Source organism: Spea bombifrons, chromosome 3 (genome assembly GCF_027358695.1).
Source record: "Spea bombifrons isolate aSpeBom1 chromosome 3, aSpeBom1.2.pri, whole genome shotgun sequence".
NCBI lineage: Eukaryota > Metazoa > Chordata > Amphibia > Anura > Pelobatidae > Spea > Spea bombifrons.
Genome location: NC_071089.1, coordinates 9,424,097 through 9,496,185, shown reverse-complemented (window position 1 = coordinate 9,496,185; position 72,089 = coordinate 9,424,097). Strand labels below are relative to the sequence as shown.

The following is a 72,089-nucleotide window of genomic DNA, read 5'->3' as shown; positions in this document are numbered from 1 at the left end:
CACTCTGCTACCCTGAAATTCATTATACCCCCATACACCACTATAACTCACCCATACACCACTCTGCCTCCTCCCCCTTCCCGTACTCAACTCTGCCTCCTCCCCCTCCCATACACCACGCTGGCCCCTCCCCCTCCCATACACCACTCTGGCCCCTCCCCCATCCCATACACCACTCTGGCTCCTCCCCCTCCCATACAGCACTCTGGCTCCTCCCCTCCTATACACCACTCTGAGTCCTCCCCTCCCATACTCCACTCTGACGATTTTCATTATCGATTATTATCGATTTTATCGATTAGTTGTTTCAGCCCTACTGTTAACATAGCACAACACAAAGAGTGCAAATGGAAAACGCAGAACAGGAAAAAATGGAGCAGTGGTTCATATAGTAAGAAGCACAAAGCACTTCTGAAAATGAACATGAATGTCGCTGTCTTTGAAAGACCATTGGTTACATATCTGTCATCTCTTCTCCAAAACGAGAGTAGCAGATGGTCCACGTGTGCAGAGGATGCATGCCCAGGAACATTTTCTCCCTCTGATTGCATGGTTTTATGCTGCCTCTGTTGCCAATGGTATCATGCAGCATGCCTTTTACAAAGCACCTTAAAACTGCCAACATAATACAAGTGTCACCAGTGTTCAAAATGACAAAGATCTATATGATATGTCAGATGGTTTTATTGCAGAAAAAACTGTTTGATTTTTCTCCCATTCTATCCTATGGGCATTCAGTCAATTCTGTCATTCACCTGTCATTCCATAGAAAACCGCTATAATCCCACATAACCTGAGTTTTAGAACCTATAACTGTACTAGGGGAGTATACATGACAAAAATCTATCTATTTCTCTGAAAAACAGGTTTGTTTTTTCTCCCATTATATCCTATGGGCATTCCCTCAACACTGTCATTCAACTGTCATAATTCACAGCCATAATTCCACCTAATCTGACACTTAGATCATGTGTCTGTAACAGGGGAGTATGTGTTCCAAAGCTCTACATCATATGTCTGATGGTTTTCTCTGCAAAACAAGTTACATTTTTCTCCCATTCTATCCTACGGGCATTCACTCAATACTGTCATTCACCTGTCATTCCATAGAAAACAGCTATAATCCCTCAACATCTGAGTTTGGGATCCTGTGTGTGTACTAGGGGAGCATGTGTGCCAAAGATCTATAGGATATGTCAGATGGTTTGCTCTAAAAAAACAAGTTTAATTTGTCTCCCATTATATCCTATGGGCATTCACTCAAAACTGTCATTCACCTGTCATTCCATAGACAACAGCTATAATCCCACATAGTATGAGTTCTAGATCCCGTGTGTGTACTAGGGGAGTATATGTGCCAACGTTCTATATGATATTTCAGAGGGTTTTCTCTAAAAAACAAGTTTAATTTTTCTCCCATTCTATCCTATGGGCATTCACTCAAAACTGTCATTCACCTGTCATTCCATAGAAAACAGCTATAATCCCACAAAGTATGAGTATTAGATCCTGTGTGTGTACTAGGGGAGTATATGTGCCAAAGTTCTATATGATATTTCAGAGGGTTTTGTCTGAAAAACAGGTTTGATTTTCTCCCATTCTATCCTATGGGCATTCACTCAAAACTGTCATTCATCTGTCATTCCATAGAAAACAGCTATAATCCCACATAATCTGAGTTTTAGATCCTGTGTCTGTGCTAGGGGAGAATGTGTGCCAAAGATCTAGATATGTCTTAAACTTTTATTTAAAAATCAATTATAGTCAATTATTATAGTCTATGGGCATTCCTCCCCATTATAGTCTATGGGCATTCCATTTTGTCATTCGTTTTAGTATGTCCCGTCTACCGTGCTTGATTATGTTCCGCTGAAGATACGGTTGATCACGGTCAATTATGCACGTAACAGAAGTGTGTTAGATGAAGCGATGTGTGTTTCGGTATTTCGAAAACCCCAATATCAGATCGCCGTTTTTTCTTAAAAAATTACCCAAATGTCCAGGCCGTGCAGATTAATGCAGGGTATTGCAACTTTTTATTTACTTGTATTTATCAGACAACAAACTTAAATGCGAGTGCTGCGAGTTTTCTCATGTATTGTTACTTGGTTTATGCATTTATTGGTTTATAGAGCGCCAACGTATTCTGCAGCGCTGTTACATAGGCTGGTAAAAAAACACGTTGCAGACAGCAGTCCCGTCACTTTAGTTAATAAGAGCCGTGTATAAAATATATGCCGTTATATTTCGGGTCCTTGGCCGTTATCTCGCCAACTGCTAGTTATAATTCAAAAACCACTAGGCTGACCTGGAGATATCGGACGTTATTAAAGTAAAATGCCAGATTTTATCGCACATCTAGTATAAAGTATATTCGTATGGGCATATCGCGGATATTTTCTGCTATATTGATGCTCGGTAGAGTAATTTTTACTGATTAGTAAGCGCTTTAGCTGTATTTCCACTCCAGACTAATCGATTGCTGAAAAGACCAGAACTAGTACGTACTAGTCGATGGAACGACTTGTCAGCCAATCACCTACTGCCTTACACTCCCGCTCCCGGCATGCTTTGCGCTGGGATGGAGCTTGTTTGCTGTCATGGCTTCCCAGCTGTAGTAAAAGCAGCCGGCGGTTGGTGAGAGGCAGGTAGGGCCTGTCCGGGCGCTGGGTAAGCTAGGAGGCGTTGCGGTATTCGCTGTTGCTACAAATACGTATGTTTTCCGAAGTCGGGATAAACCGTGTCCGGGTGTGACCCCGGTGCCGTTATATTTGGCTTCTCTAGAGCTTGGGGGTGGATACGGTTTGTAAGCAACACGTTCTACAAATGAGTCGCGTATCGGGGGGAATCCATGTTTGGGGGAGAGCAGTAAAACTGAAGCCGCTGTGCTTCCTGCCTCCTAGAGCCACAGCAGAATTGTCGACCCCCTGGGACAGGGGCCACAGTTTGGATTCGGGAACTTTTCTTTTCCTTTCTCAATCATGTTTTCATTTTCACTTATGACCCGACCCCCCCCCCCGGCACTACAATACAGTAGGCATATTGACTCTAGCACTGTACATATACACACTGACTGACCCTGTAGAGACCTGCCACATCCCTGCCTACCTTTTACCATTGTGAATCTGCCCCCTGCACGGTGAGGCACCCAGATAGATTGCAGGGTGGCTGGTTCACAATGGTAGCACTGCCCAGTTTTTACCTCCTTATCCTGCAAAGCCCTGGGTGCCAGGAAGTTGTTTCTAGTCGCCATGGCGGCCTGACTCCTGAGGTTTGTCGAGCCCTGGTCCAGTCTCATATAAACTGTTGCTGCGATTATTAAAGTCTTCATTTGTACTTCTCTTTATTTCCTTAAGAAAATAAATCTACCGAGTAACCGGTGTAAACGCCAATGTGCAGCACACAAAATATACACGCCGTGTACGGAAAGTATTTCAGCTAAATTCCACTGGGCTGGCTTCCATAATCACGCTAGCGCAGCGATAGAAGCTGTGATGTGCTCTAAGCACATAATAAAAAAAAAATCACATGTACAAAACGCCCAGAGATTTTGGAATGCTGTAAAAAAAAAAAAAAAAAAAAAGTTACAAACATACACAAGGAGGTGCATTACATGTGTGAAAGTCACGTGTCCTGAAAAACGTCAAATGTGGCCACGTCAACTCCAGCATGGAAAATAACCCAAAATGCGCTGCTTGGGGAGACAGATCTGGACGTCCTTCTGTTAGTGAACGCCATCTGTGCGTATGAGGTTTTAGTAATTAAGTTATAGTTTAAAATAATGGGAATCTTCTCCAATGTTTTGAAAGCAATATTCTGAAAAAAGGAGCTATTGTGTATTTTTTTTTTTTTATTACTGTTACTTTTAAATGGAGATATTAAATGCAGCAGAATGCTTTAATGTGTAATAACCTGCAGTGCTTCCTTATCCATGAACCAGAATGTTCCCCTGACTATCAGTCCTTTAGATTATATTGTTTGCTTCCATCGTTATTTTGCCCCACCGTGTAGCACTGGACTTGATGCAACAAGCTTAACCTGATTGTATTATTTCTGTATAGGGTACCCCATGTTACCTCGTCATCTTCACCGATTGGGCAGAGACTGGGTTGCCCGTGCTGAACATCCCAAATCTCTGCGCATGAATAGGCACTTTTTTAGGTCCCCATGGTGGACAGGACACCACCCCAGGACTCCTTACACTCCTGGCAATGCTTGGCACCCTCCAGTAGAGTGGCGACCACATCATTTTTTTGTCCCTAGTAGAGCTCAATATCAGAATCCCTCCTGTGTTCCTTGGAATCCCCGTCCGTCAGCCTGGCTTCATACGTCTCACCTTAACATGGCATCGAAAGCAGATGAACCGTTACCGAAACGAGTTAAAAGTACAGAGGAAAGCCGTCATGGGAGAAAGGTGTCTTCAAAGAGATCATACAGTCCGACAAAAGATTTCAGAGTACCACCGATACCTGACCCATCTGCTCCTGTCACCGACTCCGAAGAAGATGCAGACGGAAAAGGTGAGTGTTAGTGGCTTTTGGTTTTCTGGCTGTATATATATATATATATATATATATATATATATATATATATATATATATATATATATATATATATATATATATATATATATATATATAGATTATAGATATAGATCTATATCTCAGGAAAACTTTGAAGGCTTTGTACTTTCCTATGACTATCGAGGGGATTCTAGACATTCAGCATGAACACAGAACGCAGGCACCCCCTTAAATCCCACATGATTGTAGCTTTGTTAAAGAACTAGATGTCATCAAACAACGTATTTATGCAGCTTAAAATGCTTTATTTCACCCTCATCAGCTTTTTATGTAAATATGCTCAATTGCTAATTTTCTTCCGACAGGAAACATAAGGAGAGGATGGGAGGACTTCAGCCAGTATTACACAGCAAGGGCGAGAGATGAGAATGACAGTCGGAGATGTACAGAAAGCTTTGATTTCACTGTCCTCTCCTATAACATACTTTCCCAAGACTTGTTGGAAGACAACGCTCACCTGTACAGCCACTGCCGACGGCCGCTTCTCTTCTGGAGCTACAGACTCCCCAATATCCTTAATGAGATCGAGGAGATGGATGCTGATGTAAGTTTAACTGTAGCCCTGGGAGATTACCCGGATTCGTGTGACTGTTTTCTCTGTTGGGGAGGATATTAAGTTGGCGGAGTCATACCGTTTTTTTTTTTTCCTCGGTAAAAGGTTCAGGTTTTTTATGCAGGAACTTTGAGCTCTAGTCTGGCCTGGACTCTTCATTTGCAAAATTTAAGTAAATAATTGTAATGATATCAATGGTCTTGTGCACGCAGATTAACACAAACCTACACTGACGCCATGTTTCCCTCCCGCTGTTTGGAGCAGAAGTATAGTATCTGTGTAGCGGGGCTTAAATCCTATCCAATCATTTGAAAACTTCCCTTCCTCCGAGTGAATTGTATAACAGAATTTATAGGGAAAACACTTCTATGTTTGGAATAATCTGCAAGATTTCATAATTTTCGAGTGTTTTGCATTTGATGTCCCAGAACATCGCTGTTCACGAACAGGATAATATGACGTTACTGCAGCAAATGAAAAACTCAAGAGCCAGCCACAGATAAAACATTAGCTGATCCTTTTTATCGTTAGTTGTCTCGAACGAAATTGTCTTTGTAATTCTTTCCTTTCTTAAAGCGGCAGTTAGGAAGAATACATATTATTCTTTAATATGTATTTAAATATTTAAAAAATAAAACACAATAGCGCCCGTCTCCTCCGTGGTCAGTTGGTATCTGTGCTGCTGATTTCAACCAGCTAATAGCAGATCAGCTTCAGAAAGCGCCCCTCACTGAAATGAAATAAGGAATGGCAGTAAGTATACGGCATGTCGGGAGATGTTCACATCTTCTGCACTCCAAATAGCTGGATAGTGAGGAATGAGTCAAAGTGCATGCATGCGGTAGAATCCCTCCATGCGTTTGCAAAAGGGAGGTAAACTTAAAGGCATCTCTCAGGGATATTCCTTTACTGTGCGGCCTACAAAGTACATAAAGTTGATAACGATCCTTTGTAAGTATGTAAAATATTTCAGAAGCCAATTAAAATTCATGTTAATAATGACTTTAAAAGTTTGGAAATGCTTTACAGTATAATATCTCGTGGAGTGAGCATGAGTGATTGTTTATTAGGTGTGGTAGAAAGCTGGTTTGGAGTCCTGTTTCTTTCTTTTTGTAGATTCTTTGTTTACAAGAGGTCCAAGAAGATCACTACAGAACACAGATCAAGCCCAGTTTGGAAGCCCTTGGTATGCAGTATTTTGACAGTTCAGCAAATTCCAACATCCTAATGGTCCATAGTCTGTCGTACGGCAGTCCCAACGTGCACCCTTTGTTTGCTGGACCCCGACGTGATACCTTGATGAAAGTTCATGTAGTAGAAAGTGTGTGTTTGTCTTGTCTGTGGATGGCACAGGCAACACACTAGGCTTTTAGGGAAAGGGGCAAATGTACTTTGGGACATTCTGCAGAATCCAGCATGGATTAGAAAACCTGACTATCAAAAATAATTGGAGTGCCAATCTATCATGCATTAAAGTGCATATGGTGGCTGGAGTGGGGACTTTTTTATTTTTGAGAGATATATATGGTTCTGTGGATGCAGTAGTTGATTTCTTTCAATGCAATGAAATTTGCGTCAGAGTGGCCACCCTACCTGTCTCAAAGCAGGTTTATAATAAGGTTCGGAAGCCCTGGCCTTGTGTTACTGTGGAGCTTAGGTGTTGTACCTAAAATACAATAATACATCCTTATTAGCTGTTCATAAGTTCTTCAGTGAATCTTAATGTCTTGCGCCAAACTTTTGCCACCTTACATACTTAAAGTCCTGAGAGGACCTTAAACACGGCTTTTAAGAGACTGAGCATAAGAGAAAATAAAGTTTCTTTTACTTGAGGGAATATTTTAAGTTTAACATCTTTAAATTCTGTCAAAACAAAAACCTTTACTTAGATATGTTTGTCAACCTTTTTATCTATAACTTCAGTTTCTTGAGCTTTTTTATGCTTACACGTTATAACTTTGTAGTTTTTAATTGTATATATCTTTTTTTTTTCCGTGTTGTCTTCTTAGGATACCATTGTGAATATAAGACGCGCACGGGGAGTAAACCGGATGGCTGTGCCATATGTTTCAAGTCCTCCAAGTTTATCTTGGCGTTGACGAAACCTGTGGAATATTATAGAAGGAACATAGCGCTGTTAGACAGGGATAACATTGGCCTCGTGCTGCTGCTTCAGCCCAGAACGGAAATAGAAGCTCCTACGATATGCGTTGCGAACACACACTTGTTGTATAATCCAAAGCGAGGGGACATTAAGTTGACTCAGTTGGCCATTCTGCTGGCGGAGATATCTGGAGCTGCTCGTCTGAAGGACATGAGTTACTGTCCCATCGTCCTCTGCGGGGATTTTAATTCTGTGCCTGGATCGCCTCTGCACCGTTTTATAAGAGATGGAATGCTGAACTATGCGGGATTGTCTGTTGGAAGGGTAATAAAAAAAAATAAAAAAAAAAATACCTTTTTAATAAGTGGGTCTATGAGACTGAGGGTCAGCCCCAAAGTATGATAATCTGGTGTTTAATATTTTTACCAAGTGTGCAATTGGAACTGGAAGCATTATTACTGCCTTTAATTCATGCTGATGAAAGCAGAGCTATTTAATCTTCTCCAGTTAATGGGAATCTTTCTTGTGATGTACCCCAACACCGGTTTTCAAATAGAACTAGAATGAAAATTGGGGTCCGGGTTCTTTATACTTCTGTTGCAGAATGTTTTCCCACAAAAAAATGAACATTTCAGAGCAGCAGAAATAGCACGTCTGTATTTCTTCTGGTCCCATACGTTATACTCGGCTGTCACTACCTCTCTGTAATTATCCCCGTGTATGATTGCTTGATTTCACTAATGACTTGTTCTTTCAGGTTTCAGGGCAGGAAAAGTACCCCACAGGGAAAAGGATTTTGTCTATTCCTATCTGGCCAAAAAGTTTGGGCATTTCTCAGAACTGTGTGTATGAGACAAAGGAGATAACAGAAGAGTCGGGTAAAACATAACCTTTATGAATGTATTTTAGTATCATGTGCATCCCATTAAAGAACTGCTCTAGGTGTAACTTATAATGTTCTTATAATGGGTTGCTGCAGGGGCCGGATTAATGGTGGCGCACACAGAGCAATTTCTCCCGGGCGCTGGTGTTTTGGGTGGTTCAGATAAGCGGTACTCGCCTGTCCCATAAAGCGGCGATCGGATCCTGCGATGTGCAGCACTCATCCTCTCTTACCGACGCTGCGCGCATGGAAATGACGCCATCGCTTCTGGGCTCGAAGTGTCTGTGAAGGAGGATGATTGCTGCACGTTGCAGGACCCGATCGGAACGCCACACGGTGAGGGAGCTGCAGGCCACAAAGAACGTGCAGGAGGGAAGTAGGTACCGTGTGGTCATTTTTATGTAATGGTGTATATGTGGGGGCAGAATGAAAGCTAGGATGAGGATGAAAAACTTAAAAGGCAGACAAGTGAGATAAAAGAAAAAGGTGACGGAAAGATATCAGCAAGTGAGGCGCAAAAGAAATTGCCGAAGAGGAGAGAGAAAATAAGAGTAGGAACAAAGAATGCAAGAGGCAGAGAATAAAATCGGGGGGAATACAGAGTCCGGGCCCTTTCTGTATAATTGCTCCAGGTCTCAAAGCTTCCTAATCTGGCCTTGGTTTTTGCGTTCCTAATCAAAACTTCCAGCGGCCTTACTGTGTTCCCGGAGCTGTCCGCCAGTGACAATACGCTTTGTGCTGTGAAAGCTTGTTTTAACGTGCTAAAACTCGGATTATCATTAGTAATGTTTGTTTTTCCATGTTTTTGGAGGTGGAACCATCGAGGAGGCTGCTGAAGACGGGATTGATAAAAGGTATTCTGAACGTTCAGCTGTCTATCCATGGTCTCTCTTTTTATAAAGTAAAAAAGATTAAAGATTTAGTCAATTTATGCCTTACTTCCCAATTAAAAATCTGACTTCTTTATCCTAAATGTCTGGCTTTGACAGCGTGGATTCCAGCTTGCAGCATCGGTTCAGCTTGTCCTCTGTGTATTCGCATTACATTCCTGGGAGCGGCGTCCCCGAGGTCACCACCTGCCACTCCAGATCTGCCATTACTGTGGATTACATTTTCTACTCCTCTGCTAAAGATGACATTTTCGCCGATCCAGGTAAGCCGCTGTTGATCATTTTAGCATTGAAGAGGCCTATAATCTTATATACACACACACACACACACGTATATATTAGGTTTCCATGATTTTAAAAAAAAAGTAATTTGCTTGTACTGAGTCTGTGAGTCTCCTTTGTATTTTTTATCTATAGTGTTTTATTCAGTAAAGAGGAAATTTGCTGCCTCAGCTCCCTGACTTTGCTCTACATTGTGGAAGGCCAAGCCAGTGAGGTTCTGTTGAAACAATAACTTGGATGGCCCTGTATAAAGCCTAGATTAGATATTGTGAGCGACCCCACTGATCAGACCATGTATTATGTGGGGCCAGCTTAGCATTTGCCAGGGGAGGCTCTTTAATATGTAATAAACTCAGGGAGTTGAAACAAACTATCCTGCCAGCTGCTGTTTTTAGTAGGTTTAGTGACCACATAGTGTGTTTCTGACTTTTTAAGCTAGTTTGATGTTCCAGCTGAATCACCGTCTGTCTCTTTGGTTTGCAGGGTCGGATGTCTCTTGCAATGGATTGAAACTGCTTGGGCGGCTGTCACTGCTCACTGAAAAAGATCTATGGAGTGTTAATGGTCTTCCCAACAAGAACAATTCCTCAGATCACCTCTCATTATTAGCCAAGTTTAGGCTGGAAATATGACAAATCTTTTAGTTTTTAATTTCTCCTTGTATGAATTTTATTGAGGAGACGTGGATCTCGCTGAAGGGAGATCATATTAGTTTTGTATTTTATTGCTGTTTTTATGTGTTTATTGTTTATAATTTGGTTGTATGATGGCTTCTGAACATTCTTTAGTGCCGTGTTTCGAGTTTTCAAGTCTTGTAAATATATTCTTAATTATTATAAAATAAAAACAAGTTAAGGGTTAAACCTTTTCCCATCCCACATCAAGAGCAAAAAGGAATCACATTTTAATGAAAATTTGTCACGTCTTACGAAGTGTTAGAACGCTTGGGGGCAGAGTTTTAACACCAAAATCCATCTCCTGCTGGCATGAAGCGGTATTTATTCATATTCCCATAGAAAGGAATGCAGTTACTTAATATACAAACTGCAGCAAAAAAAAAAGGATCAAATAAAAAGTTATTTTGTTGGAAGAAGTAAAATGTATCACTCGAAGAGTAATGGACATAGTTTATTATACGTTACGAAGAAAGAGAATTTTTTTTTTGATGGTTTTATTAATAAAAATAACTAATTTTGAATGGTTCAGCTCCCAAGTGAACCATTCGTATGACGTAACAAGTCTGGAATAACGCTATGAGCCGCGAACGCGCATGTATGTACAGAATGTATGCTAAATGCCAAGAAGCTCTCCCCGGAACCGTGAAAATGTATACTCGCTTCAGTCTGTGGTGACATGGGGGCTAATGTGTAAAGGTGTCTAAAATCCCATCACGGTACATATAAATGCGGCTACACGCCTCGATACACGTACCACGCAGGATGTGGCAGTTATTTAGTCTGTTTTTCTTTGCACCTTTTCGTTCACAAAAATAACTTGGAGAAAGTGTTGCAAAAATTGTAACAATTGTAAGATGCATAGTTTTTTGTTTTATACTTTTGCTGTTGTGACACTTTTATATTTAAACCACGTTATCTTACTAACTAGGCTCCAGGCTCAAGGGCGCTTATGTGAGATGGAAACGCCACGCTAACACGTAAACTTTTTATACGCCAACAGAATGACCGGCTGATGACATGGCTCTTACATTTTACTGTATCCCATTTGGGTCACATTGGTTTACTGTAATCCACTCTCCGCAGTGTGTGGGGACAGAACCCAGGAGCGCAGGGACCTCCAAAGCTCAGGGGTTGAATCTCTCTACAGACGCTATTGCGTATGTGATAGATGGCTGTTTTATTTGTCACCTAACCAGCATAGGGCAACAGAGCCCACGCTGTTATGTGTCGGGCACATTTGGTTTGCCAGACCATGGGAGGATGTATAGTCATCATATGTGCCTATGAGCCACCCCCCCCAGGGCCTTAAACCAGCAGATAATCCTGTGCAGATAATCCTCCCAACTTCCAGTAAAGGGTTAAGGACATTGTAGACGTTAATATACAGCAATGACAGCGAATAGAGATCACATATAAAAGTATTTGTGTCCTATTTACGACAACCACACATGGAAAACAGTGTTACTGATCGGTATCAAAATACCTATTATATTGAACAAAAATTAATAATTGGACTATATTAGTATTTTCAGAGTTAATAGAACGCAAATAACGCAATTTCCCTAACTGGAAAAAAAATTAGCCAAGAATATCAATAGCATTTGATGGAACTGTTTGCGCATGCCGTTAAAGGGACACTCCATACTCCTTAATGTATACGATAGCTGAGTGGTCCCTTTAAACCCCCCCAAGCCATATGCCTTTGCCACTTCCAACCCCCCTCCAGCTATTCGGCAAGGGTTCCTGTCAGGGGGGTCTAATGAGACCCCTGAGAGCATGAGCAGCCAGCAGTTCCACTGATTTCAATGGGGACACTTTCCTTCCACCGATTGGTTGCTTCAAGCAGTCAATCAGTGTTGCAATAAACAGGATCACCAAGGGGGGGGCATTGCGCTGCAGCTTCTCCTAAAGGTAAGAGAAGAATGCGTTTGAAGGTGGATACAATGTATTTTAATATGTATTCTGTGGGTACAGCTGACTGGGACACTAGACTCTCCCTGTAATGACACAGCTCGGCATACTGGCAGTAGGAAATAGAAAATAAATGACACCGGTTTACTCAATCAGCCCCATTATTTATTTTGTTTGCTTATCGCACTTCCAGCTGTTAGAACTCAATCAAGGACAACAAATCAACATCACATGTACTTTCTTTACACAGAATCGCAAGACACGGATCTAGAACTTCCACCAGATATTAACACGGGGAGGAAAGGATTGCATATCGGCCGGTGGAACGCGGAGGTAACACGGTGACGTTCAAATCGGTACGAATACTTAACAGTTTGGGGGTTTTAACCCTTTGATATGCCTTTGCATAGTTTACTTGCATTCTGTCAGCACTTTAGTCATTTGAGTTACCTGTAAATAACAGCGAGGATGGAAGGTAGATAAATAAAATGTATCACCATCTAGATTGTAAGCTCCCAAGAACAGTGCCCTCTTCCCCCTCTATACCAGTACGTCTTAACGTAAATTCGTGAAATTGACAATAATTAGAATTTTGACAAATTTATTGGTAACGTCTATATAGCGTAACAGTCACTGTTTCCCCTATTGCTGCTGGAGCAACATGAATAAAATGTGATGTGACGCCGAACACGGCGCGACCTAATAACCGCTTACAGGTAAATATCTGCCGCGCATGGACAAAACTCTCAGGAATACACAGACACAATGCCTAAAAGTCCCTACAATACACATCATCCTTCAATAAAGCTGCCCATTATGATTGTTAGGAGACCACAGAGCAAATGATATTTTATATATATTGTTTACGGTACATATATTATATACAGTATGGCATGCCTGTATTGCCATCACATGCCATAATGCACTTTATTTTGCTTGTGCAGCTCACCTGCAGACACAGGTGCGTTATTAACGGCGTCCGAAGAAGGCTTTAAATTGATTGAGAGTCTCATTTGGGTTAAAATGCGCTGCAGTCCCACTGATTCATCTCCTTGGTAGGAAATATAGCCGTGAAAAATTACACAGGACTCGCCAAACTTGGGGTACTTTGACGTAGCGGCGGGCAAAGCAATACATGGCCATCTAGTGTGACGGGATCCTTGATATTTATGTCAGGATTTATTTAAGTCAGGGCTCAAACCTATGTATAAAGTAGTCGGCGGGTGCCAATGATGATGTAACTGCGGGTAAAGAATCAAACATTGGCATATCAGGTGCCCTTACCTACATCTCTCTGCCCGGTTTGAATTCAGATCAGGATTGTTTATAGACATGGCCTGATACAAAACAAAATACAAAAGTGTATTTTATTTCGCTGGTTATATATGAGTATATATATATATATATATGATTTAAATGGTGTAATAATGGTATAATGTGTCTATATAGCATAACAGTCATAGAAAGGAAAAAGGGAATCCGCGAGCAGGGGCGAAGAATATTTGAGTATTAAAGTATCGTTCTACAAATACTAAATTTGAAAAGGATTCTCGAAAGGTGCAAAGAACAAAGCTTGCCAAGCTTTATTTGCTTAGTATGTTTTAAGGGTATCATTAATGTTTCCGAAGTGGAACAGCACCTTTACACGGCTGTTTATTGGAAGTACAATAACAGGTAAAAATTATATTTATACATAAAAAAAAAAAAATCTGCTATGGGTATTTTAACACTTAATGTCGGTGTAGATGTAAGCAGACCTCAGGGAGACCCCCTTTCCTTCACCTCCTGTCACAGATTTAGATAGCAGACATGGCACCATATATTTCATTCACTATTATAAGAAAAGCAACTCAAGGTCTCCCTGCTTCCTTACGCACAAGGGACGGGCCCCAAATCTCTTCCTCCAGGACACAAGATTATGCAATACACGTTGGGGAGAAGTGATGATAACCAGGTGTGATGGTGACCAGGTGTGATGATAACCAGGTGTGATGGGCACTCAAAAACATTTCCGTACAGAGCCTCACGTCTTTATCTCTTTGGCTCCTCACTGTCCCGGTAACTTGGCATAAGAAATGACATAACACTTCTCTGTCCCTCTTTTGGAAGATCTTATCTTGAACCAGAAGTTTTCTCGCCCTGGCTACCAAAAGGAAGCCACGGCAGGTCGCATTCTCAGCTCCGTGGCACAGCATTAAAGTGACCTTTTTTGCATTTGATTGTCCACATTACACAAAGATCTCCGTTTATTCCCGTCCCTGGTCAACGTAAGGACGCGTTTCCTGGGAATCTATCGACAGAATCTGTTATTACCATAGAAACGACGTTCGCGCATCACTTAATAAACCCGGTAGCCGTGAAACGCGTGAGGCCAGGAGGACACCCTATAAATATTAGCCAGAAATAAGCGCGCTGGTGCCGGGGAGAAGATCATCCTTCAGGAAAGCTGGTAAGCTTAATAGTAAAAAAGTGTAAAATGCAAAAATCTTAAATGAAAGCATAAATAAAACGTCGTAATAAATAGTCACAAATCTTTAGAAAAAGAACAGGCGGCGGGGTAAAGTGCAACGGGAAGCACCAGGGAATTCTGCTTCTTCCGCAGGGTCTTTAAATCCGAATTTGGTAGCCAACGTCATTCAGGGTGCTGAGGTCCGCTGGTTTCTTGTCTATTCTTGCTGGCCTGGAAGGAGAAGGAACATTATAGAAAACGCATTATGTACTATATGGGAATACTAGAAAATATTTCTCAATGAATGCTGCATGACGGCGTCAGTACCAGTCCGGGGGGGCACCTTTAAAGGATTGGAAAGTGGAATATATCATAGTCCTTAGATCACTACAGCTCTCATTGGGCCACTGGGTAGATCTCCCATGATAACCCAGTAGTATCATTTATGTACGAACTTATGACATCATATCCCGATGCTCTACAGGCATCCGAGAAGGAGTTAAATGAGACAAATATCAATGAATTAGACAATAAGTAACGGTGCGGAGTGCTTTTCACCCAATACGGCTACGCCAAAGTAAAATATGAGCTTTATTTATTTTTTAAAGAAAAAAAATAAACTACTCCTTAAACATTATTCATTCATTTAAAGTACTTTCATTTCAGAAGTTACACAAATCTCTGTTTTTAAAGCTTCTTCTCTACGGTAGGCAACCTCACCCCGGAGAGCCCCCCCCCCTTTTCTTTTATGGGTTATAATTCAGCCAGAAAAATTCGACCCTTTTAATAAGATGTGTAGTATCCCTTTAAATAACTCCACATTACGCCGTCTCATAAAAAAAAAAAAAAACAAACACGGCTTACACGTGTCAGTAAAAGAAGGCAGACAGCTGATGCTGGTGGCCCCGGCGTGGGGTGAATAGCCCGGCGCAGGGCAGATCACTGATGCAATGTTTCAGAATAGAAGCCGCTGCTGTTACAAATGACCGCGGCGTACGCTTTAGATATTTCTGGACAGGAGGTGAATGGGGAAGACTTTCCCGCTGCAGTAACCGCTATAATCGTCCCCGGCCCCCGGGCTACGCAGCGGCTGTGATTAGTGTCCGAGGTATGAATTCCGGCTTAAAATACCAGCCGGCTTCTCATTCCCGGCAGCTGCTCCAAGGAAGATGAGGCTGCTTTCTTTCTTTGGTTCTTGGCTCATGCTTAACGACCAGTATTTACAGGAGAAAATAATTCCAGCGGATTCCACTTACAGCGTCGCAGGAATGGACTGGGGGGGGGACATCGTCCTGTGACGCGGCACATACCTCCGCAAGTCTAAATTTAACATCATACTGGCCTTACGTCAGCTAATAACCTTTTGGTCAGCAGAATGGTTGAGATGTAATAAAACGATATAAAATAACGGAACATAAAATAAAAGGGATAAACCCTTTGGTTGTTTAAAAAAATACACATATATATATATATATATATATATATATATATATATATATATATATATTTATATATATAATAAAATAAAACCGTGATAAACCCCTCACCTGTTCTAATAAAATAATAATGTAATAATAATATAATGTTATAATAAAATAAAACCGTGATAAACCCCTCGCCTGTTGTAATAATGTAATAATAATATAATGTTATAATAAAATAAAACTGTGATAAACCCCTTGCCTGTTGTAATAAAATAATAATGTAATAATAATATGATGTTAAAATAAAACAGGCATAAACCTCTATCCTGCCTTCGCGATTTCCCATCATGCCTTGTCTGATTCTTTTCTACTCTGTTCTTAAGAGAGATGGGGGAATACATTCTCTGCTGCGCGCGCTCGTCTGAGCACTTATCAAGTGTGTGAAGCACGGAAGACGCTTCCCCCTGCTCAGTTCTGCTAAGGTGCGGATCCTGCAGATGCTACAGAAGGTCCTTTCTCGTAGGAAACAATAAGGGATAGAACACTCACGATTTATCTCTCCTGCAGACACGTCTCTGAGGGCTCCCCCTCGGAGGAGATACAGACTTCCCTCTTCTTTCTTTTACAGGAGACTGGACACTCGAGGATTTCAGTATCTTTAATAGGAAAGAAGAATTGTAGGATTAACATCCGCTGAAAGAAAAGGCATCTAATGGCAGAAAACAGTGACTGTCACTGTATTAACCCCTCACATGCCAAAATGTACTCACCATCGCAATGTCTAAGGCATAGATATTTTTCAAGTAATTCTAGGACATTTTTAAAGTATTTCTTTATTTTTTTGCACTCTTGTGTGTACAACATAATAGGTCAAGATTTCAAAAAGATATCAAAACTGGTAGAAACAGAAACATATAATGCGACGGTAGATCAGAGCCATTCGGCCATCTAGTCTGCCCTTTTTCCCTGCTGTAAAAACTCAAATCAGTCATTGGTCTCGTCTTCAAGAGCCAAACCATGCATGTTAAAACCCCTCACTGTATTAACCTCTACCACCTCTGCTTGGAGGCTGTTCCACTTATCTACCACCCTCTCAGTAAAGCAAGTAAGCCATATCAAAATGTTATCATGCTATAAATATTTGTCGTTTACATCGCTGTTTTATACGGTATAATAAGCCATTGTGAGGTTGTAAATGGGAGGCACATACCTTCATCCTCATGTCCCTGGCGTGTTTCTCCAATTCTTTCTTTATGTCGGCTCGCGTCATCTTCACCATGTTGATAACTAAATACTTCCACTCGATGGGCTGGAAGGTGTGAAGGTCGTGCGGGACGTATAAGCCAATCTTCACCTTTTTCACCGTGTGAGAATACTTTTTGTAAGACTCCTCAAAGTCAAAGATGAGTTCGCTTAACGTCCGAAACGTCATGGGCTTGTCCATGAGGTCGGATCTTCTGCTCATGCCCAGCGACCCGTAGCGTCCGTTGCAGTGGATGCCGAGCACGACGTGGTGAAAGTAGCTTCCTGAGAACTGGGTTTTAAAGCTAATGGGGAAGCGCTCCACAGACTGCTGTCCGTTTGTCAGATAGCTTTAGACACTGCGTTAAGGAGACTAAACAACAGCAAACGGAGAGACAGCAGAATGTATGGAGCAAATGCATGCCTCAAGACGGTTAACCCTTTGGATAGCGGAGGTCGCTAAACTAAAGACTGGGAAAGAAATTTTGTAGCAAAGCAATAAAAAGTGCACGATGTGATTATTTATTATCCCCTTTTAGCTTTTATTTATATAGCATCAGCAATTCCCGCAGAGCTTCTTACAGTCCATACATTCAAAGCGTCCGACAATGCTAGAACCGGCAAACCCATACATTACGTAGAGAACCCCACACACACGCTTACACTCTAGAGGATTATTCAAAAGAATACCGTATTTATCGGCGTATAACACGCACTTTTTTAAACTAAAATATGAAGCTGAAACCCTACCTGCGTGTTATATGCCGATAAATCCTAGAGCTGCACAATCTTCCCCTGCACAGCTCTCTCGCGCGCCCTCTCTGATGCCGGGAGCCGGGTGATGACATCACTCCGGCCCCGGCATCAGCACAAAAAGTAAAATGCTGGAAGATAAAGAGGACCCATACCAGATCTCCCAAACGGTAGGGAGTAATATATAAATTTAATGTGTGTGTGTGTCTGAGTGTGTGTCTCTGAGTGTGTTTGTGTGTGTGTGTCTGTGTGTGTGTCTGGCTGCATGTGTGTCTGAGTGTGTGTGTCTTAGTGTGTGTGTGTGGCTTAGTGTGTGTGTGTGTCTGAGTGTGTGTGTGTGTCTGAGTGTGTGTGTGTCTGAGTGTGTCTTACTGTGTGTGTGTCTGAGTGTGTGTGGTTTCCCAGATAGCAGTGATTCTGATGAAGTTTTTTTGTGCTTTTTCTTTATTCTTTATTTCTTTTAATACATTATAATAAATGTTATAATGTTATAAACATTATTCCAACATTAAGTTCATAGCTTCCAAGTTTAAACTTATTTTTTCTTACTCAAATTTCCTTGTTAAAATGGGGGTGCGTGTTATACACCAGTGCGTGTTATACGCCGATAAATACGGTACTTTTTGAAGCAATTTTGGCACACAACATACAATTAAAAAAACCCGGTATGAAGGCTGAAAGTTAAAAAAGATTCTAATGGTAAAAAAAATTAAGGCAGTAACTTGGGGTACTTTTGACGTAGTGGCGGGCTCAGCATATAGTGTGACGGAATCTCCAATACTTATGCCTCAAATAGGTGTTTTTTGAATGGTATTCGCTGGGTGTGTATATGTATTATGAATTAATAGCAGTAGTAATAAATGATATATATATATATCATAAATGGTATATATTCAAATGACAATTGCGCTCAAATGTATTTAGACTCCTCTGTGCTGAGTGTTTAATGATCGCATTCATTGAAGTTAGAAATTTCTAGACCTGCTTTTTGATCGGTCTAAAGAGGTATTATTTTAACACGCGGTATCTTTCTACAGACACCGTCGAGTTGGTAAAGTGCACGCAGCCCCAACTGGCAAGACTGATAACTAAAAACACATGAATTTACCCTTTATTTTATGGTGCTTGCTTGGTTTCCTTTACCATTAAAAACAGAAGTGATATCCGGCACCTAGCAGTAACTTTGGGATCCATTCTAATGTATTAACAAAGGTTAAATAATATTTCCACGGGTAATAAATAAATGTAATGTAATACTGTATTATTACACAAACTGCATTTACACAATCTCAACACTAGGTGGTGCTCATGATTTAAGACATTTGATTGGAAGCACAGAACTCCACGGTGGGTGATATTTATTCCATGTCATAGAGACAATTTCCTGCGATAAACGGGTTAAAAATGACCATATATATATTTCCATATGCAAACACACAAACAAAGGTGAGTTTTTCGTAGTAATCTAAATGTTGCAGTTCACTTATACTCACAACCCAGCAGCCTCTTTAGAAAATGCGGAATGTTTCCATAAAATATACCAAAAATAGAGTAGCGTAACCTAAAAAGCATTAAATGTATAAAAAATCAGATTCCCGGGTTGCTGCTAGAATAATAATGACCAATAAGTACACAAAACAAAGCAAGAATTTAGTGAATACCCTTCATAAAACACCTATCTAAGGCATAAATACTGGGGAGGCCGTTATATTATACGGCCGTATATTGCATAACCCGCCAAACTTGGGGTACTTTGACGTACTTTGGGGGGCTATGCAATATATGGCATATAATGTTACGGAAACCCCAATATTTGTAGAAACGGGTCAGATGCAACCAGTAAGATAAACAAGTTCATCCACTTTGCTGCCGAAGAGTTTAACCTTTTATGTATATCCCCGCGGCGCTACGTTTACGTTACATCTTCTGGGCCTTTGTTTACCGCGCTAATAACGACACCCATTGAATGGACGGCTAGAAAATTCCACAAGGATGTGCAGAAAACCAAAAGCCGGACCTGCGCCCATAACGTGCAAACCTGCACAAGGAAAGGCACTTAACTCTTTAAATGCCGGAGAGCCAAGTAAAGCAATGTAATTATGGGCTAGAACAATATAACAAGCAACTGTACATATAAAAGTACACATATATACATATTTTATAATATATAATACCGTATGTAATATGTACACATATATACATATTATATACTCTCCTGATATACAGAGTATTATAAAGATGCCTTGGAAATGCAGTAATTATATATATATATATATATATATAATGTACAAACCCCGACACTTTGTATTCTCAGTATTTCAAACATTACACCATTAAAAGCCTTTGTATTTAGGGCTCTTTCATACGGCTGTAAGTTGGGTTTTGACTTAATGTGTTTATTTGAAACAATCGTTCCGTGAAGATTTTTTCACTTTTCCATGTAATTTGTTAGCGTCTCGAATGCCCATCTGTTAGCAGAACACAAAGACTTCAGTCACCTCTTCCCACGCATGTAACTCCCACCCGTCCACCACCAGCACCCTCTCGCACCAATACAATGCACCGCACGGGTACAACGAGGAAAACAGATGCTTCACAGGAAGGAGACCTCCGATGTTCTAATGAAACCGCGTAACGCGTCCTCAAGAGGACAGCTGGGAATAGTGGATATTTACGGAAACGTTACTTAACCCAAGAAGGGGGGGTTCAAGGGGTGGAAACGAGGTCTGGGTAGCCTTGTTGGATAGACCTGCCTCAGTCTAATAGATCTATCGGACCCGTTCTTCACCAAATTCAGCAGTCAGCGGGGAAGCTGTCCAAATGGGTCCAGCATAAGTCAAGAGTGAGATGTGGGTCCCCCATTCCCATCAGGAAAGGACCCAGTGGAGGGGGGTGCAGAGCCGCATTCTAGCCAAGGGTAGGAAGTTGGGGGGGGCAGTCGGCCTGACGCAAGACTGGGGGGGCAGATGACCCTCTGGAGCGATCAGACCCTCACCAATATGCCGCTGCTCAACAAGCTGGTTGCAGAGGAGATCACTGCTCTACCCAACTGGCCCATTTACACTATGGAGGAGCCAGAGCAGCCTCCATTAAATGCATTAAAAGGCAGCGTGTGCCATTAAGACACGGAGCACCAGGATATGATGTCATAACCAAGAGCTACGCAGTGAGGATGGCGGGCACTGCAACGGATCAGGCCACTGGATACAGCAAGGGCTCAATAGTCCAAGTGGGCTTTTGCCACTTAATTAATCCTTTGGTCTATAAACAAACATAGCGACGAACCGACATCCCGGCACAACTGGGTAACAGCGATCCCTGCCGAGATGCCTTCTACAACCAGGGAGACCACCCGGTACAGCCTACAGGCGACCTGTGACCTCGCTGAACTAGGCAATAAAAGCTAAAGGAGACAACAGCAGTGGATTTCTAAGAGATGAATGAAGCGCAGCAATTAAAGAGTCTTTTCCCAGGTAGCCCAAAACCCTCCAGCCACCTCAACAAACAGGGCTGCAGAAACGTCGGCGACAGTATCCGGCCGGTGACCTTATTAAAGTGACATCTCACTAATCTACTCATCCCCCATATACCGTGAAGAGCCAACGTTCGTATCCTAGCAACCGTGAAGCTGTATACACATGATTAAAGCCACGTCGCTCGATGGGATTCCACGGGAGAGCCTCGGGGTGTTAGAGAACATAGCAGAAATACAGCGTCCGTGGCGCTTGAAATGATTTTTTGGCAACGTGTACATATATCGCTAGCAAATGCATAAACCAAAAGATTTTCTGATATTTTAAACGCCATAGATGTTGTCCGTCCTGTGAGACGACTGACACGACTACACCTTGGGACAACCGAACAGCGGCCGGTTGTAAATAAATTGCGAATTACAAGCAAAAAAAGTGACTTGCCCTCCAGCTGGTGGAGAGAGAGATCAGAAACATACATGCGCGAGGAAGAATTTTCTCTTGGAAAGAGACATAACTGCCTTTTGACAACAATAACTATTTAGCTCTTTTATTTCAAGAAGCAGAATCTGACAGCGGAAAACTGACATTTCCACAAGATTTTGGGGAGTTTCTGAGGGAATTTTTGACCATTTATCCACTTGTGAGGTCAGACACTTATGTGAGATGAGAAGGCCTTTCATGAAGTGATTTGTGGCAAAGGTGTCCTATGACAGCTCCACGGTTAACGTCACCGAGCTCTTCCGCACGCCCCGTTCTACTGCCAGTGTTTGTCTATGGAGATGGCTGCCGGTGTGCTGATTTCATACGCCTGTTAGTAATGGGTGTGGATGAAACACCTAAATTCAATAGTCGGGAGGGATGTGATATAGCAGGGGTGTACAACCTGCGGACCTCCAGCTGCTGCAGGACTACATCTCCCATACTCCTCAGCCATCCCCTTAGCTGAAAGAGCATTATGGGAGATGTAGTCCTGCAGCAGCTGGAGGGCCGCACGTTGGACGCCCCTGTCATATAGAGATGTCAATATGGGTTTTGTCTAAAAAGAATGCTAAGAATTTAAAATATTCAAGAATTCTAGAAGGAGATACGCTCAAAATGAACCAAAATGCCACTTTTAACCCATAAGCTCGTGTGACAATGGCTTCGGAATCCTCTGTGACCTGCCTCGCCTCTTTATTGTTAATTCTATCATTCCAGAAGAATCCTGTCGCAGCTGGAAGAAGTAGCAGATTACGGACTGTATTTCTCATTGTGTCTTTCCCCTTAGAGAGGCATTAAGAATTTGGAGAGGTTAAATCACAGGGTTGCCATGTGAACAAGATCTTGGCAAAAACAAAAGTGCGCTCACGAGTCCAGATACCGTCTTTAAGGTCCCCTGGTGTTTCCGAGGGCTTCCTAAAGACCTGAATACCTACATGATCAGCACAGGGATTTCTAGATTTATTTTTTTGGAAAACTGGAAGATTCAATAAATCATTTTGATAAAAATGGCAGCTTACAAAAAGTGACGCACGCCTTCTAACGGTTGCCCTATTTACCCCGTAAATGCCAAGCGTAGATGAAGTTGTTTCCAAATTCAAGAGAAGTACATGAATATAGTATTAGTTATTTTTAATTTGGATTAGCTGTGTGTGGATTCTAATGCATACAAAATATTCATGAGAAGGGCTTCCATTTTTAGGACAATGTTTGTCCTAAAAAAAAAAACAATATATGGTTGGGGTAGGTATTCTAAATAAAAAAGAAAATCACAGTAAAATGCTGAATATTCTCTTGTCCTGGAGTATAAAAAGTCCTTAAAGTGGTTAAGAGTCTGTTGTTCCCATTTTAGGAATAGGGGAAGATCTCCTGAACAGATCTCTGCTTTATCTCCAGCTTGGAACTGGTCCCAGAACAAGCTGAGGTTTAGGATGACCTCAAATAAACCAATTTAAGGAACTCTGTGTTCATAGATTCATTGTCGCATCCTACATGCATCCAAATTAACACTATTCCATGGTACTTTATCACAGGAAAGCAGGATTACAATAGCTGAACAGAAGTAAATGTATTTACGTGGAATGACATTCCTACCTGGAGGTTCTTCAGTTCCAAGGCTTGGGTTCTGGTCACCACAAGCCATGATATTATGACATAAAACAGTTTGATTGCCGACGTTCACCCACCCAGCGATAGCGTATGAAGGTTGGTTCATTTCATTGTAATAACGGATCCTTAGAGAACACTCATCGGGAACCATGAAGAAGAGAACAGCCAAGCAACAAAAGCTCGTGGTGAGGTCCTTCTAGCACTAGCGATGGACATTCAAGTCACCCAAGTGAGGTCTATTCACTAAAGAGATAGAGTTGACAGGACACTTGGCAGGAGGGTTGTGTTTCAGCTCCTTAACCTCGCTATACATTATCAAGGTACAACCCCATGACCCCTGCTTCAGGAAGAATATGGCTGGCCCTTTATAATGTATAGTTAAACCGGCTAGGTTTCTCCAAAGTCTCCTCATCCATTAAATCATACATTATACAGGGCCAGCTCGGTCCGTTTTGCTGGAGAAACCTGCCAGTGTTGGCCTTTTATAATGAATAGTGAAGAGTGCTCTCCCTACTGTAAAAAGACCCCTCTGAGATCAGAGCCAGATGGCCCGAGTATGGCTAGTGGGTGACGGGGCGACGCCAACTACTCACCTATAGGGAAACCATATGGACCCCACGGGTGAGGTGGGTGCATTACTTCTGATGCATTTATAAGATTCTGAAAAGGATACATGGCCAGGATGACGGCTTCCAGGCATTTTATGGGTAAGGATTCTCTGGTCATCTCCCGCGCAGTCTCCATTAACCTGTGAAGAAAGCGGATGAACCTCAGTACAGATCACAGCAATGTTCATCCAGAAATACCCCCGAGCACCAAGCGCACAACGTCATCCCAACCACAAGACCGGCTTTATCTCAGGGCCGTCTCCCCGGCCGCAGCTTTATAGTCACAAGTCCTGTATTTAGAGTTAGCGGGAGAGAATTTGTCTTTATTCACGGAGGGGATGTTATTATTATTTATTGTTTTATGTAGCGCCATCATATTCCACAGCGCTGTACAATGGGATGTTACTTTGTTACTAAGATGCTAAAAAAAATCCGTTACCAGCTGATGATTTCAACTAAATTGTGTGATTTTATGATTTCATAGGATACGAGAACTAATTTGGAGTTGCCTGATGTTTAAAGGTGCTGTTCCACTTAGACAAATCATTTCTTGCACTCTCTAGCATGTTAAGCCATTAAACCTTAGCAGATTGGTCCTTTCAATTTTTTTGTTTGTATGGCAACAACCTATCACTGCTTGCTTTTGTGACACGTGACTTCTGTCTCAGCAAAGATATTTTCTTTAAATGCCGACGTCGTAGAAGTTAGAATCTACGGAATAATCATACTATACATACTGTATACGGTATGTTTGCTACTGTTATATTGTTCTATAATGCAAATATTTTTGTTTTCTTATTATTTGTGTTCCGCAGAGATTGACTAAGTGGCCCTTTGTGTTCTTTTTCTTTCAAATATAATCCATAGAATAAAGGATATTGAGATCAATGTATCAAAACCCGCCCAAGCAACAGCTCACATGTAAGCAACGCAGGCAGTATTACATGATGCGATGATGTAACTCAATCCCCTCACCGACTTAAAACGGTTTCCAGATAAAGAAATAGGGCCACAGATATTAAATAACCGGATAGCCAGGTTGGTGTCAGAAGGGGACACTATTGATGCGGCACAATTGTTGGATCTGCTTGCAAGTAATATAAACAGCTTATATAAATAGAGAGAATAAAGCACATAAAAAGATGTAAATATTGTGCTAGCCGATTACACGCAGATGTATAGATCAAAAAGAAGTAGGTTTTATTTGTTCCTTCTGATTAGATGTGATATATGCTGCCTGGCACCATTAGAAGCTGGATAAAAAAACAAATTACGGGATGTCGCCAGTTCTAGTTCAGCCAAGTAACTTGAAAAAATATCTCTTTTGATCTATACGTAAGTTTTCTATTCTGAAAATGTAGGGTTTTTATCCTAAACCGTTTCTCAATAAAAAAAATAGAATAGAAAAAAAAGAATACCATATACCCAGTGTTCTGTTTCTGTTATTTTTATAATAGAAACAAAAGGGCTTTTCGATTGGGGAAGAGATAAAGCTGATAGTAGCCGGTGTGACCCCAGTTTAAAGGGAAAGTCTCACGGAAACAAATATTTTCAGACCCGAGGCAGCCATTGTTGTCAGTCGTGTGATATTTTGGGCGACTTTCCCTGCTCAGTCACCGCACTGAGCTGATTCTTTATGGCAACGCTAATGAAGTCCCTTCCTACAAAGACTTTCATTAGTCAGAGTGTCCAGCTGGGTGATTAAGACTGAGCCATTCCATTATTTATCACAGGCAGCATGAGGAGGAGTCAGAGAGTCTAGTAGATTGGGATAGGATAACAGAGAGAACTCATAAAATGGCCAATATGCAGCTGACTGAAAACATATCACACAAAAACTGGAACCGTTAAAAAAAAAAAAAAAAAAAACAGTGATGGGACTTCCCCTTTAATAAGAATACGGTAAATAACGAAGGGGCCTGAAACACACGCATACAAAAACAGTAAAGTGAATAATAACAGGATTCCTACCCGCTTATTGGTCTTGTTTTTCGAATTTCGAAGAACTGAGTCCCCGTGTGATTATATCTGTATTTCTGACATTAAGGAGAAATAAAACCTGCATAGGAGAAACTTTAAAAACATTCTGACACACAATGGGTTAAGCAAAAGCGACTTCCAATCAACCCCACATCAGATGATCTATTATCACATTACATCGGCCCCACGGGGTTCACCCCCTCCCAGCATTTGGGATAATATTATACCAAAGATCCATAACGGAATCTGTTCTACTCGGTAATGGATGTGAACGCGGCCCCCAAAATACCGCGCAGGCGGCTGTCCATAACCTGTTTTTTTTAAAGACTCAGACCTTAATCAGTCGTTGGTCTCGTCTTAGATTCAGGAACCATTTGCCTGTACATGCATGTTTAAATTCCTTTAGTTTATTAACCTCTACCAACTCTGCTGGGAGCCTATTCCACTTATCTACCACCCTCTCAGTAAAGTTAAAAAAAAGAAAATTGCATGTTTGAGGATGACATTTAAGTATCTTCTAGTAAAAACGCCTAAATCTGAACATGTGAGATGCTGCCCTTGTTCCTGAGGTCTTGGTGGCAAGAAGGATGAACCAGCAGCTGTTTCTCAGCATGAAGCGGAACCCCGTGGGGCAGCTGCTCGCTGCCTCCTGACGGCTGGCATTTCTGCCGGATCCCCCCCAGGCTAATGTTTCAAAAGACAGGCTTAAAAAAAATGGCAAAGAGCGAAAAATAAATGGAAGATCCAGAACCGGCTCTGTGTTTCTGGCTGCTGTGTTTTTTGGCACCAGGTAACCAAAAACGTCGGTAACCAGGAGTTCCGCATATGTGATGTCCTAGCTGGAAAATCTAAGTCTAAAAACATAAAAAATAACAAATACATAGGAAAAAAGATGAATATTTTGGTGCTGCGGCTGAACTGGCGATGAAATGAAAAGGGGCGAGGCCTGGGTCTCCTGCAGAGTATCTCACATAGAATTTCCCGGCCACTTATAAGACATTTGGCGCATGCATGTAATAAAAGGCATCCACTACTCCTTTAATAACGTAGGTCAAAGGTCATAAAGGATACTGCAGCAATTTCATGTATCGCTGTACGGCCTGGAGCCAGTCTGGGATAGACATGGATGCCCTGTAGGTTGGTACAGCTGGCACCAAAGGCTGCGGAGAGAAGAAAGAAAACACAATTACACTTTACGACACGGGTTCCACGGAAAGTTGTATGATCAGTGTATGTAGCGTGATGATCCCGTTATAGAACATGGATCTAACATATGAAGACGTGCTCTACAGGACAGAATTAAAACCCAAGCCTTCTGAACTAACAACAAATGATACAGATTAGGACAATGATAAAAAGCAACTATGGGATAGATAAAGCCGGGGAATAAGTAAGATTTAATAACTTTAATAATTTAATATCAGGAGATTTAATAATAAGAGACAAATTCTATATTTCCATCTAAACAAATCACTCCGTGCAGCATCCGCATTTCAAATCATTATTTTCATTGATCCCTCCATCCACCGGACAATTTATGACATCATCACCGCTGATAACACCCCCACCCATATAATTATCCTGCACATAAGTCTCCCGTTCCTTTCGACACTCCTGCCTCTGGATAAGGGTAATAATCACTGAGCGGGGAATGAACGTCATTACGAACTCCCTTCACACCTGCAGAACGGCCCGCACCGCCAATAAGTCACTGGAGGGGACGCCTTTTTATTCCTCGCACATAATCGTAGCTGGCGGCGATTCCCAAAGAATAACAAAGACGACGATATCACTGCGATATACAATAAATCATTATATACTGCATATGCTATAATCACATAACACTCTTTATTCCACCACTGACGGACTAACCAATACATTAGGTAAAGAGAACCCAACACACACGCTTACACTCTAGATAGGAATTACCTTTAATGCCGCCCTGTGCAACACACGCCAACACCACGGATGTGCCCCCGGTTCATCAAAACACATTGCTTTACATAAAAATACACGGATAGGTATTATTTTTAGACAGAATGCGGCAATTTAAATGAAAAGCAGATCTTTTATCTGTATAACGTCACATTTCCACCGAGCCCCCTCCACCACTTCATAAAGCGTTGCGTGCAGCGAGTCCTGATGAAAAGAAGGTGTTACATTTATCACCTCGAAGACTTTCAAACCAGACACCTACAAATTCTACATTCAATGTGCGTGACGAGCGTGAGATTTACGTGCCGCCGGCAGCGTATGTCAGACCGACCCGGAGCAGGCGGTATCAATTATAATGAGAGAATCATTAGTGCCTCTAGTGGCGGGGAGCAGCCATAACGATCAGCGGTCTACTAATTATAAAGCATAACCGCACAAAAATATTGTGTAGCTTCACATTACTTTCTATAGTAATCACTTCCTTACAGTGGACGCCGACCAGTGGAGGTAGGAATATTTATTCCAAAACTACCAACAATCCTTACCTAATTGGGACAGTCCTGATAGTGGAACTTGTGTTCTATTGGTAGCTTTGCAATGGCTCTGGGCATGTACAGAGCTGTGTGAGTGAGCTTCTCACTCGAGTAGAGCATGATGTCACACCTGTTCATGTGGGCGGAGACGCGGCATGATGTCACTTTGGCTGCCACACCAAGCAGGTGGCACCGTAGCAGAACTATGTCTCCCTGACTGGATAACGATGGCGGCACCACACGCAGGCACAGATCTCAGCTTTTATACGAAATATCTATAAACAGATTCCCGAGTAAGAAGCATAAATGAAATATTAGTTTCATTATGAATTCGGTTGCTGAGCGAGAACACAGATCAGCAACGCTTATCCACTACGGCTACATTTCCAAAAGTAAACGTTTTTGGTACGGAATTAAAAATGGAAACTCGTGGAACAAAAAAAGTACAAAATAAATACATTTCGAAGGAAGGCCGGCGGATTAACTAGCAGCTGCGTAATCCATATGAAGCTTTCCTGCTGGCGACATCCAAATCCCAATTATACTTTCAGTGTTCTACGTGAGCATTGATAATATTATCGACACAGAAAACAGTGAGGAAAAAAAACAGCTAAAATGGGAAAGAATTTGGAAAAACGTGTCTTTTTATGTTTTTATGCTTCTAGGTGGCTGTGAGATTATTTTTTTTCGGCATTTTTACACACATTTACACAGAGTTAATTAGCGCTCCTGGTTTAATACGCATATATTAGCGCATCAGGCTGCTTCCCACGTTTGTAATTTGCATTTTAGACAAAGGATATTTACAACCTCACACTTTTTAAATAAAATCCCATAACTGCCAACCTTTCCATCACGTAAAGATACAATATATACTTAGATCATGCCTTACAGACAAAATATATATATATTGCGAAAAATGGCTATTTCTGTCTTAAAATATATGCTGGAAGCCCGAGAAACATCTGTTGATATTTTCGGTCCGGTGACCACGGGATGATCCAATGCAAATCCCCACTTCTTTATTTTCTTAAAGAGGAACTCCAACTAAATGATTTTATTACTAGTATTAGATTAAAAATATGATCTCAAAATGTTTGGGCTGTTTTCTGTTCGACACTGTTCTAGTTGTGGCATAATATAATTCTGTATATTAACCATTTGCGTGTGTTCTAGATCAGTCATCTGAGCCCAATCTACTAGATAAACACCCTGGCTCCTTATCACATGGCCTGTGCTAAGTAACAGAATGGCTCAGTCTTAATCACCCAGCTGGACTTCCTGTTGAGAAATGTACGTCATTAGCATTGCCATAAAGCATCGGCCCAGTGTGGTGTTTGAGCCGGGGGAATTCACCTAACATATCACATGACCCACGGCAATGGCGGCCTCCACGTCTGCAGATAAAGGGAGTTTATTGAAACAAAATGAGATAAAATGCAGCTTCTTCTTCTAGTCTTTCTGTAAAACAGACTTCTTTGTTACACTCTGGGGAGTATTACTAGAAACTGATACATACTAGAGAATTTTATTGCACTGCGTCAATAATGCAGATATTCGATTAAACCGAAATGTCTTCAAACAGGAGACTTGTCTATTGGGGGCCAGAATGCATATGTTCTATGAATGGTGTGCTATGCTAGACAGTACGCAGGCCACGCACACGGAGAGCCACGGAATATAGAACCCTAGACAAGATGACCCTGATATCCACTGAATCATTTCCCTAGGCTGTCCAGACTGGCCATCGGGCAAACTGGGCAAATGCCTGGTGGGCAGGTGTCTGACAGCACTGCCCACTTACAGACCATGGCAGATCTTGCCCATTAATGTGCCGGCGCCGGCAGAATGCACACAATGAGACATTGTAACCGCAGCGCATGTATCCAGCTGGCTACATGCCGCTGGCCTTAAAGTGCCAGGACGGCTCATCGTCCCCAGCCCGGCCCTGGTCCTAGGGCTAGGCAAAGAGTCCTTTAAATAGGAGGTCATGGTGCATACGACACGTTACATTCTATGTCACACGGTACATACGGTTCTTGTTAGGAAGATGGGGCAAAAACCGGTAGCTTATTTTACTGAACTCACAGAAAGGAATTAAACCTTATTTTCTTTGATAAATAAAAGGTTATTTGGATGGTCTTTGGCCTGAGGGTTGTTCCCGACTGTTACAGGGTTTGTTAGAAGCACATGAGTTAACCCCGCAGTCTCGTTATACTGCAACCAGGATATGAGCTCAGCTCACGGGACAAACATGTTACACGCTACACATCCTCCGGCAAACAGGGCTGACTGATCACGTAAACCATATGTTTGCCTTTCCGGCTGTTTTTTGCAGAAAAGTTCAGAGGTTAAAGACTGACTGTGAGTCAGAATGAAGCATCGTATCAGCGGACAGGTCCGGCGTGGCGAGGGAAACACAGACGGCTTACACTGAAAAAAAGAGACGACTCCAACCGAGCTAGAAGAGGGGAGAACAAATGGAGAGGAAAGAAGAAGCTAACGGGACAGTTAAATGCCCCAAAGAATAATGTATTACTTTCAGAATACTTTAATATGCATTGTTGAAAAGGTGTTTTTAAAAAAGTACTAAGAGGTGCTTTAGGTAGAAGCTGCAGCTCTGCACCTCCTTCTTGGGTGTACAGTTTTCACAGAAGCAGCCAATCAGTGGCCCCCGTTTAAATCAATGCAGGGGGTATCATTACATGAAGTGCCTGGATATATGTTCGGCCGCACATATCTCCTACATGGAATATGGCTGGGGGAGGGGAAAGGGGATTCTGCGGAATCCCTTCATGCATTTGCAGGGGGGACACCGTGTAAATTTAAAGGGACCTCTCCGCTATTCCACGCATTAAAGTGTCCCAGAAGGGCAGTTCCCCCCCCAGGTCGTGTTATGACTATGTGGGGGTCGCCCGCACATTCCAGGAGGGATTTGGTTAATTGATCCGGACATATGGCAGCTCCTCAGCTCCAGCTGTCTGCTCAGGGACCTTCTTCTGACTCCTGAGGTCTGCAGCTTCCCATCTAATTATAGAACGCAAGTATTCTGTATCTTACTGGGGGTCCGGGATCACCTTCCCGCACCTCCACATCCTACTCGGTAAGTTTAACCCTTTTTTTCCTGGAAAATAAACGCTAGTAGTTGTTCACAACAAGAAGAAAACCGAGAAAACTCTCGGGAGATAATTATTAAAGCGGTTCTTTTTTTGTAATTCCCGGCGAGGCTCTCAGCTGATCTGTTCGGGGCGTTTCTTTAAATATGATCAGATGCAGGAAATCACCGCAAGTTCCACAAAATGCCTCCAAATCGCAGAACTTGGGGAAATACTGTTATGATGAATCACGCGGGGCTCAATGTACATGGCACCCAATAATGGCGTCTCATGCCTCCCAACTGCCCCGCTTTGCACGGGACTATCCTGATTTTGCCACTCTATCCCCCCTGGCCCACCGAGTTATACATCTGTCACGCTTTTTGGGGACAGAGGTAGAGCTGGGTGGGTCAGAGGGATTCGGGTCTCAGTATGTATAGATAGATATATAGATATATACCGGTATATAGATATATATTAGGGCTGAAACAACGAATCGATAAAATCGATAATAATCGATAACGGAAATCGTTGTCGACGATTTCCGTTATCGATTAATCGAGTGATCGATTCGTTGTTGGAGCACTCGGCTCCTTTTACTTACCTCCGCGAGCGTTCCCCGCTTCTGCTACACGCTCTGCAGTCTCCGCCTTCTTTCAGCTACGTGACGGATGTGACGCGTTCCGGAGGTAAGTATTCTTCATGTCTATGTGCGAATCGCTCTGTGCGAGTGGCTCCATTCGCACAGAGCGATTCGCTCTGTGCGAGTGGCTCTGTGCGATTCGCTCTGTGCGAGTGGCTCCATTCGCACAGAGCAATTCGCGGGGGTGGGGGTCCACGGCGGGGTGGGAGTCCACGGCAGGGTGGGGGTCCACGGCGGGGTGGGGTTTCAGGGGATGCAGGGCAGGGTGTGAGTGTGGGTGCAGGGCAGAGTGGGGGTGGGGGGCCAGGGTAGGAGACTGAGTGCAGGGCAGAGTGGGGGTGGGGATGCAGGGTGTGAGTGTGGGTGCAGGGCAGAGTGGGGATGGGGGGTGCAGGGCAGAGTGGGGATGGGGGGTGCAGGGCAGAGTGGGGGTGGGGGGGCAGGGCAGGAGACTAGGTGCAGGGCAGAGTGGGGGTGGGGATGCAGGGTGTGAGTGTGGGTGCAGGGCAGAGTGGGAGACTGGGTGCAGGGCAGAGTGGGGGTGGGGATGCAGGGCAGGAGACTGGGTGCAGGGCAGAGTGGGGGGTGGGGATGCAGGGTGTGGGTGCAGGGCAGAGTGGGAGACTGGGTGCAGGGCAGGGTGTGAGTGTGGGTGCAGGGCAGAGTGTGGGGGCAGGGCAGAATGTGGGGGCAGGGCTGGGTGCATGGCAGAGTTGGAGACTGGGTGCAGGGGCACAGTGCAAAGTGCTGGGTGCAAAGTGCCAGGGCTGGGTGCAAAGTGCCAGGGCTGGGTGCAAAGTGCTGGGTGCAAAGTGCCAGGGCTGGGGCAAAGTGCTGGGTGCAAAGTGCTGGGTGCAAAGTGCCAGGGCTGGGGCAAAGTGCTGGGTGCAAAGTGCTGGGTGCAAAGTGCCAGGGCTGGGGCAAAGTGCTGGGTGCAAAGTGCCAGGGCTGGGGCAAAGTGCTGGGTGCAAAGTGCCAGGGCTGGGTGCAAAGTGCTGGGTGCAAAGTGCCAGGGCTGGGGCAAAGTTTCTTGAACAGTAATAGTCCACCTCTTTTCAGAATGTTTGGGGTTATTTTGTTTCATAAATATTGTGCTTGGGTTCTTGTACTTTGAAAATATTGTTTTTTATTACATCATAACAAAATAAGAATGTTAATGTAAATTTTAAGTTATTTTTTAACATCCAGTTCATTAAATTATTTTAAATAAACGAAAAATTTGCATATTTTGTTTTTTTTTATCCGATTAATCGATTAATCGAAAAAATAATCGGCCAACTAATCGATTATTAAAATAATCGTTAGTTGCAGCCCTAATATATATATATATTTCAGTGTCAGTAGGACCCGTTTCTGATTCTGAGTCTTCCCGCTGATAATGTGTGCAGCCGAACCCAAACGGAAAGGAATCGCAGGAAAACGCACACTTTCCGAAGAGACCCAAAGTCCGGCGGGCCGGCACTCTACAAGACGTCTGTGATTAGTGATCCGGAGGAACACGGCTGTCACAGTAAATGGATGTTTTCCTGAGACTCGCCGTGTCATGTATGTAAAGGGGAAGCTTCAAACAGCGGAGGCCGAGGGAGGAGGAATCAGGAGACCCAGAAACCTTCAGAAAATAATCGTCCCCTGTACTGGAAACCGGGAGAACAATAAGTATTGTGAGCTGCCGCCGGCAGACGGGGGAGGCAGCTAGGAGCGCCGCAAATACAATGTTATTGACGTGTGAGTTTGCCACATAAAACACTCATTACTACTCTGCTGAGTCGAGTCCTCGCTGACTTTAACCCTGTAGTGAATGTGAAAAAAATCATGCATCGTACACCCTTCGGGCACTCAAAGAGTTAATGTGGTGCAGCTTGGCCTGTGTCTTAAAACTTCCTTTACCCCCTTGAGATTACAAATTACAACAGATGCACACTCAGGGGCCCGGATCATTCTCGCCAAACTGAAACAATCTCAAACACTCTGGGTACCATTAGCCAAACTAAACTTGAACTCAAACACGCCGACCAACCTCAGCCAAACACACTAAGCACACATAGCCATAACGATTACTCTCCGCCATACTGACCATTCTCATCCCCACAGATCATTCAGCCGCACTGACTTACATTCATGCGCATCGCTCTCAGCCATTCTTACATGCACAATAGTCTCGCACACTCAAAGATATACATCACTCTCATCTACACACATAACTGGGAGCTATGATTTCCCCTCTTCTCCCTTCGCTTTCTCTCTTCTCCATTAAGGCAGCCAACAGATAATAAATTTAAGCTCGCAGTTCCCATGGTATATAAATAATGTGGGTTTCTCATATGTGTACCTTATTTTTTGAAAGCCATTAACACCGTCACATATATTTATATTTATTTGAAGAACTGAAGCTGAAAGTGTGTTTATTTCTACATTAGAACGCTTTCTATTACACGGCCATTGTACCTTTACAATAGCATCAGCTCCGGAACGTCTTAACACAAAAACAACACAAGGACTTATTTAACACACAAAGAGTATTTTATGGCACCAGACAGTTATAACACTCTGCTATTGTAATGCGTGCTGCGGTATAACACTATAATGCAGAATTCCGTGTATTCACGTCAAACGAAGAAACTCTTTACGTGCCACGGGCCAAATTTAGAACCAAACGTATTTATCTGTCAAATTGTTCTTCACAGTTTTTGCACCCATTTGTACTCAAGACACACCTAGGATATAGAAATAAAACGTGCATACAGCACAACCTATAGAACGAAGCATTTCCGGCTCATATCCGCTAAACAGAGTTTATTACGAGACCAAACCCACAAACTGGGCCATATAGTATACCGTAAATGCTAAAAAAAATGGTATATACACTATATAGCATGATCAATTAAACTTAAACTTGGATCAGCGTACACAACGTGCCATTGGAACACAGGAGTGATGGGAGTGATAGAGGGCCATTGGAACCCAGGAGTGATGGGAGTGATAAAGGGCCATTGGAACACAGGAGTGATGGGAGTGTTAAAGGGCCTCTGTACGCCTATGAAGAGATTCCATTAAAAATCAGCCGTTTCCAGCTACAATAGTCATTTACAACATTAACCCCGTCTGCGCTGGATTTCTGATCCATTTCATGTTATTTTAATGGGCAAAATCTGCTTTTCTTTCACAAACAAGGACATTTCTACGTGACCCCAAACGTTTGAACGGTAGTGTACAAGATCCGCCGAGCTCCTTACCTTGGAAAGCAGGGTGGCGTTTCTGATCTTGTCCACCATCTCCTTGCCTTCGGGGTGGACTTTGGCCACATGTCCCCACATCCTCTCCCACGTCTGGCTGTCAATGGGGAACCCACTCTTGTTGACATAGAAGAGCGTCCCAACCTCCTTGTCCTCCTCCTCCGAGTATCCCCCCGAGCTGTTACCGGACGCACTGGCCGGGGCAGGCGTAAGAGAAGAAGCCAGCGGCCGGTCTTGCAAGCTTTTAGAGCGGGTGGGCTTTGTCTTGGGCCCCCCATTTTGGTGGTGAGAATGACAGCGTTTACTATGTGCCCGGTGGAAGGTAGAGCTAGACCCCGTCATGTTGATGTGAAGTCACGATGGGCCAAGGGGCTCAATGCGTTCCATAGGTGACCCCGCTCATCGTAAATGTCTTCAGCAAAGCCCCTCGTCATCCAGAAGGCAGCGGGAGTCCTGAACGACAAACATACGAGTAAACAAGTGATATTAGATATTATCACACCTAAACTCTATAGTGTTAGCGCGCATGCAGGGTTCTCTTATGTAGCAGTTTGACTCATTTGGCTAATTAAATATTAATTAAATATAAAATAATTAATATAAAAATGTATTTAACCAGCCGCACGTGTGGAAAATACAATAATTGATTAGTGTCTACGCGCGTGTTCTAGGGGCTTGTGAGTCCTGCGGCCCAAACATTATCTGCCCTCCTCCATAAAAACATGAAAATTCTCTTTACTGTATTAGAATCTACCACTTCTGCCGGGAGACTGTTCCACTCATCTACTATCCTCTCAGTAAGGTAAAAACAGAAGCTATTATTATTTACTTATTGCGCCGCTAACATATTCAGTGGCGTTGTACAAATAAATATAGGGTCTGACTCTCTGACTCTCATATATGCTGTGCTATAAACCAAGACACGACTTTCATTCCACTAAACAAAAGCCTGCTGATATCTTTGTTATGTATTGGTTAATGACCGTATATTTCATTGTACAGCACCGCTGAATAAGTAAATAAGTGAACAACAATGGCTTATTTAGAAGATTTAGTAAAGAGTGTTGTTTTTAGAAGTGTTGGTCTGAGGTATCATATGGAAGGTTCTGTAAAGAATAATAAATATATCTACCACGCTTCTCTAATATCTAGAATGTATTAAACACAGGGGGGTCCGCGCTCTACAATCTATACCTGTGTCCAAGTATATATACATTTAAGAAGAAATCCACAAGAGTGCATATAAGATGAACCCGCGCCTTCCGCCATGAAGAAATATAAAGGGCTATTTGGTATAAAAGTGGTTAAGTGATGCAATCGCCATAACGACCAATGGAATGTTGCTCTTGACTGGTCCACTGATTGCCCTTTATACGTAAATCCATTGTCTGTGGCTTAAAGACCCAGCTTGGCATTATCTCCATGTGCGATTTCCATAAATATCCCAAAATCTGCGTTTCTTCTCACGGTAAAACGTGGATAAAATGTTACCGCGGAGAGAAACGCGGCTTTGACATTTCTACCCTCTTTTGTGAGATCTCCGCAGGCATCCGAGGCAGGCGTGACAATTAATTAGGAGATATTAATAATAATATTAATAATAATAGTGATATATCATTCTGCACCCATGCTGAATAACGGCCGTGTCGCATGTACAGGGAGTCCTGTAGGATTACTTTATTAGGGGGTCTTATAGGATTATTTTATTAGGGGGTCTTTCAGAGCCTCACACGAGCTGCATGGAAATACTACCAGCGGCGTGTAATCGCCACACCTCTACGCACAATACAATCCTCGGCATGTGTACAAACACAGTCGGCTCACATATCTGCCGAGACGCTGTCATATCACACCATGCAGCGGGATGACAACTCCTATTACGCCGCTGGGACTTTGGTAATATAATGCAGGGAATGTGTGACTGCTGCTGCAGAACATCTTTCCACCCGCTGCTGCCAATCACCACAAGAAAAATGTAATGCGGTGCAAACAGCTAACTATCCCTCTGCTACATATATGCATAATCTAATAGTACGTGTATAGATGCATATGTATATGTTATATATGTAAATATATATGTCTATATATATATATATGTGTGTGTGTGTGTATATATGTAGCTATAGATATATATATATATACACACAGATCTCATTCATATAGTAATAATGTAGAAATACACAGCCAATCACATTTACATATATATATTACACACATATAGCCAATCATTACATATATATACATTATTATTATTTACACACACTGTATATATATATATCACGGGTAAGGCACTGGTGGGTGCGGGGATCACTAGCCCAAAGGCATGCAGACAGCAGTGACCCTGCCCCCAATAAATACCATGCAGACGGTCACATTCCCCGTTGCCGAGACCCGGCTGTCACTCCGTGTAGGACAAGCCAGCATTTCCATTCATCAGCAAGAGGAGCAAAGCATATAGATGAGCCGCCCATCCCTAAACGGCGTGCGGGGGCTGCGGTTCACCAGATGCCCGGCGCACCCCCCACCTCCCGCGGCCCCGGTTACCTGCAGTGCGCGCACTCCCCGGGTCAGTGCGAGCGGCCGCCAGCCCATCTCCCTGCAGCAGGAGAGTGTTACACTGTGACACCGTCACCCGGCAGCAGCGACGGTCTCATCGACAGCCATTGGACGGCACAACAAAGAGGGGCGGGGGTTAGCAGGCTCGGGCTGTCAGAAAGAGGGGCGGAGCTACTAGCTGTGCATATAAGGCAGGGTTTGCGTTGCGTTGCGTGGCGGACGCTGCCTGCGAGGTCCTGTGGATGGGGTCTGCAGGCTGGGGAAAAGAACGTATTATTTATTAATGTGTATAGCGCCAGCGTACTCCGCAGCGCCGTGCAATGGGTAACAAGAACATCGCATAACAATTGGGACTTCCAGAAACAAAAGGTGGACAGGGCTCGCTCAAAGAGCTGACAATCCACAAGGTACGAAGAAGCATGTAATTATTCCCATCTGAACAAGAGACCTCTGAGGACCCCAAAGCTTAATAAAATGTATCATCTACTACCAAAAGACTCCATCTCCATCATTACAATAAATAGCTGCTTATAAGTAACATCATAGCCACATAATAGAGCGGAAGAGGTTAATACAGAGAGGGGATTTAAACATACATGGGGCAGGCGTATGGCTCCTGAATCTAAGACGAGACCAACGACTGATTAAGGTCTGAGTCTCTACACGATGGGCAGACTAGACGGCCGGATGATTATTATCTGCTGTCAAATTCTATGCTTCTCTGTAACAAATATGGCGCTATATAAAACAATAAATAATAAATAAACAACAAATACTAAGGACTGCTGCAACGCGCTAAGTAGGAAAGGCCATCCCTAAACATGCACCCCATGGGACAGCGTGATACCGGGTGCAGCAAGAAAGATATTATCGATTTCTATATTATCGATTTCTATAGCGCCATCATATTCTGCAGCGCTGTACAACGAGTAAATAGGGCATAAAACATTCTGACTTACAGAAAAAGTAATTTATGGGCAGTTAAAATACATTTCTTTTCAGCGCATTTCGCTTGTGAGCCACGGACTACGCAGCAGGTTCAAAAATAGTGAAAACTATTAAAAAGAACTCGCCTGCAGGACGTGCTTTACGTTTCGGTTACATATTTTTATATCCCTTTTCCATGAGGTGTGAAAGTGGCAGAGATCAGGGACAGGACACAAGCCCTGATACCGCCTGCCCTCTTGGCCCTGTGTCTATTCCAGAGAAATGAATAAAGATAATTTAATACAGAATGGGGATTTCTTTTTAAAAAAAAGAAAGGGGTAATCAGGAAGGAAGGAAAAATGTACGGTTTACAATTCCGTACTGCCTTTTCCTTGCAGCGGCCTGCCCTTGGTCAGGGGCCCCGGTGCAAAAAATCGCACCAACTTCACCAAGCAACATGTCTCACATTGCCACCTTTGCCCCCAAACAGCTTGTGAGTACCATCTTTGCCCACAAGCAGCTTATCAGTGCCATCCTAACTCCTGAACACTCTGCCCCCAAACAGCTAATCTGTGCTATCATTGCCCCCAGCTTGTCTTTACCACCATTGCCCCGAAACAGCTTGCGTAGGCATAATAATATAATAAGACATAATTTGTGCGGGTTTGATGAATGAGAAAGAGTTAAATAACTCTTTGAACAAAGACATAGGAAAAACAAGAACAATCGTTCGGGTCCATATAGCCCTGGTCCTTAAGGGGTTAAAGTGCGTATGATGTTGGAGAGTCCCTTTAACCATTTTTTTGGGTCTCCTGAATAGAATGGCTGCACCGACACTTTTTAAAGCCCCTTCCTACGATGTTTGTGGTCACGCAGGAACGGCTGGGCTGGAAGCAATCTCTCGGTTCCAAGCTGTTTGTAGCATGAGCAAAAATGGCAGCCACCCAAAGCCCATGCATACCGTGGGGGCCCGCAGCAGCTGCCCCTCGTGCCTATTCCCGACGCAGGGTTCACCATAGGTCAGGGGGCCGGTGACAGGGCCCACTGGTAGGCCTAAAGCTGTAGCTCAGCTATAGCAATGCAGGTAGAGTCCAGGAAGAGCGTTTCGACCTTCTCTTTGGAACGATGATAAGATTATTATTATTATTTATTGTGTTATATAGCGCCATCAAATTCCGTAGCGCTGTACAATGGGTAGACCGGACATAACAAGTAGTATGTAACATAACATAGAGAAACAACAGGTGAGGAGGGCCCTGCTCAAAAGAGCTTACAATCTCCACTAGATTCTACACTGAGGGATCATGGGAAATAAAGGAAACATTTTAATTAAACAAAAGCATGTTTGCCAGTTCTAATGCCAGTCGAATTCTTTATTAAGTACTGTACTTGACGCCCACTGAAATGACTGAAGGATCCAGAATTGGTGGAAATCCTGCGAAGCACTTGCCTGCAATATAGATCAGATCCCCCTTGTGGCCATTTGTATAACTACAGGTACAAAATTAAACTTCCTCCCTGTGATGAGGAATGCTGTCCTGCAATATACATAACCAATACAATCAGCACATATATACGTCATTACATATAATTTGTAGACTGGGGTAGTTGTGGCTAGTATTTGCCACCCCCACTATTGTAAGCTAAAGTCCTCATGTTGCGCAGGTACATGCTGGTCTGTAACAACTACCACCGTGGACATAACATTTTTCCTATTAATGGGTAACTAACATTTGCCTCCTATCAGGAAACCCACCTCCTGATCCAGCAAAGGTAGACAATGGGGAGCAGGTAAGGAGGTATTGGGGTGGAAGAGAGGAAAGGTAGGGAGGAGATTTTACCCTCCTCTGGAAAAAACCCTGAGGACCCCCATGTGTATTAATACTTATATATATATATATATATATATATACAATATTATCTTTACCGGGTATACCATTCCCAGGATCAGCCGTTAAGACATGCAGTTTAACTGTCAACTGTATTCATTAGAGATGAGAAGGGGTTAATTAGAGATGAATCAGGTGCACTGGTATAATTAACACTTGTGCTATTCCGTATGGAGAAAGTGTGTAATAATGAGATTTAAACCCCAAACTAGGTCATGCGCTGCGATAATAATAATTGTCATTTTGTCTCGGTGGGATTGTGGAAGGCAGGGGTACGGTGGATTCAGCGTATAGACATAATCCCAACGATTAGAGAAAGAAATCTCAAAACATTTCTTCTCTTTAGGTTTGGGGGTCTCAGCATATTAATCATGTTTCTCGTTACCGGGGGGACTAGTCAGCCCGGAGTCTTATGAATTAATTTTAAATCATAATAGAAAGTAATCATTTTATTCTGATTAGGGATAGCTCCGGAACTATTTTCCATGTCAGACATGACATTGAGTGGCTTTCCTGCTCAAACACCACACAGAGCTGATTCTTTATGGCAATGCCAACGTAGTCCATAGACTTTCATTAGTCAGAGAGCCTGCCAGGGCTATTAAGACTGAGCCATTCTATTGTTTATCACAGGCAGACTGATAAGGAGTCAGGGAGTTTGTCTAGTAGATTGGGGTAAAACAACAGAGAGAGAACTCATACAAACGGCTAATATACAGCTGACAGAAAACATTATAATATATTATATTACACATTTTTCTCCCCTTACCTAAATTTTATAACATCCCCAGAAAATATTGCGTGCAGGTCTGGACACATTTTATATACAAATATAGTTATATTTAGTTGACAACCTTATAAACGCTATATACTTATATACCAAAAAAAAAACTACGTTTTGTTAGAACAAAATGTATTTTTTAATTTTAATGCATTTTACTGAACGGTGCGAGCCTCGCTTAATGTGCCGCACAATACCTGAAATGCTGTGGGGTATGAGATCGAATGGACAGTGTATGTGTTTGTATCATTATTGTTTTTATATATTGGGGATTCTGAGATGAGTCTCTTTACAGTTTTATCTAGTAGAGTCTGCTTTGACTTACCCCCAACACCGAGTTTAAGCCTAAGTATAATAAGTATTAATGGAATGGAAGCCAAGTTGGCTCAAACTAGTTCTCTTTGCTCATGAAGACGTTCCTGCTGGCAAAACTAAATATGCTTTAGAAGGCTTGTTGTATTTGTGTGCAGTTTGTGATGCAATGCCCTCCCCAGAACACTAGATGTGTAATTACAGCCACCATCCACCAGGGGGCAGAATAACATAAGAATTTATTTATTATTCACCTTCGCTGAGCTGTCATCCAATCCTCAACGCTTCCAACTTATTTCAAACTGCTGAATTCTGTTTAATTGCAGCATTTATCGTTTAATAAAATTACAGCCTAAAAAATAAAAACTTGCAACTGGGTGTTCTGGGGTCCTGTCCTTGGAATGGCAGTTTCATTTACCTGAATCCATGTGACGTGAACCTTTGTAATCACTCAAGGAATCATCTGGATATCTAATGCAGTTTATTGAGATTTTGGTTAGACCCTCTCTCTTTTTGCTAAAGTTCTCAATGTACCTCAGGTGTTTAAACGAAACGATTACTAAGCCTCCCATGTCTAGGTTTGAGACTTCCGTAAATGTTAATGAATATGATTTCCCATCCACCTGTTCCGTCTCAACACTTATCACTGCTTTTAACCAAGAAGTATCTCCTATATCTCATAAGCACCATCTAAAATAGTCAAGGAACGCGCCAAGGAATCTCGACGACAATGCGTCCACCGTTACACGACCAGACCTGGAAGGAGCCAAACCCTTAGACTTTCACCCAAAACCACAAGAATGTGGCTACACTACTAGAAAATTAATCTGTGTATTGAGCAACACTGGAAGACCTAGAGGCCATCAGTCTCTTCATACAAGAGAGACACAGATACGGGACATTCGTTTTCTTCTGACCCTTACTGACCAAAGTCCTGACCCCTCTTGGGACTTCCTTAGGGTGACTTCTATTTGAAAGCCAACCAAGCAACCAAAATGCCAACAAAAGGCCTATCAGGCATAATCGGGTCAGAGGAAAAGTTTGTGAAATAACAAAATACTTTGAATAGCAAAGCCTTTTACATTCCGGCGATTTCTTTGTTCGTTTCTGTTCTGTATACACAGTTTCAACCGGCTGTTAAAAGCGAAGCTTATGTCAGATAAACTTTCCAAGCTCAACGTGGGAAGGAACGTCTCCCTGTAACCGTGAAGCTTGCTCCGAAATCCGGTCTCTCCAAAAACCAGACTTCTCTCCTATTCTACAGCTCTGGGGTGAAAAAAACTACTTTACGCTAAATGTTATTGAGCCCCGTGCAAGATCCATACAGAGCTTCAAATAACGGGATTTTTATTGAACATACTGATAGCCGGAAACATAGAACTTGACAGCAAGTATTCCCCAACCTTCTCCTCCGACTCCGAATGTCTATTAATCAGCCGCCGGTCTCATCTTAGATTCAGGAGCCACTGTATTAGTCTCTTTTAGCTCCATTTATCTACAACACTCTAAAGTACAAACTTCCTTCCATTACCTCCAAGCCAACCTTCTAGCTTTAGATGATGGCCTCTTCTTCTAACATCTCTCCTCCTTTGTAATAAACTTCCCTCCGGTCCCTCTAAGTATTTAACTGTTTCTGTTACATCCCCTCTCTCTTCTGATAATATCCCGCACAGCCTTACGACATAAAAACAGCCATTTATAGAAAGATCCGAAGTCCAGCTCTGGCCTCCTCCGCGTGGTTCATCACGTGACGCCCATCGATCGGTCAGAGTTCTAGGAATATATTTAATATTATTATCTATATGACTTGATATGTAACGAGCCGTTATGTGCCACGCTTTGCACGTCCGCTTCTTGCTTTCCTGTTTTTGGAGGGAAAAGGCTCGGGACGTCTGCTTTAAAGGCATAATAGAAAACCTTTATTAAAAATACAGTACAGGAAACAGAGTTTGGAGACGTCACAGAGAACAGACAGCGGGAATGTTACTGATTTTTGGTAATTATGGAGATTTCCCTTTAATGAGCTTTACGTGAACAGCACAGCGGCAACAACATACGGACCAGGCGAGGGAACACACGCGTCTAGCAGCGGGCGATGGAGGAATAGTGTTTAGAACGCGCCTGGACCTGCGGGATTTAAGAGATTTTATGAGCCAACTCACTTTTTAGAAGCCAGGGAGGCAGGTATAGAAATCGTGAGCACCGGCGACATAGCTACCGGGATCCTGGCATCGGTACAGCACCGGTTCACTAACGGTTCCAAGCTGCGCAGAGATGTCAGCCTCACGCCGTGAAGTATAGTTACGCATCTCATTAGTAAGGATACGTAAAAACAGCGGATCTAATGTTGATTTTAACCGACATTCCCGGAGTTAGAGATCTGGAATTGTTGTGATTGTAGTTTCTGTGATGGTTGTGAAAATATGCGAGTGTGTGTGTGTGAGAGAGAGAGAGTGAGTGAGTGAGTGAGAGTGAGTGAGAGAGTGAGTGAGAGTGAGTGAGTGAGAGTGAGAGAGAGAGAGTGAGTGAGAGTGAGTGACAGAGACAGAGAGAGAGAGAGTGGAAACATTTAAAACGTTATATAAAAAGGAGAAGAAATATAATCCAGTCAATCCCCCGTCTTGAAATCCTCTCCCTTCTTAAAGGCTGCCTGAACCAATCAACAACAATCAGCCACTGAACAGCGCAAACATACCCAAATGGGGAGGAATAATCATACAGAAAGTAAACATGGCGTTTTCCAGGCTATTCACATAATGTGGGTTACTGATACATTTATATTGCGATTGTAATTATGTTATGTGTGATTGGCGCACAGAACATGAACACGATTTGGGAGAAGCGACAGACCCTCTCTGAGCAGCAATGATTTACAAAGAAAGACATTGTAATAAACTCTTACGAGACAATCCTGTCCCCATCAACACGAATATTCACTAAACACAAAAACACAATTCAAAAGAGCATGTAGAAATCTCCGTCTCGGCAGTGCATGAATTGCGTAAGCGTATTAACCCTTTGTATGTCTCAGGATCACATGATCCAAGGTCCACTCCTTCTTTCATCATCACATCCAAACCGGTTATAAAATACATGATCAAAGACGTCACGTTTTACTCCGCATTCATTCTCGGCACTCACAATGATTCCGGAGAACAGACCCGTTACGGATAAATCCCTGGACCCTGTGATACGATCTCCTGCGCGGCGTCCGTGAGGTTCCCCCGTTTAACGGGTTTTACTCCTGGAAGGTGTCAGAGGGTAACCCTGGGTCTGGAGTGTCAGCCTACCTAATACATAGAATATTTACACAGAAGATCTCTACATTGCTCCAAATCACATTCAGAGGCAAGTAAACAACTTAAAAAAAGAAATGTTTTTTTTCGGTTTAAACAAAAACATTTGACCTAAAAAAAAAGCTGCCATCAACCGCTGAATTCCCGATTAAAAATATAGATCGCGTTTGGTTACAGTTCATCCAGTCCATTCCCCGGCTGCGGGTTCTAGAATACTAAATCCTTAAGGGCATTTCATTTGCCTGGCATCATCCAGCTAACTCATACTGCCCATAACTATATACAAAGCCAGGCCCTGCGGACAGGTCGCCCCCGCGGTACCTCTAGCGGATTGTCTATCAGCTCAACAACACAAAGCAATATATTACCCCACATCAGTGTCTATAGTGCAACTCGCCGTAGGTTAGATATAGATAGATAGATAGATAGATATCTATCTATCTATCTATATCTAACCTACAGCTTGCCTCCCAACTGCCCTGCTTTGCACGGCACAGTCCTGAATTTGCCACTCTATCACACCAAGCTCTACCTCAGTCCCGCCTTTCTGGAAAGAGGTAGAGCTCAGCAGGAAAACTGAATTTGGAACCACAAAGCCCCGATTTTGTTCTCCAATGTCTAGGCCATACTGTGCATGCGCAGACTTTGTGGGCTGTCAGTTTGAGTGACGCTCTACGTGTCAAGCTCCACCACCCGACGCACCTAAATTGCGAGGTATGTTACAGCACATGTCACATTATATATATACACACACACACAAAATTGTATACAACACACCCAACGGTACTCACCATTCTGCACACTGGTCAGCTTACAACATACATCATGTAAAAAGGTCACATAACTCTTCATACCGGTCAGTCTACACGCAACATTCAATGTCATCATCATGTGACGTCTAACGAACGGCCTACCGCTCTCTCCATTCTGCACGATGGGGTTAATTATCTAAACGGAGAGCTGTGGTGGTTTCGTCTCCCTGACCCTGCTATACATTAAGTCCCGTCCCCCATACGCTTCTGCTGCAGGAATATCTTGGCTCACCCTGCGTAATGTATAGCTAAATTAGTGAGATCTCGTCTCACCTACTGAATAATACATTATACAGGGCCTGCTCAGCCATTCCTGCTGGAGAAACCTGCCAGTGCCGGCCCTTCATGATGTATAGTGAAGTGATGGCTCTGAACCCACAGCTCTCCCTTTATTGAATTAACTCCAATCCTACGGCACTCAACAGCATGTAAAAAGCCTACGGAACACAATCCTTCACACCGGCCAGTGTACAGCACACAATGTAAGTGGCCATTGTGTATACCGCCAGTGTACAGCACACAATGTAAGCAGCCATTGTGTATACTGGCCAGTGTACAGCACACAATGTAAGCAGACATTGTGTATACCGGCCAGTGTACAGCACACAACGTAAGCGGCCATTGTGTATGCCGGCCAGTGTACAGCACACAATGTAAGCAGACATTGTGTATGCCGGCCAGTGTACAGCACACAATGTAAGGGCCCATTGTGTATACCGGCCAGTGTACAGCACACAATGTAAGCAGCCATTGTGTATACCGGCCAGTGTACAGCACACAATGTAAGCGGCCATTGTGTGTACCGGCAGTGTAAAGTGCACACATATATATATATATATATACACACACACACACACACATATATATTATATATGGGAATGGTCACATGATCACATTGATCAAAATGCTATAGAGTTCCCGTGTCTTACATGCTTAATGAGTTGTAGTTACAGTGAAATCCAGTGGAGACGTTTAATGCCCCTTTTGACAGCACAAGACAGGCAGCAAAGTGTCCCAAAGCCACCTTGTGCACAGTATTATTTCACCAGTGTGCATGCACTGGCTCGGTATGGCATCCCTGTAAACACAAACAGTTTGGCAGCTCCTCCGGGAACTGATGTGCTTCCGTGATGTACGCGGGGTACGTGGGGCAAATAACCGGAATTTGGGTCCACAGTACAAAACCATTCTGAAATCCTTAGCGTTCTTGGCTTTGAACCTCGTGCAGCTGCTGCAGATCCAGCTTCATAAAATCATTTGAAAAACATAAAAAAATATTTAAAAAATTGGAAAAATTTAAGCAAAAATGTGAATCCAGGAATGTTTTAAAACAAAAAAATTAGGACAGAATTGTAGTTCCTGCATGAATACCGGAGACTTTGGTTGAGGTCGCTGCCTCGGTGCCGCGTCTCGGTAAGCGGTAGTGTGCTGCGTTTCCATCGCAAGGAGTGATCCGATAAATAGTGCGTCCAATAAATAGATCCTTGAGAAGTCCATCCGGTGGTATCGTGTTTTAGGAGAAGACACGCAGGGCATCTACACAGCGGAGGAGGATTGTGCAGTAGAGATGATGGCGCTCGGCTCCGTTGGACCTGCGGCCGGTACCTGTAAAGATTTCTGGACTGTTAGCTCTGCAGCTGCGGTATTTGATTTAAAGGGCAGGGGCAGTTCTTCTGCAGATGATCACGAGAAAATAATTTTTGTAAATTAGAAGAATGGCCAAGAGTGCGGCAGCTGCAGTTTAATGTTGATAAATGCAAAGTAATGCACTTGGGACATCAAAATCCCAGAGCAGAACACAGCATTGGTGGCACCGTACTGTCAGCGAGAGCGGAAGAAAGGGACTTGGGAGTAATTATTTTTGCGGACTTAAATGTAAGCAGGCAATGCAGTAAAGGGTCACAAAAAGCAAGCGGGGGTCACAGATCTCTGGAGAGACCTCACCTAGAGCATTGGGGACAGTGCTGGAGACCCCATCTCCTAAAGGACAGACACACTGGAGAGAGCTCAGAAAAGAGCTACTAAAAATGGTAAGAGGTTTGCAGGAGAGAAATTATCAGGAAATATTGAAGGATCTCAATATACACGGCTTGGGGGAGAGAAGAGAGAGAGGCGAGAAAAGAGAGAGGGGGGAGAGAAACATTTAATGACCTGAAGGGATTTCACAAAGTACAGGAGCCAAGCTTATTTGAAAGGAGGTGCAATGATAGAACAAGAGGGCACGGTCTAAAACTAGGGTCAGAGGCATAGATGTAAAGTAAGGAAATTCTACTTCACTGAGAGGGTCGTAGATAAACGGAACAGTCTCCCAGCAGAAATGGTGGAGGCCAATACAATGAGGAAATGTGATAAAAAGGCATGTGATAAACATAAAGCTGTCCTCATTATAGCATCTGACCAGAGATGGTGCTAAGAGGGAGATCCTTCACAGTAGATAAGCAGAGGGATGGTTAACCGGGGCTCAGACACGTCCTGCCTCTGGCATACTTGGGCAAAGCTATAACTGCCCCTGTGAATGGCACCAACAAAAATTACAGCTGGTGAAATAATTGATTGTTTTAAATAGCGCTGTCATATTCCGCAGCGCTGTACAATGGGGGGTTGGCATTTTAAACCGTATTGGTCAGAATGCAGTGTATGCTCGAAAGTAATATAACTAAACAGACTAAAAGTATTATCCCTTCCTATATTTTGGGTTTATTTCAGTTCCTTTTATTTAAATATTACAGAAGACGTGAATTGCTGACCCATTTCAACACAATATAAGGAGACGGTATCTGCAGAGATAAAATGTGTTGGTCCAGTGCTAAATTCAAGACAAGGAGGTCAGAGGTCACCATGACTTGTAAGTCATACCTTCACATCATGGATGATGCCTTCCACAAGGGTGATGGACCATCAGGCTCCGAATATTTATGAATAAAGCAACATTTTACTTGATCAAACAATTATTTCTGGGAATTGCTTGGCACGAACAGTATTATGAACGATGCATATTTTTTAAATCCAGAGCAGGTGGAACAGCATCTTTAATATGAACCCGCATTACGGTAACAATGCATTCAAAGGAGATACTTACAGACTTAGCTTCTGACTTTGCTATTCCCAAATTTATATTGTGTCTCTTCAAATCAGATTTGATGAGAGCTGAAAGAAATAAAACTCATGTTAGTTATATAGAGCCAGCGGATTCGGTAGCGCTGTTACAATACAAAACGGACGGTAACATCGAATTTCATATGATTTATAGATCAGGGGCTAAAACATTCCCCGCTGCTTCTTGCCGTGTCTGAAATGAAATATATACGGCAGTACATGCCTATGCAGTGATCAATGACAGTGAAGAAGTTGAAACCACTTCTTTGCAAGTGAATATGCCAAGGAATATCATTGGATGTTGCCAATGCTGCAACGCCACAGAAGCCACCACTGATCGCTTCTGAAGCTCTTGTCAGGAGAAGAGCAGTGCCATATTGATAGACACTATGTCTCAATTACGGCGGCACCTTGTCGTTGCAAAGAGCGCTTAAGAGGCAATCAACAACCGCTTTCTTCGCCGGTGTTCCTGAAATGCCTTAATGTGATCGTTGATGGCTTCGTAGAAACGCTCTTTCGTGTGGCAGGGTGCTGCCGTATTTATAGACATAGCATCTATATAGCGAGTACACAGGGCACCCATATTTTGTTGCTGAATGTTTCTATGCCATGCACATTATTGGTCGTTAAGAGGTCATCCGTATCACCAGACGAGACCCTACCTGGTGCCAGTATACACAATCAAATGCCAAACACAGCAATGCCCTCCTTTAATGCCTTGGCACACCAACAAATCTACGGTATGCGCATGCAGAGGGGCACAAATCTCTGCGCACGACACTGGTCTGCTAAACAGGCTAGCATGCCATGTATCATGGTTGGCCAAGGGGCTCAGCAGAAGACGTTATCTCACCTGTTAAAATGATTCCTAGGAACATCCACACGCACAGAAAGATGTTGCCGGCACGAGGATTGTAGTCGGTCGTCAGCTTCCCCTGAGCCAAAGTGAAGAAAATCCCAAATATCTGGAAGAGAAAGGAGAGCGTCTCGCGATGAACCGGCATGCAATGAAAATTCGCAGACGGCGCAGCTTCATTTACATTTCACAGACCTGTCTGGGTTTTTCTCATTTTGTATTTTTTTTCTCTTTGAAGGATTGGGTTTGGATGTATCGATTACCAAAGTAATGTACGGCGTTTCTAAGTGAAGCATATGGATGTATGTAACCGATATAAACCTCTATACTGGTTGCAGGGAAAGACACTGATCCTTTTCGGGACAGCCTGGCAAGGGCATTTGCATCCGAAGTGGAACAAAGTTTTCAACCTGGCCTTTCGCTTAGATCAGCCCTGTTGGTGGAAACGTGTGCCGTTCCCGGAGTTAGCCGCCGGTGAATAAATCTGTTTACTTAAACTGAAAAGAGATTTTTCAGGTGAATTACACTCCCCGAGGGACCCGGCGACTTCGGGATGAGAGATCCGCTTTAAAAGACTGCTTTGTAGGCCGGCCGTGTATCTCTGTCTGTTTATATAACTATGTGTGACGCCGAATACAAACCGGTCCACTCTAATGTAAGAACACGGCACTGAATACAGCGCTTGTTTCACGCGGCTGCAGTAACCCCAACGCCAGAGGCTGGAGCCAGAGAAGCAGAGTAAATAATAATTAGACGGAGGCCGGGAGACCCGAAAGTGTAAACAGATGGGGTTTCACACACAGCACTCGATCAGTCCTAACAAACGGTGCACAGGAACAGCGCACACAACACACATCAGGGAGGATTTTAGCCGGGCCTTGCAGTATTTATCACGACGATCTTTTGCCACCAAAATATACCTTTATACACACATACACTACCGGTCAAAAGCTTGGGGACCTTGTTATTTAAAGAAAAGCATTAAAATAAAGTGCATCAGAAATCAAGCGCAGACGGGGTTAATGTTGTAAATGACTATTGTAGCTGGAAATGGCTGGTTTTCAATGGAATCTCTTCATAGACGTACAGAGGCCCTTTATCACTCCCATCACTCCTGGGTTCCAGTGGCCCTTTATCACTCCCATCACCCCTGTGTTCCAATGGCCTTTTATCACTCCCATCACCCCTGTGTTCCAATGGCCCTTTATCACTCCCATCACTACTGTGTTCCAATGGCCCTTTATCACTCCCATCACTCCTGTGTTCCAATGGCCCTTTATCACTCCCATCACTCCTGTGTTCCAATGGCCCTTTATCACTCCCATCACCCCTGTGTTCCAATGGCCCTTTATCACTCCCATCACTCCTGTGTTCCAATGGCCCTTTATCACTCCCATCACTCCTGTGTTCCAATGGCCCTGGTTTAAAAGGCTATTTGATTGTTAGAAACCCTTTTGCGATTATGTTACAGCCAGAAATGTCCTTATTTGTCATGAAAACAGCTAAGTGACAGTATATCAGTAGCGTACCTAGCGGGGGGCGGGGGGGGCGGTCCGCACCGGGTGCCGCTCATCAGGGGGGTGCCAACTTGCCGGCACCCGGCACCCCTCCAGAGACGGACAGTAATGTCCGCCGCTGGAGGAGCAGGCTCGCAAGAGAGCGGTATCGGAGGTCTTTAACAGACCTCCGGCTCCCTTGAGTGATTTTAAGACGGTTCCCTTGAACCGGCTTAAAATCACTCAAGGGAGCCGGAGGTCTGTTAAAGACCTCCGATTCTGCTCCCTTGCGATCCGCGCGGCAACTGCTGCTGTGCAGAGGGCACTGTGGGCGCGGCTTCAGTGCCGCCGGGATCTGACAACAAACCCCGGCGGCACTGAAGCCGCGCCCACAGTGCCCTCTGACCCGGAAGAAGACAGTAGAAGAGGAGCGAAGAGGAAGACTGCTGTAAAAAGAAAAGACTGCTGTAAGAAGAAAAGAAGGTAGGAAATCATTCATTAAGACTGAGTGACAGTGAGAGTGGATTGGTATGTGTGGAATGTGTGGATTGGTATGTGTGGAATGTGTGGATTGGTGTATGTGTGGATTAGTATGTGTGGAATCTGTGGATTGGTATGTGTGGAATCTGTGGTATGGTATGTGTGGAATCTGTGGATTGGTATATGTGTGTGGATTGGTAAATGTGTGGATTGGTATATGTGTGACTTGGTATATGTGTGGATTGGTATATGTGTGGATTGGTATATATGTGGAATCTGTGGATTGGTTTGTGTGGAATCTGTGGATTGGTATGTGTGGAATCTGTGGATTGGTATGTGTGGTATGTGTGGAATCTGTGGATTGGTATGTGTGGAATCTGTGGATTGGTAAGTGTTGATTGGTAAATGTGTGAGAGTGATGGGTGTTATGCTGTACCATTTCCAATGTCTTTTTCATTATAATTATGCTCTAAAGTACATCATAACTCCCATCACTCTATACTGTTCCGTACAGTGGCAGAGCTGGGAGACAGAGGCCTTGCACCCCCACCGCAGGGTGCTGGTCAGGTTCTATGTGGGCAATGTGGACGCTGGCTTTGGGGTGTGCAATCTGTGATCTATGCCTGTAATTTAGGGTGTTTTTTCTATAACTTTAATGCTGAGTTTTTATGTGAATTCCAATTGATCAATACCTGCAAAGCTGGGTTTGTGTGTTAATGTGTTGGTCTATATCTGCTATGCTATGTTTCTATACATTATTTATGTTTACCAGCAAATACAGGATTTGCATGTCTTATTCAGTTGATCAATACCTGGGGTGCTGTTTCCATGTGTTGTTTATTTGATCTATACCTTCAGTGCTGAGTGATTTCCAGTTGATCTATACCTGCAATGCTGGGTTTGTGTGTTCTGTTGATTTATACCTGCAATGCTATGTTTCCATACATTATTTATGTATACCTGTAAATACAGGATATTTATGTCTTATTCAGTTGCACGTGCTGTTTCCATGTGTTGTTTATTTGATCTATACCTGAACTACAGGGAGTAATTAAAAGAGAGTTGTGGTTTAGTGACGTAGGGGACAAATGGACTTTGGGGATGATTCCGGGGAGAGGACCTCCCAATGTCACGGTGCAGTCAGAAGAAGGGAAGGCTGTACTGACTCTCACAGTCTTCCCCTGATCTGCAGTTGAGGGCAGTACAACATAATCCCTATCACTATACATCGATCTAGACATTTACAATAATGCAGCATAACCCCTACCACTATATACTAAGCCAGACACTGAAGTGGTAGGCCTACACCACATCAATGGCTTTGTATATAGTGATATGGGTTATGCTGCATTATTGTAAATGTCAGGCTCAATGTATAGTGATATGGATTACGCTGCCCCACCGTCAATGTGTGCTCAGTATAAAGTGATAGGTGTTATCCTGTATCACCGGCAATGTGGGCCTCAGTATATATTAACAGTTATGTTGTACCACCGTCAGCGCGTGCCTCAGTATATAATGGAAACAGTTATGTTGTACTACTGTCAGCGCGTGTCTCAGTATATAATGATAGCAGTTGTGCTGCACAACTGTCAATGTCTGCCTCAGTGTATAATGATAGTTATGTTGTACTACTATAAGTGTCTAGCTCAGTATATAAAGATAGCGGTTATGCTGTACCACCATCAATATCTGGCTCAGTTATAGTGATAGGTGTTATGCTGTTCCACTGTAGTATGTGGCTCAGTGTATAGTGATAGGAGTTATGCTGTTTCACTGTAATGTTTGCCTCAATATATAATGAAATTACTTAAGCTGCACCACCGTCAATGTCTGTCTCAGTATAGAGTGATAGGCATTATGCTGTACCACCGTCACTGCCTGGCTCAGTATATAGTGATATGTGTCATGCTATACCACAGTCAGTGTCTGGTTCATATGGTATATATAATCATGAGTCGACATGGAAACACCACTATATATGCAAATGCTTAAATAAAAAGAGAACAATGTTATGGTGACTCCTGATTATAATATCAGAATTTTTTTTAGTTTATAGTGTCTTTAGCTGCTTAGCCAGTACTTAATTTGTAATGTTTGTCACTCATTTGTTAGGTCTTCTTAGAAACTTGTTGTGTTTGTTGTTTTTTTGGGGGGGTTATTAAAGAAAGCATTATATGTTCAGTAAATGTTATTTAAACATATTTATTTTACTTATAAGTTATTAATTTATTTTTTCAGATTTCTTGTTGTTTACAGTTGACATACAGTTTACAAATTGGTGCAATAAATATTCTTGCCAACATAATTTTGTAGATGTCTTTACATTTGGGGGGGGGTGCCACTTACAGGATCCGCCCCGGGTGCCAAATACTCTAGGTACGCCCCTGGGAATAGTTAATCCCAAAACCCATAGATGTGTCGGGAGGGTCAGGTAAAAGATGGAAAATATATAAGCGTTCAATAAGAATCAGAGTTAATCACCTCCACCTCTGCCTGCAGCTTTTTTGCTTATTTAAATAACAGCCTCAGCTATCATCCATTAACCTTTCTAAACTCAACTGAAAATGGCAATATATACTTAAGTAAATAACGCCTGGATTACCATGCCCTGAAAAGTATACACAGGAATGTATATACAGAGATTAACGCCTTTCTTACTGGAAACATAGATTAAAACAACATGTGCTTTGTTGTTAAACATGCAGGGTTGTAATGACACGTGGTAATGCAGTAGCTGCAGTAGCGTACCTAGCGGGGGGCGGGGGGGGCGGTCCGCACCGGGTGCCGCTCATCAGGGGGGTGCCAACTTGCCGGCACCCGGCACCCCTCCAGAGACGGACAGTAATGTCCGCCGCTGGAGGAGCAGGCTCGCAAGAGAGCGGTATCGGAGGTCTTTAACAGACCTCCGGCTCCCTTGAGTGATTTTAAGACGGTTCCCTTGAACCGGCTTAAAATCACTCAAGGGAGCCGGAGGTCTGTTAAAGACCTCCGATTCTGCTCCCTTGCGATCCGCGCGGCAACTGCTGCTGTGCAGAGGGCACTGTGGGCGCGGCTTCAGTGCCGCCGGGATCTGACAACAAACCCCGGCGGCACTGAAGCCGCGCCCACAGTGCCCTCTGACCCGGAAGAAGACAGTAGAAGAGGAGCGAAGAGGAAGACTGCTGTAAAAAGAAAAGACTGCTGTAAGAAGAAAAGAAGGTAGGAAATCATTCATTAAGACTGAGTGACAGTGAGAGTGGATTGGTATGTGTGGAATGTGTGGATTGGTATGTGTGGAATGTGTGGATTGGTGTATGTGTGGATTAGTATGTGTGGAATCTGTGGATTGGTATGTGTGGAATCTGTGGTATGGTATGTGTGGAATCTGTGGATTGGTATATGTGTGTGGATTGGTAAATGTGTGGATTGGTATATGTGTGACTTGGTATATGTGTGGATTGGTATATGTGTGGATTGGTATATATGTGGAATCTGTGGATTGGTTTGTGTGGAATCTGTGGATTGGTATGTGTGGAATCTGTGGATTGGTATGTGTGGTATGTGTGGAATCTGTGGATTGGTATGTGTGGAATCTGTGGATTGGTAAGTGTTGATTGGTAAATGTGTGAGAGTGATGGGTGTTATGCTGTACCATTTCCAATGTCTTTTTCATTATAATTATGCTCTAAAGTACATCATAACTCCCATCACTCTATACTGTTCCGTACAGTGGCAGAGCTGGGAGACAGAGGCCTTGCACCCCCACCGCAGGGTGCTGGTCAGGTTCTATGTGGGCAATGTGGACGCTGGCTTTGGGGTGTGCAATCTGTGATCTATGCCTGTAATTTAGGGTGTTTTTTCTATAACTTTAATGCTGAGTTTTTATGTGAATTCCAATTGATCAATACCTGCAAAGCTGGGTTTGTGTGTTAATGTGTTGGTCTATATCTGCTATGCTATGTTTCTATACATTATTTATGTTTACCAGCAAATACAGGATTTGCATGTCTTATTCAGTTGATCAATACCTGGGGTGCTGTTTCCATGTGTTGTTTATTTGATCTATACCTTCAGTGCTGAGTGATTTCCAGTTGATCTATACCTGCAATGCTGGGTTTGTGTGTTCTGTTGATTTATACCTGCAATGCTATGTTTCCATACATTATTTATGTATACCTGTAAATACAGGATATTTATGTCTTATTCAGTTGCACGTGCTGTTTCCATGTGTTGTTTATTTGATCTATACCTGAACTACAGGGAGTAATTAAAAGAGAGTTGTGGTTTAGTGACGTAGGGGACAAATGGACTTTGGGGATGATTCCGGGGAGAGGACCTCCCAATGTCACGGTGCAGTCAGAAGAAGGGAAGGCTGTACTGACTCTCACAGTCTTCCCCTGATCTGCAGTTGAGGGCAGTACAACATAATCCCTATCACTATACATCGATCTAGACATTTACAATAATGCAGCATAACCCCTACCACTATATACTAAGCCAGACACTGAAGTGGTAGGCCTACACCACATCAATGGCTTTGTATATAGTGATATGGGTTATGCTGCATTATTGTAAATGTCAGGCTCAATGTATAGTGATATGGATTACGCTGCCCCACCGTCAATGTGTGCTCAGTATAAAGTGATAGGTGTTATCCTGTATCACCGGCAATGTGGGCCTCAGTATATATTAACAGTTATGTTGTACCACCGTCAGCGCGTGCCTCAGTATATAATGGAAACAGTTATGTTGTACTACTGTCAGCGCGTGTCTCAGTATATAATGATAGCAGTTGTGCTGCACAACTGTCAATGTCTGCCTCAGTGTATAATGATAGTTATGTTGTACTACTATAAGTGTCTAGCTCAGTATATAAAGATAGCGGTTATGCTGTACCACCATCAATATCTGGCTCAGTTATAGTGATAGGTGTTATGCTGTTCCACTGTAGTATGTGGCTCAGTGTATAGTGATAGGAGTTATGCTGTTTCACTGTAATGTTTGCCTCAATATATAATGAAATTACTTAAGCTGCACCACCGTCAATGTCTGTCTCAGTATAGAGTGATAGGCATTATGCTGTACCACCGTCACTGCCTGGCTCAGTATATAGTGATATGTGTCATGCTATACCACAGTCAGTGTCTGGTTCATATGGTATATATAATCATGAGTCGACATGGAAACACCACTATATATGCAAATGCTTAAATAAAAAGAGAACAATGTTATGGTGACTCCTGATTATAATATCAGAATTTTTTTTAGTTTATAGTGTCTTTAGCTGCTTAGCCAGTACTTAATTTGTAATGTTTGTCACTCATTTGTTAGGTCTTCTTAGAAACTTGTTGTGTTTGTTGTTTTTTTGGGGGGGTTATTAAAGAAAGCATTATATGTTCAGTAAATGTTATTTAAACATATTTATTTTACTTATAAGTTATTAATTTATTTTTTCAGATTTCTTGTTGTTTACAGTTGACATACAGTTTACAAATTGGTGCAATAAATATTCTTGCCAACATAATTTTGTAGATGTCTTTACATTTGGGGGGGGGTGCCACTTACAGGATCCGCCCCGGGTGCCAAATACTCTAGGTACGCCCCTGCAGTATATATATATATTTTACAGGAAGAAAACTTTCTTTCTTGCAGCAATCATGACTAAATAAACAGTCCACAATCTGTATGAGGAGCCAATACAGAACACCCAACACGTATCAAACAATGAAAGCCGATTTATTCATACAGCCCACTTATTCACACACAAGACTGGACAGAGTCAGGACGATGAAACTATTCATTTTTTTTAAGCTCAAATTGGTGCAAGTTGTGTGAAAATTGACATTATCGTCTGTTACCTGCGCCGACGCATTCAGCAGCCCCGATGAAGTACCTTCCAATTCCGGATATGTGATCTCCACCGCAAACTCAAACCCGAGAGGGAGGTATCCGGTCATAAAGAACCTAAAGGAATCAATAAGTGATGTAAAAATACCAAAATATGAAAGCTACGTGTTTAGCAATAAATTCTACAAATAAAATACTTTTTTCATGATTATTTTTTCCAATTAAATTCTCGATCCTTGGAGTCGAGGAGGATTTTTTCTCTCCTAAGTGGCAAAATAAAGAAAAATAAATAAAAATAGGTCAATTGGGTTTCTTTTGGATCAGAAGCAGGAAGGGTTGAATGTCCCATTTCTCAAAAGATTGAGTCCGTGACTCAGAAGTTATCTTCAGGTCGCCCCAGCGCTTTCATAGACACGGGGAATAAACGCATAAATTCAGGGCTCCATTTTTTGGGGGGGATACCCCAGGTTGATCATCGGCATCTCAATTAAAAATGCACTCATTGACTTGTGTGGAAGCAAGAATACACAGAATCCCCGGTCCTTACCCAAGAACTCCGCCAGTCACAAACACGACAATAAGGTTTCCGAGATCCAGGGTGAAGGTGAAGACGAGCATCCCCACAAAGGATAAGACGTAAACGGCCAACGTGGTCTGCCTGCGGGAGAAGAAGGACACGCGACACGGGTCATTCCAGCCTCAGACCCGGAGATTATCTCATTTCCAGCCACAGCTCCCCAGACAGCATCGACGCGCATATTTTTTAACCGCTTCTTTAATTAGAATAACTCAAATGAATCATTTCTCCCACATGGCTTCCGATTACGTGCAGGAGACACACATTGTTAGCGTTTGCTTACACAGGGAGGCAACAATTATAAAAAGACTGATAAGGATCCATCAGGAAAAGGTGAACCGGCAAAGAGAAGATAAGACACAGAAGAGAAAAGAAGAAAAGGCTTTAATTCTAAGCTTTTTTTTGTGTAAAACGTATAAAACGTGTGAATCTTCTATATATTCGTAAAGAGAATCTAATAACACACAAGCATCTTGTACTTCTGTGCTGATGGGACATCACAATGCCCCTTTAAACACGAACGCATAATGGACATATTATACATAAACCAGCTTGTTGATGCAATAAAACCAATCTCTGGGAGGAAAGCGCTTCCACCGGGATGAATTTCCTGCAGGCAATGCGGCTGGTGGGCAGTATACCGCGCATGCGCACGGGTGCTTGGGGAGGGAAACGGTGAAAATGCACACAGGGGTTCCTGATGACTCCCATGCTTTCAGCACAAATGCATGGATTTACAGGGGACATCTATCACATGCTTTAAAAGGGGGGTTTTTCTTATTATTAGACCTTAAACCCCACTGTTGTGCCGTTTCTACCTTTGCTTCCTGATTGCACCGAGGTGACTCACCGACATTCCCTAAAGTTCATTTCACTTCCCCTCCACCCGCCGGATGGAACGCCCGAGCAGGTAAAACGATTACTCAGCGTTACGTTAAACGCTCCAAACATTACACACCGATACAATCCACAATATCCACGGGAAATCTATTTAGAACTTACAGCCCTCTTAACAGGAGGAGTTAGCGTGTAACACGGATTATTGCGAATACGGCTACATGTAGGACGTTTTTAATTCCCCCCCAGCAGTACATATCCAATTCTTTATAATAATTATAATATAAGGCGTAGCTCCTCGGACGCCGGCGGGCATTTAACACTCTGGGTTGGATTTATGGGTTTATTGCACAATAAGCACGTCTCAAGCACCCGCGTACTTACTTGTATGTTTTAGAGTAATCGAGCCACAGACCGCATATAATGGACCCCACCATTCCAGCAACCACTAAAGTCAATCCGATCCTCCCTGCATTCACCTCTTCTCCCTAAAGATACATAAAAACATATTAAGATCTATAATTTTATACACACACACATTATATATATATTACTTACACACTTAAATACACACACCGTTCAAAAGTTTGGGGTCACTTAGCTGTTTTCATGGAAAATTTCTAGCTGTAACATAATTGCAAAAGGGTTTTCTAACCATCAATTAGCCTTTTAAACTTATTGATCAGCGAATGCAACGTGTCATTGGAACACAGGAGTGATGGGGGTGCTAAAGGGCCATTGGAACACAGGAGTGATGGGAGTGCTAAAGGGCCATTGGGACACAGGAGTGATGGGAGTGCTAAAGGGCCACTGGGACACAGGAGTGATGGGAGTGAGAAAGGGCCTCTGTACGCCTATGAAGAGATTCTATTAAAAAAAAAAAAATCAGCCTTTTCCGGCCATAATAGTCATTTACAACATTAACCCCGTCTGCCCTGAATTTGTGATCCATTTTATGTTATTTTAATGGACAAAATTAGCTTTTTCTTTAAAAAATAAGGACATTTCTAAGTGACCCCAAACTTTTGAACGACAGTGAACATAAATAAAACATATTTAGATTCATAAAATCATACATTGAACTATTTTTTCCAGGATAACTAAATTTGTAAGATCGGGCACATATAGAGTAGTTAAATTCCTAAAAGTTATCCAAAACATAACATATAACACTATATTGGAATAAATCTAAATAGTTATACACAAATCTTAGACCAGGGGTGTCCAACCTACGGCCCTCCAGCTGCTGCAGGACTACATCTCCCATAATGCCCTTTCAGCTAAGGGGCTGGCTGAGGAGGATGGGGGACATGGGTGGCACATGACAATTAAGCATTCCCTAAAAAAAGATTTTAAGCCACGCAAGATTGAATAACTGTATCTGGAAAGGATCGGGGCGTTCAAATGTACTTGGAAACTAAGTTTCTAATCCTATTTATAAAAAAAGTGTTATAATTCTACAAAAGTGCAAAGTAGTTTTAGCCTCTACTACTTCTGCTGGGAGTCTGTTCCACTTATCTACCACTCAGTAAAGGAAAACAATCTTGACAAAAGATTTCATCACAAATACTTAGTTTTTCTGTGTTTATCATGAAAACATTAAATGCAATAAATATTAGCAGCCCCTGTGCTCATCCGTTAGCCCGTAGCTATTATTCTATATTAAGCAGGAAGGAGATATCATGTAACAGAACTGGATGAAAGCGAAGGATATCTCCCTGCAGAGGAGGGACCGCCGACCGCCTCCGTGTCCCTGCCTCCCTTCCTGCAGCTCCACTTCTTCTCTTCTGCCTTCTTTCTTCGTATTCTCTCTCTCCTCTCTGGTATCAGCTCTGCTGAGCAGGCCTCACAGAGCGCTTCCTTAAAGGGGCGGAGCCTCTGTGCACACCCTCTCACCCGATTGGAGTGACAGGGATAGGCAGTTCACCTGGTGTGCACAGCGGCTCTGACCTTTTGCGGAAGTACTCCAGGAGTAGAGAGAAGCGGGCAAAGAAGAGGACAGAAGAAGAGGCAAGAGAAGAAGTGGAGCTGCAGGAAAAGAGAATTTCTGGGAGACTTGGGACCCCCTGATGAGTGGCACCCGGGGCGCCCCCCCCCAAATACGCCACTCTCTCCCTGTCTGTCCGCACTCTGTAACTTCCGAAAGCCGAGATGGAATTAAAGCGCTTTGCGGGGATTTTGTGAGTGTAACCGGTAACATCCCCACGGATCTGAGGATTTCGGGATGAAGACTGTTACGCAGGAGTTGGAGAGGCAGAAAGCATTTCAAATGTTTCTTGTGCAACAGAATAAAGTGTAACCCACTTAAAAAACACTTCAGCCAACAAGTGCGTTCATCCCGAGCGCCGCGGATACTTATTCTTGGGAGACTCTTCATTTCACTTTTGTTTAAACAGAAGCACAACGGGGGTGACGCACAGATCGGAGAGGTTACTACCGTACCTGGGGACTTTTCTGAATGATCTGACCCGGAGGCTCGAAATATTAACCCTTTAATAGCCCATTGAGAAGATTCTATGTTTTATATAGTGAGTCAACAAATGTGTAAACCAAATGGCTCTACAAAGCGGCCCTAACGGAAGCCTTGAAACTTTATTGAGCCACCTGCATTCAAGCAGGGATATCAACCATAACATACTGGAAGCAAAAGCACAAACTAAGAGTTTGAACCCATTGTACAGCGCTGCGGAATATGATGGAGCTATATAAAACCAATAATAGAAAATAGCAGAGTAGAATAGAAGTAGAAGTCAGATCAAGACTGTGTGACCCTGAGAATCTGCCCCTTCACCCTGAGACCGGGGTAAAAAACCCAGAGTCCCCGGTACAGTTAGTAGACGGGGTTAATGAAGGACACTGCTTAAAGGGCAGTCACTTTTTAATAGGAGTATTATTTATTGGGGTGCGATACAGCAGTAGCACATTGTAAGGTTGCCATGACGACACATTAATGTTTTCATGTTGTTCTTTTGGCAAATGCATGGTGGGGGGCGGGGGGGGGTCCTGCGTTAAACCGATGCTTTAATGACGAGGCGTAAAGAGCGGCTTTACATATTCAGGAGTCCCATGTATCTATAAACATCCAATTAAGGACGCAAATTGTTTTAGAATATATAGCAAGGGCAGCATAGAAAGGGTTAACCAATTGTACAGCACCACGGAATATGAGAGCTATAAAAATATGAATAAAGAATAATCATTCAGGGTGATACTCCAGTGAATATAGCTGGAGGGGACATTTCCATTTGTGAATTATTAGAATTGTTTGAAAAGCAATAGAAAGCGACCCTCTTTAACGTCCTCAATCCTTTAAACCCCAAAAATTGGCCTTATTAAAAAAAACAAAATAAAAAATAATTTCCTTAATGTGTAATTAATAAACTTTTCGTGGAAAATATATATATTATTACGGGCTCTCAAGCAACGTGTTCAGCCTTTCTGGACTTTTATAGTAAACATTAAAATAAAATGAATAAAATTAATGTCTTGGAAAGATCCGTGAGAAGCAAACCTCGGAGACTGACCTCGTAATGAAAGGTAATCATCTGGTTTAGCAGCGTGGATACGGAATAGAAGGATCCGGTCATAATGCCTGTAATATAAAGTGCGCGTTATTACACAATATATCACGCTGTGCTAATACAGAGCGACGGCATCAAGAAGGAGAAATAAACCACAGATTCGTAATTAATAAAAACCAACAGAAGACCCCACGTGGCCTCCATGCGATGCTCTTCAGCTTATTGATGGGAAGGTGGCTCTTCAGGTAAGACAGACAGATGGCCACGGCTCCAATCACTCTAGGGTGACCACATCCGCCATGTTTTCCATGACACAAAATGTTTACATATTGCTGACCAGCCCAGATAAAGTGGTGCCCTGTAGTATGTGTGATGTATAACTGACTAAATGGTTCCCTTCCATGGGTCTATAAATCCAACAACACCTGTGCTGGTCATCAATATGGAAAACGTGGCCGATGTGGTCACCCTACCCAACTCAGGTGCCAAGCTTTGCACACCTGAATTTTTTTGGGGGGAGGGGGGGGCTGCTGATTGGCTGCTCGTGATTGACAGATTTTTAAGCAAATAATGTGTTTTGTAACGGAGGCAAAAAGCAGGAAGGGGTTAACATAATGCCCCCAGTGCCAACGGGTAGAAAGATCTGAATGGTTAGGTCTTGGAACCCCTTTATCTCACCGTAACTGATGAGCAGGAGTACAAACGGCACGTTCTTAAACAGATTAACGATGGAGACTTTGTACGAGGAACCTTCCGAAGGGCTATCCTTGAAGGCTTGAGACTGACTGGGAGGGATCTTTGGTTTCTCTTTGAAAACTGCAAGGAAACAATGAATAAAATAATAATATTAATAATAATAATAATAATAATAACGGCTCTTTGCTTGTTTATAGTGCAAGCCCCACACAAACATTTCACAGAAATAACCCCAAAAAAGGGCAAACACCACAGTATTTAAAGCTTTTTGTTTCTCAATCCCAGGAGTTTTGGGGAAATTTTGTTTAAAGTTGAGATCGGAGGCAGCCTGTGGCAGGGCCAGTATAATCTGATCAACGTCCTATCCTAAAGCTCTCTGCCTTCTCACCACATTCAGGCACATGGATCAACTACCTCATGCCTCGGGAATGAATTGACTTCCAATAAAAACAGCAAACGTTCCTACGGCGAATCCAAAGATCTCAGGAGACCACGTTTTAGGTAGAAAAAAGAAAATGAGTATCTTACCTAAAATAATTCACTGTGCTTAGAATTCATTTGTCCTACAAACTTTTATTTTAAAACGTATGTAACCACTTAGCGAAGTTTGCCCTACAAAGGTTTATAAAATGGTGATTAGGGCTGCAACTAACGATTATTTTAATAATCGATTAATCGGCCGATTATTTTTTCGATTAATCGATTAATCGGATAAAAAAAACAATATGCAAATTTTTCGTTTATTTAAAAGAATTTTGCATTGTGCCCCCACCCCTTTGCACTGTGCCCCCACCCTCACTCTGCCCTGCATCCCCACCCCCACTCTGCCCTGCACCCAGTCTCACAGCCTGCCCTGCACCCAGTCTCACAGCCTGCCCTGCACCCAGTCTCACAGCCTGCCCTGCATCCCCACTCTGCTCTGCACCCAGTCTCACACCCTGCCCTGCCCCCCCACCCCCACTCTACTCTGCACCCAGTCTCACACCCTGCCCTGCATCCCAACCCCCACTCTGCTCTGCACCCAGTCTGCCACCCTGCCCTCCCACCCCCACTCTGACCTGCATCCAGTCTCCTGGCCCCACTCTGCCCTGCACTCACATCCTGCCCTGCATCCCCACCCCCTGTGCCGCGGACCCCCCACCCCCTGTGCCGCGGACCCCCCACTGTGCAGCGCACCCCCCCCACTGTGCAGCGCACCCCCCCCCACTGTGCAGCGCACCCCCCCCCACTGTGCAGCGCACCCCCCCACTCACTGTGCAGCGCACCCCCCCACTCACTGTGCAGCGCACCCCCCCACTCACTCTGCCGCGCGCACGCACACACACTCTGCCGCGCACACACACACACACACACACACACACACACACACACACACACACACAGTCTCGCACATAAACATTCGCACAGACAATAGACATAAAGAGTACTTACCTCCGCTACGAACTTGTTCCACTTCCAACTTGATAGTAGACGCGCGTCACATCCGTCGTCACGTAGCTTGAAGAAGGCGGAGACTGCAGAGCGTGGAGCAGAAGCGGGGAACGCTGGCGGAGGTAAGTAAAAGGAGCCTAGTGCTCCAACGACGAATCGATCACTCGATTAATCGATAACGGAAATCGTTATCGATGATTTCCGTTATCGATTATTATCGATTTTATCGATTCGTTGTTTCAGCTCTAATGGTGATATTATCTGTTTCTCCCCGTATTTATATTTCCCGAGACATAAAAACATAGAATTTGGTGACAGATAACCCTTTACTCCCGCTGTAAAGACTCAAACCTTAATCAGCCGTTGGCCTCGTAAATTCAGGAAACATACACCGATCCCATGCATGTTTAAACTCCCTCACTGTATCAGCCTCTACCACTTCTGCTAAGAGGCTGCTCCACTTATCTACCACCCTCTGAGTGAAGTAAACATTCCTTACGTTACATCTAAGCCTCTGACCTTCTAGTTTGAGATTACGCCTCTTGTTCTGACATCTCTGCTCTTTTGACATCGCTCTGTAGTGACAGCTTGCAGAAGAATGTGGCTCGCTGCCCTGAAATAGCTGCCGCACAGCTGTAGTTTTCACAGCACCGCGCGGGGCGATCACCCGCTAAACGCAGCCGCTCAGACCCCATCGTGCGGAATGCTGTATTTACATTGGGCTGAATTGCTGGCCGGCCTCGCATAACAGGAGATATTGCGCAACACCGGCTACGTGAAGCCGCAAACTCCTACCGCATTCTTTCTTCGCTCCGCGTCCCGCATGCTCCTTTTTTTGGACTCTTTGTTGCATTTTCTCGTTACATTTAATTCCTCAGAAATAATATTCTGCCTTAGAATTTCTCTATCCCAAGTGCGTTATTTTACATTTATCAGCATTAAACTGCAGCTGCCGCACTCCCGACCTGATTTACACACGCATGTATATTCTATATCCTGAATATTTATGGCAATTATAATGAAATTCTTTCCCTTCGATTAAATATAATAAAAAGTACACTATGGGGGGATTCAATGATCTCACACTCAGCAGGCAGAAAGTCACATCACATCCACTTCCTGCACGCTGGATCAGTCTGCACACAGACGCACAATTAGGGTGACCACATCCGCCAGGTTTTCCAGGACACACAGTTTTTTACATATTTCTGACCAGCCCAGATAAAATGCTGCCCTGCAGTATGGATAATGTATAACTGACTAATTGGCTCCCTTCCATAACTCTATATATCCCGCATACCGCAGGGCAGCATTTTATCTGGGCTGGTCAGCAATATGGAAAAATCAGAAGCGTCTTCAAACACCCTATGCACAATGCGCATGCAGGAAAACGGTGGGGGCAAATGATGGCACAGGCAGGCTGCTTGGGGGCAAAGATGAGTCAGACAAGCTGGTTGGGGGCATAGGAGGCACGTGCTGCTTGGTGGAGTCGGGGGCCCTGTGGTTTCCCCACCGAGATACAAATGTGAAGAATCAGGAGTTCAGAGCGGGGGGGGTCTGTAACACCCAGTGATAACAGCAATCACCAGAGCCCCGGGACGCACAGCGCTAAACAGATAAGTGTGCACTCACCGCAGAACGTGCAGCAATCGCTCACTATCAGTATTATCTAGTGTCAATCCGTAGTACGTGGCTTGATGTCCTTCCAGTAGCTTAACCTCACTCCAGAAAAGTCAGATCAGCAAGAATATCAACGGGGCAGCCTAATGCCCTCGGCACCCATTCTAAGGAAGAATACGTATTAAAGTACTCTGCGAGTAACACTCACCCTCTGTGAGCATGCGCAGAGCCAGCCCCCCCAGTACACCAACAGCTGGGGCGGCGGGGAAGGGGCAAAGGCATATGGGGGGGAGATTCTGCAGGACATGCATTTGCAAAATGGACAACACAAACATTTAAAGGGCATTAAAGCGCATTCGATGATTGGATGGTCCTTTTAAAGAGCCACACGGGAAGATGGAAGTCATTCTGGAACAAGTTACCTGGGTATTTCATCCTCATAGTGTGCCGCGCAGGTTCCACCTGCGACATATACGTTGTAAACATTCGTAAAGCCACGTTTTGGTTCAGCGACTCACCTGCTACGGTCAGGATGAACAGCAGCGTGGACACGGCAGCCGTACCGTAGAACATGATGCTGATGTTATGTCCGGTCAGATCCGTATCGTTGTCCGTCTTTGGGACCAGCACAGGCGGCAGGAGGAAGCCGATAGCCGTACCCAACTGCAAAACACATCAGGACGACAAGAGCCGAAATATAATAAATAACATTGGAACAGTGTGTCGCAGTCAATGCTTCACCCGGGGGGGGGGGTGAGCGGCTGGGGTCATCAAAACTGCGATTAGTGGAAAAAAACGGGTAAAAAGCTTTTAAACCATTACTGAGTAATAGGGGTTATTTAGTGCAAAGTAGCTTCATTGCTATAGCAACCAAGGGGATGCCCCATCACCAGGAACTTTCGACCGGTTGGTTCGGTGATATTTTTAGAATTTAAGAGCCGTCTATTACAAGGAACACGTTCAAGGTCTTCGCTTTGTCTCACGAAGGACAACAATGTCACACGATGAACACGCGGCACTGTTTAAATCTAGAACTCCAAGGACAGGAGGGGAGTTTATTCCAAAAAATACATTATAACAAAAGGCCATGATCTGAATCTAGAGGGTCAGGCGCTTAGGTGTAAGGAGGTTTTATTTTACAGCAACGGTAGTAGATACATGGAACCGGCACTCAGCAGAGGTGATGGAGGCTTAGGGAAATTATGCACGGGATAGGCACGTCTTCTGAATCTAAGACGACTGATTAAGGTCGGAGTCTTTACAGCAGGTAATAGACAGGGCTGAACGGGTCTGATCCTCCGTCAGATTCTATGTTTCTACGAGATGCTCTGATCAGTGTTCTGTCAGAACGTGGCGGGGATCGTTTACAAAGCCTTTTTCCAGGGGCCACAGCTTAGCAAACTTTTGCTGACATCGGCACTTAGAACCGGTGGAAATCAAAGGTTATTTAACGGTAGCCATAAATCTAAATCCCAACCCAGATCGTAACTGTTATCAGCTGATCGATTGTAAGCTCAGTTACGTCGACAGCTCTGCCTGCGAACAGGTGAAGAGTTCCATTAACTTGTCCATTTGGTAAACACTGAAATACTGTCATTCTACAGAACCTCCCTCCATACTTATTAACAGACCGGAGAGAGTCACGACACGTCTTACAGGTTATCTCCTTCATCGCAGATTCACTGAAGTAGCCCCGGGGCTTCCGCTAGTCTCTGGCTTTCGGGAATAGTCAGCAGGTTGATTCCCCCCCCCCCCATGTTTCTGGCACTATGAGAACCATGTAAAACTTTCCATTAGCGGAGGAGTTTCTTGCCCCCCCCAACCTTTTACAGGTGCCACATGATCACTCGCCAGCCCATAAGAAAGAACGGCAAAGGAGCTCCGATGCACACGCAACAGAAAAGCAAACACAGAGCACACTTCCTGCAAGATCTGGTTCAGACTAAAAACATTCATTACGGTAAAACACACACACATTATATATGCACATATATTATAATATATACGGCAGGGTCCATGATCAGAATGAATTAGCAGCTCCCTGGATAATAAGAGGTTAAATAATACTTTATAATGCAGCTTCATCTCTCAGACGTGTGCAGCAGATAAATCACTGCGCTGACAAACCGCCAGAAGTGTATATAACGGAATAAATAAAAGGGTTAATACCAGGAAAGGACCTATTCTGAAAACTAAAGGTACTTTAACCCACGAGGTGCCTGCAATGTACTCCTTCAATATATGCAGGTTTTAAACTACAAAAAAGCTACGTTAAAAGCTGAAAGTAAACATACATTATTAAACAGCCCTGTCATCCATATGCCGCTCCCATGTATGTTTAAATGCCACCGCTATATTAGCCTCTACCACTTCTGCTGGGAGGTTGCTCCACTTATCTATGGCCCTTTCAGGCCTCTGAGCCTATAGATTTAGATTATGGCCTCTTGTTCTAACATTTCTCCTCCTGTTGCCATTAGGGCTTTTACCGGACTTTCAAGTGTTTGCGGACACAAGAAAGCCCAGTCACCGGCCATCTGCCAGCCCCAGACCAGTAAGAAGGCTTAAGTGACACTATACTCAGTGCTGAGCAAACAGAATGTGTGCGTATTAACCCATACAGCTGGTAACACTCCCAGGACCACAACTCTTATCAAGCACAGCCAGTGCAAAGGCCAAGCACCCCCCCGGGCAGATGTATATCAGGATGGAGAATGCCAAACATTGACCTTCAGATCAAACTCTGGGGAGTGAGGAGTCAGGATTAAATGGGGTCACTTGCTGGGGCTGGCTGAGCATCCTGGGAGCTGTGATCCGATGAAGCTGGACATTTCCCAACCCCAGAACCTGTATTAGCAGAGGGGGCAGTACCTGATTGCCCAGCACCGCGGTGGCACAGGCAGTAGACACCTCCTTTGGTCCAAACCACACAGATGCCACCCTGGAGGGCAAACCCAGGATAAACACCTGAGCCACCGAGCACACCGTCTGAGCCAGCATGGTCACCCCAAACAGATCCGGCCTGACACTGGCACATTTAATCCAGGCCCCCAGGCAGTTGAGCCCCGAGCCCAGCAGCGCAGTGACCCGGAGCCCCTTTTTGTCCAGGAGCCAGGTGGCAGGGAAGATCAGGGGCACGTAGGCCACCATGTAGACCATTGACAGCCAGTCTATCTTATCCGTGCTGAGCCCGTAGAAGTACGTGAAGATGTTGCTGATGATGCTGTACTGGATCCACTGGAAGGCATTGACCAGGGAGTACAGGCTGAACACCCCCAGGATGGCAAACCTCCTGCAGTAAAGCTTCGTCTCCAGTGGCCCCTTGGGGCCAGGCAGCATGGCTTGCCTCTCATCAGGCGGCAGCTCCGTCTCTGGGCTCCTGGGGGCCACACATAGCTGGATATCCCCGTTGCTGGCGGCCAGCTCGTGGCCCGCGGTCTGGGCAGACATCTCCTCTTTGCCCATAATGTGGCCGTTTTGGTGCTGGGTGCTGTCGGTGGATACCATGGTCAGCCTAAGGATACCGTGTGGCGCAGATAGGCAGGTGAAGAGCCAGCGGATACTCGGTGCTGTGCTGCCCGCGGCCCCGCCTGACTGCACGGTGTGGCGATCCCAGCATGAGCATGACAGGATACACACGCCGCAGCGAACACTTCAGCGCCTCCAGAATGAGCCGGCATTCGACGACCAATCAGCGTCCGCGCCCCGTGTCAGCCACCAATCAAAAATGGGGAGTTGCTCCCACAGATCCTGCCCCGTGTTTCTGAAGGTAGTCGCTGTGACAATGAAAGAGGAGACATTGACAGAGAGTAGAGGGGCGTGGCCGAGATAACAAAAGGGCGGAGGGAATGAGGCACGGAGCACGTGACTTCCTGACGGGTAATTGTGGCGTTGAAATGGTTTAATTGCGCCTGAGGCTGTCATTAATGGCTTGTGTACAGGATACACACTGCATGGACACATCACACATCTCACACACAGCATACTCACTGTACACATATACACAACATACACATCACACACAGAGCATTAACGCACATCGCACACGCATACATCTCATACACTGTACACACATGATACACAGGGTCTCCGGGAATATAAAGGGAGCTGCCATCGAAACGAAAATAAGTGTACAGAGTAATCTCATTAAAAGATGATTGAAGGCGCGGTTCCACCTACATATCTGCTAAACCAACAGACCTCAGCAGAAGTGACTGTTAATGACATAAAAGCAACACAAACCGTTGAGGTTACCGTTAACTTCCAAGTGTCCTGTTTTAAGCGGGGCAGCCACATTTTTTGACCCGCTAGCCTGCCGCAGTGTCCTTCACCTTCTTTCTTCTGTTGCTTGGGCTACAGGCTAGGCCAACACATAAGCCATAAGGGTGGGGGGATGTTATGGGCCGTAGACTGGGTCAGCTTGCTAGCCTGGCTTCCCTGTGACCCGCTCAACCAACCCGCCTCCCCCAAAATGTTCTATTGTTTGTACTACAAGATGGTTCAGCATGGAAACCAATATGGAGCCACTGAGGTCTGAAAAGCCAAACAGTCATTGTTACAAAGCTGGTCGATCCAGTGACTACATTTCCAATTGTTTGCAGACGTCCGAATGGACTGACAGTGTACTTATATATACACCTACTACCTGACCGGCCGCTCAGAGCCCTGACCTCAACCCCATCGAACAACTTTAGGATGAACCGGAACGGACATTGTGAGCCAGGCCTTCTCATCCAACCTCAGTGCCTGACCTCACAAATGGATGAACGGGCAATAATTCCCACAGAAACGCTCCAAAATCTAGTGGAAGCCGTTATAACTGCAAAGGCGGATCAACTTCATATTAATGTCTGTCTATTTAGAATGTGAAGTCCCTGTTGGTGTAATGGTCAGATGTCCCAATACTTTTTTTTCCATATAGTATAAGTTGCAAGGTGGAGCCTCCATGGATGTTCTCCAAGTAAGCGACGCACCCGGCCATCCACGTGATGTAAAGAAAACGTGATTCATCAGACTGGGTCACCTTCTTCCGTTGCTCCGTGGTCCAGTTCTTATGCTCACGTGCCCATTGTAGGAACTTTCGGCAGTGGACAGGGGTCAGCATGGGCACCCTGACAGGTCTGCAGCCAAGCAGCCCCATACACAACAAACTGCAATGCACTATGTGTTCTGACACCTTTCCATCAGAACCAGCATTCACTTTTTTTCAGCAATTTAAGCTACAGTAGCTCGTCTGTTGGATTTGACCACACAGGCAGGGCTTCAGCCCCCCCCCCCAAATGTGCATCAATGAGCCTTGGCGGCCCATGACCTTGTTGCTGGTTCACTATTTTTCCTTCCTTGGACCACTTATGACCACATAATGTTATGGCTGATCGGTGTATTATGGCAGTTTTATTTTATATTTGTAGTTTTTTTTCCCAGGATTATATATTGCATTTGGATTCCATCATATACACAGCTCTTACACTTTTGCAACGCCTAGCTGCATGAATCCATGGATGCTGGGACATTGTGGGCCCTGTATTACCAAGCAAGTGAAGTCATTTCTACTTAGGGTGTTAAGAAATCCCATTTTATACTGCTTTGTACACTAACCCTTTTTTAACACACAATACTAACTCATAGTGTTTCTGTAGAAGTCAGAGAAGGGTTGGTATGTCAGAGGAACATTTTAGAGACTCAGAATCACGTTGGGTATCTATATTTTACTGAAGTCAGGTTGATGGCGTTGATAGAAC

At 43.6% G+C, this 72,089-nt stretch overlaps 3 protein-coding genes across 3 annotated transcripts; 1 reads left to right on the top strand and 2 right to left on the bottom strand.

Annotated features, from left to right (window-relative positions):
* The first annotated feature begins 2,568 nt into the window (after positions 1-2,568).
* ANGEL2 (angel homolog 2) lies at positions 2,569-10,359 on the top strand. The gene is made up of 9 exons (XM_053460816.1): positions 2,569-2,648; positions 4,062-4,520; positions 4,889-5,127; positions 6,253-6,322; positions 7,146-7,564; positions 7,998-8,118; positions 8,935-8,977; positions 9,113-9,276; positions 9,779-10,359. Exons 2-9 carry the CDS (start codon positions 4,070-4,072, stop codon positions 9,925-9,927), a joined length of 1,656 nt encoding a protein of 551 aa, XP_053316791.1. The 5' UTR covers positions 2,569-2,648; positions 4,062-4,069; the 3' UTR covers positions 9,928-10,359.
* Positions 10,360-13,705: 3,346 nt separating this feature from the next.
* Positions 13,706-38,013, bottom strand: VASH2 (vasohibin 2). Its single transcript, XM_053460689.1, has 8 exons — positions 37,884-38,013; positions 35,340-35,792; positions 26,972-27,060; positions 25,892-25,948; positions 23,986-24,060; positions 16,967-17,348; positions 16,306-16,412; positions 13,706-14,563 (listed from the first exon to the last, which is right to left on the bottom strand). Exons 2-8 carry the CDS (start codon positions 35,679-35,681, stop codon positions 14,491-14,493), a joined length of 1,125 nt encoding a protein of 374 aa, XP_053316664.1. The 5' UTR covers positions 35,682-35,792; positions 37,884-38,013; the 3' UTR covers positions 13,706-14,490.
* Positions 38,014-47,316: 9,303 nt separating this feature from the next.
* FLVCR1 (FLVCR heme transporter 1) lies at positions 47,317-69,957 on the bottom strand. The gene is made up of 10 exons (XM_053460098.1): positions 69,220-69,957; positions 66,870-67,014; positions 63,283-63,420; positions 62,608-62,675; positions 59,468-59,571; positions 58,217-58,327; positions 57,681-57,786; positions 49,862-49,973; positions 48,992-49,059; positions 47,317-47,517 (listed from the first exon to the last, which is right to left on the bottom strand). The coding sequence occupies exons 1-10, from the start codon at positions 69,853-69,855 to the stop codon at positions 47,449-47,451; spliced, it is 1,557 nt and encodes a 518-aa protein (XP_053316073.1). The 5' UTR covers positions 69,856-69,957; the 3' UTR covers positions 47,317-47,448.
* Between the last annotated feature and the right edge of the window lie 2,132 nt (positions 69,958-72,089).

Coding starts and splice junctions, on each gene's coding strand:
- VASH2 (XM_053460689.1), bottom strand. CDS start 35,681: ATGACGGGGTCTAGCTCTACCTTCCACCGGGCACATAGTAAACGCTGT. Junction 24,061..25,891: donor AAAACAAGACCAATAAGCGG/GTAGGAATCCTG, acceptor CTTTCTTCACAG/GTTAATGGAGACTGCGCGGG. Junction 16,413..16,966: donor CCAGGGACATGAGGATGAAG/GTATGTGCCTCC, acceptor TTCCTATTAAAG/ATACTGAAATCCTCGAGTGT.
- ANGEL2 (XM_053460816.1), top strand. CDS start 4,070: ATGTTACCTCGTCATCTTCACCGATTGGGCAGAGACTGGGTTGCCCGT. Junction 5,128..6,252: donor TCGAGGAGATGGATGCTGAT/GTAAGTTTAACT, acceptor TTCTTTTTGTAG/ATTCTTTGTTTACAAGAGGT. Junction 8,119..8,934: donor GGAGATAACAGAAGAGTCGG/GTAAAACATAAC, acceptor ATGTTTTTGGAG/GTGGAACCATCGAGGAGGCT.
- FLVCR1 (XM_053460098.1), bottom strand. CDS start 69,855: ATGGTATCCACCGACAGCACCCAGCACCAAAACGGCCACATTATGGGC. Junction 62,676..63,282: donor ACTCCTGCTCATCAGTTACG/GTGAGATAAAGG, acceptor TTTATATTACAG/GCATTATGACCGGATCCTTC. Junction 58,328..59,467: donor GATTACTCTAAAACATACAA/GTAAGTACGCGG, acceptor CTTCTCCCGCAG/GCAGACCACGTTGGCCGTTT.